This window comes from Peromyscus leucopus, chromosome 3 (genome assembly GCF_004664715.2).
Source record: "Peromyscus leucopus breed LL Stock chromosome 3, UCI_PerLeu_2.1, whole genome shotgun sequence".
Lineage (NCBI taxonomy): Eukaryota > Metazoa > Chordata > Mammalia > Rodentia > Cricetidae > Peromyscus > Peromyscus leucopus.
The window spans coordinates 52,450,743-52,522,831 of record NC_051065.1 but is presented as its reverse complement, the minus strand read 5'-3'; the positions used below and the strand labels follow the sequence as shown (position 1 = coordinate 52,522,831).

Sequence of the window (72,089 nt, the reverse complement as noted above, 5' to 3'; positions counted from 1 at the left end):
GTGTGTGTGTATGTTTGTATGTGTGTTTGTGTGTGTGTGTGTAAGTGTATGTGTGTTTGTGTGTGTGTGTATGTGTGTGTGTATGTTTGGGTGTATGTTTGGGAGAGCACACAAGTGCCACCTCATCTATGTCAAGGTCAGAACACCTTGGGGGAGCTGGTTTTCTCTTTCCATCATGTGGGTTCCAAGAACCAAATGCAAGTCATCAGGTTTGGCAGCAAGCATCCTTACCCACTGAACCTTCTCACTAGCCCTTAAATGATGCTCCTAGTATGCATTTCACTGCCTGGCCTGGTGCTGCTGTTTTTCATTCCAGTATCCAGGAGGCAAAGGCCAAGAGATCTGGATTATTCAGGGCCAGCTTTGTCTGTATGTCAAGTTCCAAGCCAGCCAGGGTTATATAGTGTGTGTGTGTGTGTGTGTGTGTGTGTGTGTGTGTGTGTGTGTGTGTGATATGAATTCACATTCTGCCTTTTCTAAATCCAGACCTTGTCCAGTCATTTCATCATAGTGAATTATACCCTTACTCACCCTCTTCCTCAAACCAAATCCTTTGAACTAATGCTTAAGTCTTTACTTTTCCTCAGCCTTCAACCCAACCCATCAAACAAACCCCATCAGCTCCATTCATAGCTCACGTACATCCCATTCTTCTCCTTCGGTCCCACTTCCCAAGCCACTGTCTCTCTCAGCAGACAACTGCAGCAGTCTCCCCGTCCCATCCCACTGCCATCCGTGTCCAGACAGTAGAGGGCCATTCTAGGATGTAGATTCTATCAAGCCACCTCCCTACTTAAACCCCCTAACCGCTTCAAGCCCTCATCAGATCCTAGCCGGGCTGTCAGTGGGCCCCGCCCACCTCTCTGACTCATGTTCCACCACTCATTCTTTGCAGACCAGTTGCCGGGCGCTGACCTCATTTCCAGTCCTTAAGTGGGCCAAGCTTGTTCCTAATTTAGGCCCAGACTCCTCACACTTGGCATTTGAGCGGGATAATTCCTTGAAGTGGGGGCAGTCTTAGTCACTGTAAGATGTTGAGCAGCATCCCTGCCCTCCACTCATTAGATGCCAGTAGGGACCTCTCCAGCTATGAGAATAGAAAAAAGAAATGTCTCACGGACTGAGAGTGCAGTTCAGTGGCAGAATGCTTGTGTAGCATGCACAGGACCTGGGTTCAAGCCCATACACCAAGCACATGCATAAAAAGAGCATTAAAACAATGCCAGATGTTCCCTGGGGAATAAAATCTCTCCAACCAAGGTCTGAGTTCAGACCTTGGCAGAAGATCTTCCTTCTGAGGCAGGTAGTTTTCAGGGATAGCTTAGCAACCCATGACCCCACCTGCATCCATCTGAGCCCTAATAACTCGCTGGCGACTACCCACTTGTTTGAAGTCACACACATCCTGGAACTGGAAGGAAATGTTCCAATCAGAACAAGCTTTAGATACAAGGACAGTTAACTGAACTGGGACCTCAGAGTGAATTTCTATGAGAAAATCCCCATTTACCCTCTTATGTCTATACATGACTTAGGCATATATGTGACTAAAATTACATATAGGATGTGGGACTGGAGAGATGATGGTTCAGAAGTTAAGAGCACTTGCTGCTCTTGCAGAAGACCTATGTTGGATTCCCAGAGCCCACACCAGGCAGTGGGTGTCATCAAGCCTACTGACAGGCCTGAGTACATCCAAAGGGTCGGAGGCAGGAGGGATCTGCCCACTTCTGCTTCCAGCCTCGCTGCTTGAGCTACCCATCCATCTGTCTTTGAACTCGAACCCTCAGCCTCTAGTTCTCAGGTCTTTGGACCTTGCACCACCAGCTCTTGTAGGTCTCCAGCTGGCAGCTGGCAGGCTGTGAGACTCCTCAGCCTCCACAGCAGGTAAGTTGACTCCTCATACTAAATCTCTCAAGGCATGCATAGCTCACTATCTTGGTCTGTTTCCCTGGAGACTTCCAACATACACTCTCAGCTCACACAGCTTAGCCTCTGCTCTTGACGCTCCTAGTGTCTTTGTGGGATTCCTACTGGGAGTTGAGACAACATCTTCCCAAGAGGCTTTTGGCTGCTTTGACTCCTCTAGTACTTGTTCCTCGCTGCCCACTTGAAACTCAGTGACTTCACATTACTTGAGTCAAAGATAAAATCCCCTCCCTTGCCCTCTCAACACACCAAACTCTGATTGCCTCCTGGACCATGAATGCGCTCCTTCTCACATCTGAAACAACCTCACGCCTCCTCCTCTGTGGGGGATGCAGGGAACATCTGCCAAAACAGCATGTTGGATTTCCATTGCCTTACCCTGGTTCTTAGCTTAGTCATGATGTCTTTTCTGAGTCTCCTAAGACAGTGAGGTCTGCCTACTTGATCTCCTGTCCTCTGCCCTTCAATAGACTAGTTAACACATAGTGACTTCATAGGGGGACATGCGATTGTGAAGTGTGAGTGAGAAAGGTGTGTACTAAGCACATGAAGGTATCACTGCTCAGCCTCTGTTAGCACTGTCACCTACCTGTGGGTACCTAGGCCCCAGCCTGGCACAGTGTGACAACGTGTCCTGAGATGAACTGATGGAACCCAGCTTTACCTGTCAGTTCCTTGAGCTGCCCCCCTACCCACCAGGCCAACTCAGAGGGGCTTTCTGAAGACACAGCCCTTGAAGGACTAGATTCCTCTTAAATAGAGTGTACCAAATGTGGTGAGCAGACCCAGTGACCTGGGGGAGTCACAAGTATCTTAGATATTGTCCATTGTCTGAGCCATTTTCCTTAATTGAACAGCTAAGAAAAAGGCAATTGCCAATTCTAAATATATATATATATATATATATATATATATATATATATTAGACAGAATGATTGCCTGTCTCCTCCAGCTCAAAGGGAGTGAGCAGAAATTAATTTCATAGATTGTGCAAGCCAGTGCTGAAAGGTCACAGATGAATATTGGCCCCTAGCGGGAAGTTTTGGGAGCTTGTATGATGTGGGTCCCTTTTACGAATCCAGAGTAAGCTGGAGATTTGGCTCTGTTAGCAGAATGGTTGGCTGGCATGCACAAAGCCCTGGGTTCAGTTCCTAGCACTACATAAAACAGGCATAGCAGTGCCTGTAATCCCATGCTTGGGAGGTAGGGGCAAGAGAATACAAAGTTCAAAATCATCCTCGTCTACATAGCATTTGTGATCAGCCTGAACTGTACCAGACCCTGTCGCCAAAACAAAATCACCACCTGAAAAAGACACTAGGATGCAAAGCCGGCACCCAGTCAGCATCTCTTCCTCTGGCCTTGGTGACTTTGTATTCTTTTTACTTAGAGTGCTCCTAGTGTTAGCCATGCTCCGGTGGCCAACTTCTCAAGGTTGTGGCCAGAGTCCTGGAAAGGCCTGTCAGAGTCTGATAATGACCCTGGTAGCACAGGAGAGCGTGTTCCCAGGCTTCAGGGGCAGCCTCCAAACAATGGTCAACAAGGAAAGGTATCCACGTTGCAGTTTGTTAAAATAAGCAAACCCTAGCATGGGCTCTGTTCTCTCGCTGTGCAGGAATTAAACAGAAATCCCTGCTCTCCCGACTGCTGTGACCTAGTTAAGGAAGAGAGACTTTTGCTTAAAATTATACCTTACCGCTGAAATCACAGGCTTTTCCAAAACCAAAAGCACTCCTCCAGCCTGAATGAGGTGTGAGGGAGCAACAGAGCCCACGTTTTCCTAAATGCCAAAGCCCAAGAGCTCCCGAAAACATCCCATACCTCAAAGGTCGTGAGACAAAAGGAAGCCTCTGTCCCAAGTCCCGAAGTCTCCAGTCTCAAGCCTCCTTGGAGGGACGGGGGCTCTGTGCCACCTTCCGCTTCTTCCGAAGATCAGGTTGTCCTGCTGGATCCCCGACTTACCTGCCTGCTACCACTGTTCACCATGCTTGCCACCATCTTTCTTTTAAAATTTGCTTCGTGATGAACCGATTGACTGACTGATTGATCGATTGATCCCGTGTGTGTTTACATGCCTGTTCGTGTGTGTGGGTATGCTCATTCATGTGTGTGAGTGCGCCTTGTGTGGTGGTACATGTGTATGTTTGTGGGTGTGTGTGGAGGTCAGAGGTCAGCCTCAAGTGTCTTCTTGTGTCACTCTCCATCTTGTATTTTGAGACAAGCTCTTTCACTTTCATCTAGAACGAACAGTTCTACTAGGCCACTGGTCCATGAGCCCCAGGGATTCCCCGTCTCCGCCTCCTCAGAGCTGGGATTAAAAATGTACTATGGGGGCTGGAGACACACCTCAGTAATTCAAAGCCCTTACTGTTCTCTCAGAGGGCCTGGGTTTAGTTCCCAGCACTCAGGTGGTCGAAATCATCTGTTAACTTCAGTTCTAGGGCATCTGATGCCTCTTCTGGCCTCCGTGGACACTGCACACCCATCATGCACATACATATACCACACTCATGAGCATAAAATAAATCTAAAAATGTATCAGCATGCCAAGCAGGATGATACATTTTTTACTCTACAGGTCCTCTGTGTATATATTATGGCTTCCAGTTTAGTGTTTTTAGGGGATTCCTGGGTGTGAGGACAAGTGGGTCTCTGAGTCTATACCTGTTTCTTGTGCCTTCTCTTAGACTCTTTTCTTTCTGTTTGTTTTGTCCAATTTCAACGTGTTTTTGTTTTTTCTTATTTTATGATATTATATTTTATTATTATCTTTTAGAAGCCTGTCTGTTTTCTAATAAGAGACAGATTTGGGGGAGATGGAGAGGAACTGGGAGGAATAGAGGGAGAAGGAACTGTAATCAGGATATATTATATGAGGAAAAAAATCTATTTTCTAGTAAAAACTTTTTTAAAAGAATGATCATTTAACCCCTGTGTCAGTCATACTGTCTTGATCATACACCTTTTGCTGACCAGTTTTCTCAGTGATCATCACAATCAGCTTTAGTTGTCAACTTGACCACACTGGGAAGAGGGAACCTCAGTTGAGGAACTGTGTCCATCCAAGTAGCCTATGGAAATGTCTTGATATATGTGATTGATATAGGAGGACCCAGCTCACTGTGGGCAGTGCCATCCTCAGACAGTGGCTGTACAAGAAAGCTAGCTGAGCAAGTCAGAGGAAATCGAGCCAGCCAGTAAGCAGCATTCCTCTCTGTTCTCTAGTTCAGTTCCTGTCTGGAGCTCCTGCCCTGGCATCCCTCCATGACAGGCTAGAACCTGTAAACTACAATAAACCTTTTCTTCCCCAAATATACATATACATACATACATACACACACACACACACACACACATTTCCAGAGCAAGCACCAGCAGTACCACGTGGAGGTGCTAGTAATGCAGAGCCCTGCGGAGTTCTGTGATATGTGAACACACCAGTGTTGGAGAAGCCTTAGTGCAGTGCAGAAGACCAAGTCACTGTCTACTTGGCTGTGCACTGAATTTCCAGAGCTATAAAACATGTTGATGCAGGAGCATGGAAGATATTCTGATGTCATTGGTGTAGGAAGCAGCCTGTATATTTGTTTTTTTTTATGTTTGTTTGTTTTAATCTCTGAACAATGCTTTTGCAGAACTGGAGACAGATGGCAATAGTAGAGGGGAGAATGGTGTGAACAGATGTGGGCAGAGGTGTGCATGAACATCAATAGTCACCAGACAGTGAGAAGGCCTCTCTGAAGGAGACAAAGGGCTTAGGGGTGGGTAGGGAAAGGCAGGTAATTGATGTGGGATGTCTTTCTGTACGCTGTGGAAATGTGTTGCTCCCATTGGTTAATAAATAAAGCTGCTTTGGCCTGTGGCAAGGCAAGATAGAGGCAGGTGGGAAATCCGAGCAGAGATACAGAAGAAGAAGGGCAGAGTCTGGGAGAAGCCAGTCAGCTGCCCAAGGAGCAACTTGCCAGCAGAAGGGTAATGCTACAGACATGTGGCAGAACATAGGTTAATAGAAATGGGTTAATTTAAGTTGTAAGAGATAATTAGTAATAAGCCTGAGCAATAGGCCCAACAGTTTGTAATTAATATCAAGCCTCTGAGTAATTATTTTATAAGCAGCTGTGGGACCTGGCTGGATACAGAAAAGGCTCCAGTTACAGGTAAGGATCCTGGACTTCAAGACATAAGCTGGTAAGAAACAGGCTGCTGGAGAAAATGCATGCCACTCAGCAAAGCTTGCAGTCACTGGATCTTGGGCCCGCCCTGGTGAACTTTTGATTACTTTTCAAATCCCCTAACTCAACTATGGTCACAAACTGAGGAACTGGGATTTGGAAATCCATCATAGGAATGTGGGGAGGAAAGCATAAATTCAGTCCATAACACGTCAAAAAATAATACTAACCCATGCAGAGTCCACTCTTTCTTCTCAGTAGAGGTGACCAGAGTGGGATGCATGTGGTCCTCACCTCTGTCCCCTGAGCTGGGTGGTAATCCCACCGTACAGGAAGCATATAAAATAAATGTGAGCCTGAAGGGGGCTCTCAGTGCCAGAGAGAGCTGGGAACAGAATTGTTTTTTAATTCAGGGTTCTTCCACCACAGTAATGACAGTTGGTTTAAATGTATCAATTTACAGAGTTGAGATTTACAGTCCAGGGTGTAATATTCAAAAGCAAATATGTCATCCTTTATATAGAGAAATCCCTATCACAGCTGACATCGGCAAGCCCCAGGTGATGGAGCAGAAGATGAAATAGATTTCAAAGCTGAGGGAGTACGATTCATCACCATAGACACCAACCACTAGCCTGTTGACTGGGGACTGTGGGCTCACACCCGTGTTCAGGGAACTGAGCAATTTCCGGGGTCAGGAACCAAAGACCTCAGTGGTCAGGGCAGCCAGGAGGAGGGGGCCATGAAGGGGAGAATTGGTAAGACACACCAAACTCCTTGTTCATAGCCAGCAACTAATCCTGTGACAAAGGTCATGCATGTGGTGGGGGGAGACAGGTCCAGATCAGACGATCCTAGGGGACAGAGAGTCAAGAAAGACTCTGAGGATCCAGTGTCCTCAGACAGGGCTTTGCTTCTCTTTGCCCACAACAGGACGGCATCAGCTCTGCCTCTGTCTGTTCTCAAAACAGAAAAACAAAGCTGGTCTTTGCTGTGGTTGTTTGTAGAGTGTTGCCCCAAAGCCCACACATTCAAGGCTTGGTCTCCAGGGGAGTGTGGTAGGACCTTCTAAAGACTGGGCCTAGGAGATCTGTAAATTCCTGAGGATGTGACCTGCAGTGGGATGATGGGTTCTGGACCCAAAATTATTTTTCTCTTTTCTGCTGTTTTGCTCACTCACACACAGCTACAAAGCCAAGAGCAGCTCACCATGGACTGGGGCCAAAATATGTCATGTCTCTTTGTAAGTTGCCCAAGTTGTATGTTTTGTTATAGTTCTAAAAAGTTGGCTAGCTCAGGTTATGAAAAGCAGTGGTTCTCAACCCCATGGGTGGTTTTCTTAAAACATACATCTCTAGAACCCATGCTCAATTCCCAACCCAGCAGTTCTTCAGTGAGTCCTGGTCACATGCATTTCTAAGAAGTGTCTTGGGCAATGAGCCACTCTGGAAGAACCACTTTCTTTTTTGTTCTTTTTTTTTTTTCTCCTTAAGTCGGGGTCTTATGTAGCTTAGGCTGGCCACAAACTCTCCACTGTGAGCCAAAGATGACCTTGAAGTTCTGATCCTCCTACCTCCACTCTTGAGTGCTAGGATTATAGGCATGGGCCTGGTGTACACAGTGCCAAGGATCAAATTCAGAGCTTCTTGCATGCTAGGCAGACACTCTGCCAACTGAGCTATCTTCCCCAATCCCAAGAAACAATCCTATGAGCTGTGCATAAATGTTTGAGGAATAGCTAGCCCGGGGTTAGGGTGAAGTCTGTGACCATGGCATGCCATTGTCCCCTCAAAGAGATCACTGTTTGCTGAGAATCCAGGCCAATAGCTCTTGCTTTCATTAGTTTTATGTTCCAATCGAATGTGGTCTCAGTTTTTATTTCTTACAGGATCTAAAACAACAAAGCAATAAGACCTGCCCAAAGATTTGGAAAGACAGGGATGTTGAGAACAGGCAAAGAGCACTTTGTCTGAAGTGCTGCCATTTTGACTTCAGACTCCACTTTACCTGTAGGGTGAAACAAAATTCAGGTTCCCAAGCCCTGGAGGAGCTGGGAACCTACCAATAGATGACCCACTTCCTCCTCAAACCATAGAAATAGTCCTTATGCATCTTTAGTTCTCTAGAAACATTATGGCTATTCCTAACAACAGAGAGAATAAGTGAATCTGACTGGCTGGACTGAAAAGCTTGCATTGTACATTGATTGACAGTGATGGAACACTTAAGAAAAGTCTTAATCTTTGAATTCTGATTGGTGAAAATTTGTAACTTTAACTTAGAAACCAATGTTTATTATTTTTATGCTTAAATACTTGTGTCAGTTAGCATTCAGGGTCCCCAGTTCAGCTCCTGAGTCTGTTCTGTGGCCCTGATCAATCAGCTGACATTTCCCTCTTCTTTTGTGCTGCCTGTATTAAATCTTGCTTTGCAGTAGCCTCTTGTGTCTGCTTGGGTCTAGATGGAGCCTTAGACTACAACAGAGGAACAAATTGGGCTTTGTGGGTGGTGTGCTAGCTTTGGAAGTTTGGCATAGAAACACATTTGAGTAGGCTAGACAGATGGCTAAGCACATAAGTGTTCTTGCTGCATAGCCATGAAGACCCGAGTTCAGGTCCCAGCTCCATGGAGCAAGCCAGGCATGACTTCACATATACCTGTAACGCCTGCACTATGTGGAGCAGAGACAAGACAGATCACCAGGGCTTGCTGGCTGGGAACCTAACCTAAGTCGGGAGAGAGATCCTGCCTCAAAGGAACACGGTGGAGAGTCAAAGAGGACACCCAGTGCCTTCTCTTACTTCCATTCACACTCGCAAGACTACACACACACACACACACACACACACACACACACACACACACACACACACTGGAGGGAGGGGGAAGAACCTACTCATTTAGAAGCAGCATGGCCATCTCTGGCCATATGATTTAACTAACAAATAAGCAAAGCAATATGAGAACAGAATACAAGGGGCTGGCCAACTGAGCACCAACATTCACATCTCTTTGCAATGTTACTGTTGATTCAATGTGACCAGCCACCTCACACTCCTGCTATCACAAATTCTCCACCACAATGGACTGTGTCCCCCTCAAACTGTAAACCAAAATAAACTCTTCCTCCATAAGTTACTTCTTGCCACACATTTGGCCACAGCAATGTGAAAAGTAATGAATACATCTTCAGAATCTAGGGAACACACTGTTTATTGTTTATGTCAATGGTTTTATCTATTGGGTAGGCTGCTTCCTTCTCTCCACTAAATCATGTCCATTTTCTACTTTAGTGTTCAATTACAATGCCTATCTTCATCAAACCTTGTATATTTGCATGGCCAAAGCCAGTACCATCTAGACACATGTGTATGTGTAAAGCAAACACAAGCTCATGCTCATAGAAAACAACAGTAACAATCCATTCATAAATAACAGCTACATAGTACCTATCATAAGGCCCAAAGGAAACAGGCAAAATCTCTATTGTCCTAAGTTACTGTATCCTAGTAATGGAGGCATATGACAAATAAATGCTTACATTTAAGGTAACACATTCTAGAGAGAGAATAATAAATCATGGAGAGTGATTTGAGTGCTATTTGAACTTTGTAAGGGCTGATGTGTTTGTCAGCTCAGCTACTGTGACAAAATATTACATTATGGGGCTGTGAAAACACGGGAACTTATTTCCTCACGTTTCTAGATGCTGAAGTGCCTGCAGGGTTGACTGTCTTGGAGTTGGAGGTTCATGGATTTTGTCTTCTGTCTTCACATGGCCTTCTCTCTTTCCTTGTTTGTGTTTTAATCTCCTCTTCCTATAAAGATACCAGCCATATCAGGATGCAGTGCATCCTAGCTTTAACCTTAATTACCTCTTCATAGATCCTGTCTCTAAATAGTCACATTCTGAAGCACTAGGGGCGAAGATGTCAATATAGAATGGGAAGGCATGATTAAGCCCATAGCAGGATGTATCCCTTGTGGAAAAAAAAAACTTGAAGGAAGTGAGAGATCCATTGTGAGTTATCTGGGGGAAAAGTAGTCCAGGGAGAGAAGATACCAGTTGAGAAGCCTTAAGGTGCCTGCTGTTTATAAACAGCAAGGACGTTCTGTGGTTAGAAGCAAGTGGGAAAGGAAAACAGTGGACAAAGGAAGTCCCAGAGGCAGCAAAGGCATCTGTCATATGGAGTATGTCATAGTGACATGAAAGTCAGAGGAGTGACCAGGTCTTCCTTACAGGGCTCTGTTGCATTAAGATAGGTTTAATGGGGCAAAGGTGAGCAGGGGCTACCACAATGGGACATGATGGTTTGGGGGTAAAACAGATAGGGTTTACTACAGGCCAGATTTGGAATGGGATGAAAGAGAAAATAAAGCCAGAGATGCCTGCAAGACTTGTGGCTTGAGGAAATGGCATTACGGGGTCACCATTTATTGAGATGGGAAAACCAGAGGAGAAAGACTTTTGGTGGGAGTGATCTGAACCAGAGAGATAATATAAGTCCAGATGTGGGGTGAGAAGTTCAAGTATGGACCTATACTTGGGAAGCTATCAGCATAGAGATGTTACTTAAATCGCAGGACTGGCAAACATGACAAGGGAGATGGCTTAATGGAAAGATGAAAGATCATCTAATGATGTCACTTGAACATTTATAGAAAAATAGCCATTGAAAGGGGTTTGGGGAATCACCTTCCCCTGGGGACTTCAGTTACAAGCTTTAGCCTGCTAGACAGGCCAGAAATGATGATGCGATTTCTTGTTGAGTTAACATAATCACTTCTCCTGCCACCTATCTTTGGTACCCTGACCATAAGACTCATGCCTGAAGTTGGTCACAGAGGGCACACAGAACAGCTGTACATCATCTTGAAGACTATCGTTTACCCACATGAAATGAGGGCATATGCCCACTAAAACACTTGTACATAAATGTTTGTAAACTTTTTATTTGTAACAGCCATAAATTAGGGAAAAAACCAGATGTCCCTTTGTGGGTGAATGGATAATTATGCTAGATCCACTTAATGAAATACAAATAAATAACTTCCATGCAGTGCATATGAATGAATCCCAGTAATATTATAACTAGCAAAGGAAACCATAAAGTAAAAAGTGGCCTCACATCAACAGAGAGGACGCTAAACAAAGAATAATTATGGAATTATACATTTCATGCAGGGACAAACAAGTCATCGGTCTACAGCCCAGGCTGGTGGCTGTGTTAATACAGGAAAAACACAAACGATGCTACCAACCTGCAGAGGACCACGACACTTCTATGTACAAGTAACTGGACATTGCAAGAAGAGAGAGGCCAAGTCCACTCAGTGAGGTAGCAAGTTGGAATGATCTGAGTTAGCTTGGAGATGTAGGTGAAAGTGAAAGACCCTAACCCTTCAGGCTTACACCCCCAAACCTCAGAAGAATAAGGAACTAAAAAAAAAAATCTAGTTCCAAGGGCAAGCTGACTCAATCATTACTCAACCACCCCTGTAACAATGTAACTATGCAAAAAGATTTCTGTTAAGAGATGTGCTCAACTGTGACTGGGATAGTTGCAAGTGTTCCAGGAAGGACCACTGTGACCTTTGTGTAAACTCCACTCCCACCCTGATACCCGCCTTGAGGTTTCAGGAAGAATGTACTTGTGGACGTGACTGTACCCACTCTGTGATCAGACCATGATCTTGTGAAACGAAATTGTATGGGAATTGTAATCTTATGGCTTTAGTGGGTTTTTCCTTTAAAAGCCCCCATGGGGCTGCAGTAAGATGCGACTCTTGCTCTCTGGAGCTGGGTTTGCCTGACTGTACAGCCGCATTAATAAAGACCTCTTGCTGTTGCATCAGCTGGACTGGAGTCTGGGTTCTTGGGGCGCCCCCTCGAGAAGGTAGTACCCTGGGTCTGGGATCTATCAAAGGGTTGGCTGAAGCTTAGGGCCAACCACTGGAACTGGGGCCACCAACTAGAAGCTGCATCTCCGAAGAAAACTGACTCTCGCTTTCCCGGCAAACATGGATTGCCAATAGCTCCTTCCTTTTCATGCTGGAACTTTGGCTAGCTTGGATCTTGTGTGTAGCAATTATAACTACATTTAAGGAATTCAGAGTGCATGAATAGACACCAAACAAACAACAAAACATAAAAACAAACAAAAACAAGAAAACAGAAACAAAACAACAAAACCCACAGTTGAATGAAATAAGGAAAATGATTGAGGATATGAAAATAAAATTCAATAAAGGAATAGAAATTCTGAGGAAAACCCAAACAGAGACAGGAAGTTTAAAAAAAAAATCCAAACAGGGTTTATAGTATTCCTGTCTGATGTTAGTCACAGAGGCTGGTAAGGTGTAAAGTTTCCAGTGTTTTCTATACAGAGGCATGGAGCCCCTCTTCACTCAATGGCATTTTTTTTTTTTTTTTGTCTCATAATGCTTTGTCTGTCAGGGTTTAAATTTTGTTTTTGTTTTCTTTTTAAATATTACAGGTCTTTTGTTTATATATTGTGTGTTCCAATTCTGTGTTTTGATGAGATTTCTCTGTGTGCAACTGTGTGTGTTTGTATATGTTTCATGTGCTTTTTCTTTGGCTCTTTTTTCTTTTTTTCCTGTTTGTTTCGTTCTGTGGCCTATCTTGGATTTCCTTTTTTTTCTTCATTTTAGTTGCCTGCTTGTTTTCTAATGATAGAGAAAAAGAAGGGTGTGGAGATTTGGGTGGGTGGGGAGGCAGGGAGGATTTGGGAGGATTTGGGGAGGAGAAGTGTGATCAGAATATATTGTTTGAAAAAAAACCTATTTATAATTTAAAAAAATCGACATGATTTTTGATTACATGTAATGTATTATTTAATAAATGTAAATGTTATAGTTCTTTTCCTCCATACATTTGTAGAAAAAGTCAAATAATATTTCCACATCTTAAAAATTGTAATATTTATGAAAGACAAATAAATACTAAATATGGAAATAAGAATGAGACAATTTTAGGGAGATTAAACATTTTCCTTGTCGTTTTAGTGAAAAATGTTGGTTTAATAAAAACATGAAATTTAGACTATTTCAGTATGATGTCAAAGAAAGTGACCATCAGTCAATCTGCTATTAAAGAGTCTGTGGGTCTAATTTTTTCAGTTCTATATAAAATTAGTAATCTCCAGTCTAACCATATTCTATAAAGCAGATCAGCAACAAATGCTTCCTGTCACTAAAAAAAAAAAAAAAAAAAAAAAAAAAAAGAAAAAGACTCAGTTTAATAGGCGAAAATTACTCCAAGTGTTCTGTGGAAATATTCCTTGATGGTAGTGTGTGTATGGTGGATGTTTTAGAAAAACTGCCAAGTACAGTGCTTCGTTGTCCCTCAGAAGTGTGAAGACGCTGCTCTACCGTCTTTAGTCTCCAGAGCTGTAGGGAGAAGTCAGGACTCTCTGGAAGTCAGCTGGGTCTCCTGTCAGACCCCAGTGCTCTGAGTCTGGGCAGAATGCCCGAGTGTTCACCCTCTGAGGCGGACGCTCAGTCACATCTTCTCAGCGGCGTCAGCCGGGACCTCCTCTTGAGGTTGCTGTTGTTGTGATTTTACTCATTCTTTTTGCTGCTGCTGTTTCTCTCATGTCTGTGGCACTTCCTGTCTGGTGGCACTTCCTGTCTGGTGCCAGTTCTCTCCAGCTTCTCTACTTTCCTATTTCTCACCTTGTTCTTTCTTTATATTTCCTGGGTGACCTTTTCAACTTTTAACATTTGTATCTCTTACACTGTTCACTTTTGTTTACATAACATTATTTTCTATAGAGGTCATTTTTGGTGTTGTTCTTCTAGGTATGTTTATTATTTTGTTTGTTTTAGGGTCAGTTCTTGTTTCATGGATGCAGTATTTTATTTTTCTTTGGCATGCTTTTTTATGTATTTCGTTTTGTTGTATTTCCCTTTCTGGATAGTCTTTGTTTCCTATAGGGTTTTCTCTCTTTTTTTCCCCTGTTTGTGTTTTGTCTTTCATTAAACATGTATTTCTCAAGTATCCATTGAGCCCTGGATTTCACTAGGGGATTGTAAGGAATTAAAAAGTGATTAGCACATCCAAAGCCTTGTAGAGGGATTCAGACTCTTCCGTGCTGTGATGGGTAATCTGTCATCTTGATAGATTTAAGTCACTAGAGACATACCTCTGGGAGTGTCTGCAAGGGCTTTGCCAGAGAGGATTGAGAAGGTGGAAGGTCCCTCCTGTGGGGCCGGGGTTAGTAGAAGAAGGAAAAGGAGAAAACCTGATGAGTACCATTCTTCCCTTTCCTGCTTCCTGTGCCCCTGGGCTGTGAGGCGTCTCAGCTTCCTGCTGCCAGGGAGCCATTTGCTGCCATGCCATCTTTGCCAGGGTGGATTTTATCCCCTTCCATCATGAGTCACAATATGCCCTTCTTTCTGACATGCATTTTATCACAGCAGTAAGAAAGTTCACAATGGCCAGAAGTGGAAACAAGTCTGCCAACTGATGAAGATACAGTAGAAATATAGTATCTACATAAAATTCTTTGCAATCATAAAAGGAATGGAATTCTGATACATGCTACAACCTGAATGGATTGGGAAACGTGCTAAGTGAAATAAGCCAGACACAAAAGAACAAGTATTGCATGACTCCACTTATAATAGGCATCTTGTGTAGGAAGAGTCTTAGAGACAGGAAGTGGAATAGGGGTTACTAGGGCTGAGAGCAGGGTTATTGCTTAATAGGTTACAGAGTTTCTGTTTAGGGTGACGAAAAATTGTGGAAACAGGTAGTGGTAATAATGATTGCACAACTTTGCGAATGTATTTCATGCCAGTGAGGCATAAGCTTAACAATGATCCAAATGGCATATTTATGCTGTATAGCCACAAAGGGTAAAACAACACCACAGAATGAGCAGAGAAGCCCTGAGCTGGTGTATGGGTTTATCAAATGTGAATAATGTTTAGACCATTTGCTTAAGGAGCCCAGGCTGCAGAAACTTGTACTGAGAGACCCCAGGGCAGGCTCCTCCAGGCTTACCTGCAGCCCACAAGCTCAGCTGTGAGTATTGCCAGGTTTCTAAGAAATCTGTCAATCTCAGTATGGTTAATACCTCCTTGTCTGGTATTCCTGGTCCACAGGACTTCTGTTACTCTCTCCAGACTCACCTTCAGCCTGCTTCCAGGGGAGAAGGAGGCTCTTCAGGCGTTAGCTTTTCAAACTGACCTCCATCAACTCTCCTTAGTTACAGAACACTCTCCATTTTCTAATTTCTACAGTGTTTAAATCTCTTGGGAGACCTGAAGTGAAAAACTGGTGGCAACTTTGGAGTGGATTGGTATCTTAATGTTTTTGTTTAGTGAGACATCATTTCTTTAGATCCTGACTTATGTATGAGCACATTAAGTTTGAAACAAATTCCAGTTATCTTTTAAGAGCGAGTTTCTGATTTACTTGTGTTATGGCCAAATGCACAATCTTGCTATATAAGTCTCTTAAATTTCACATGATTTCATCCTCTACAACCAACTGCATGTTCAGCTTTGGTAAATGTTCACTTGTGTAGTGACTCTTTTGAAAAAGGCAAGGTGAAACTATTATTCTCTTACCTTAGCAGATAATCAAGGGCCAAGAGAAATGTTTAAAAATTACATAAAGTGTATATATATGTATATATGTATATATATATAATTAAATTATGTAACGTATACACACATTTTTTTCTTGATTAAATTTGTTCTTTGACAATTCCATACATGTATACAGTAAATTCTGTTTAGTCTAACTGCCCCTTACTATCTCCCTCCCACACCTATAATCCTCCTTCCTCCTTCCCCACAGGTCTGTTTCCCATGTTTACGTCTTTTTGTTTTGTTGTGGGACCCACAGATCTAAACTAGGTCTGTCTGGATGGCCAAGGGTTTGGACTATCTGTTAGAGTCTGGTGGGCTTGCTATTTGATATACAACTGAAGACAATGAGAGTTCCTTCCCCAGAATCGATCACTAGTTGATCAGGCAGAGGCGGATTCCCATGAACCACTTGGCTGTTGGCTGTTGATAAGTTTGGTCTTAGGCAGGCTCTGTCCAAGCCACGGCAGCTGCTGTGAGATGCTAACAATGGCTGGGCCATATTCTGAAGACAGTGTTTCATAGCCTTTCTTCCTATCTGCTAGCTCTTACATTTTCTTCTGCTTCATCTTCTACGATGTACTCTGAGCCTTCAAGGGGGTGGTACAAATGTCCTCTCTAGAACTGAGCATTCACCTGCCACTCTCAGCATCTTGAGCATGGGTTTCTATATTCACTGCCATGCACTGAAAAGAGAGACTTCTCTGATTTAGGCTGAGAGTTGGCTGTCTATGGATATAAACACAAATAATTAGAAAGAAGTTTGGTGCCATGTCAGTTTAGCTAATCAACAATAGTGAGTTCCCCCGATGGCCTGCCACTTACCTAGCCATGGGTTGTGGCCACATTTATAGAACCAAGTGTGTGTTCCCTCCTGGGGAAATCTAACCAGAGTGATTGGTTAACCTCATAACACTTGTGCCATTATTGTACCATTAGGCACATCTTATCTGGCAGCTTGGTGTTACAGTTCATTGGGTTTACTAATGGGTAACTAATACCTTATCTCTCCCTGGATCCTTAAAAGCACCTACTGACACTGTGAAAATCAGCTTGAGGAGTGGAAGCTTCCAACTCAGTTCCAGTTTGATTTCACTGTATCTTGCAACCCAGTATTGTCTTAAGCAATAGGGTTTTAGCATTTTGTTCTCGTGGAAAATCAAGAAGAATGATGTGGTGATTTGAATAAAAATAGCCCTCATGCATCTATAGGAAGTGGCAGTATTAGGAGGTGTGGCTTTGTTGGAGGAAGTGAGTCACTAGGGCATGGGCTTTGAGGTCTCTTATGGGGGATCTGCTCCCACCTTTTAAAGGGTTCCTACAAGGAGGAGAGAGGAATAAGGAACTTGTAGATAGAAAGATAGCAGAGATGAGACAGAAACACAGGATGGCTTTGGGAGGACCTGGATAAAAAAATCCACCAGCCCCTTCTGCCTCTTCAAAAGTGCTTTTTGTAATATGCCAAGGGGTGGGGCAAAAGCCCTCTCCTTGGTAGATCAAAGCACACCACACATCCAAGTGCAGACCCTTCCAAACACACATGGTCAATCTATCCCCTTATGCAGCCCTGCTGGGTAAAGCAAGCTCTGATCTCACTAGGAAACTTCTGTGGGCCTCCACAGTCTCAGAAGCTCAAATCAGGCCTGATGGCCGACAGTTCACTTCCTGCTGCCTGCCAATCCAGATGTAGAAATCTCAGCTCCTTCTCCTGCATCATGTCTGCCTGCCTGCATGCTGCCATGTTTCCCACCATGATGACAATGGACTAAACATTTGAACTGTATACTAGCCCCAATTAAATGTTTTCCTTTATAAGAGTTGCTGTGGTCATGGTATCTCTTCACAGCAATAAATCCTAACTAAGACAGACATTGGTACCAGGGACTGGGGTATTGCTGTGAGAGGCCTGACCATGATTTTGTTTGGAGGAATGTAGACTCTGGGATTTTAGATGAGAAATGCAGCTAAATGCTTTAAGTGGAGCTTAATGGGCCATAATAGTAGGAGCATGGAAGACATGAAGGTGATTTGAACTGTGAAGAATTTTAGTATGTGGCCTAGAGATTGTTCTTGTGATATTTTGGTAAAGAATGTGGCTGCTCTGCCCTTGTCTAAAAGGTCTGCTTGAGGCTATATGGAATAGTTTTGGATTAATTGCATTGGCAGAGGAAATTTCAAAACAGCCAAGGATTGACTCTGTTGTATGGTTATTAGTGTTCTCTCTTATGAAGAGCTATAAACAGGAGCAAGCTAAGCAAGGAAAAATATAAAATGTACAGTTCAAGGAGAAAGGAGCACCAGGAAATAGATTGAATCTAAATCCTGTGTTCAAGGAGATAAACAGATTAAAGAAAAGCCTGATGGCAAATGGAATAAAGGGAGTGGTGACCTGAGGGCAAGGTCCCACCCAGGACCTTTGAAAAGGAATTAAAGAAAAGCTTAGAGTCTGATGTGGTGGTGCAGGCCTTTGATCCCAGTACTCCCAGAGGCTGGCGGATCTCTGGGTTTGAGTCCATCTTGGTCTACAGATCAAGTTTCAGGACAGCCAAGCTTAGGCAGCAAAGGAAACCACTGAAAACAGAAAGCTGGTGAAAACGTAATTGAACAAGAGGGTTATGTTTCAGCCCCCTAAAGCAGCAGAACTTGGCTTTGACTACATGGTTCTGGCTTTAGAGTCAAGGATGGAAGGAATGGGTTGTGGAATTTCCCTCTGTGCCTAAGAAAAGCCTCTTAGGCCAGGCATGGGTCAGGGGTGTCCCTGAATGGAGGCCTAGAGAGGCAATTGTGTGAAGCTGTGAAGGTGAAGCCCGGGTTGGAGAGGCCAGAGCCATGAGATACCTGCCAATGAGAGCTGCTGACAGGGAGTGGAACCAGCCTGAGGGAGGAGCGGTCGCAAATGGCAGGGAGAGAGGGAAGTTGCAAATGGCAGTAGCTTGTATTGATTTGGGGGCCTCCCTGATCCACAACTCATAAGAGGGCATTCCATACCTGGCACTAAGACTTGTTTGCTGAACAACAGCTTCTGGAGCAGCAGTATCCAGCCAGGCAGAACTACTTTTTAACTTATATTTTTAAATTGGCTTACATATGTCTTTTAATAGACTTTTCACTTTGGCTAATGAGTTCAAGGGATTCTCCTGTCTCTACCTCCCCAGTATTACACTCTGGGAGTCTAATGGTCTTCTATTTCCTTTTCTGTTTATCAATCAGACTTCTTTTGTAAGGAGGGGCCATGTCTTTTTGGTAATTCATATATTCAATTACATCAGAATAGATTTATGGTTTAAGTTTTGTGGTTGTTCTGTAAGTCAGAATCCAATGTTATTATTTCCTTTGTCCCTTGGATTGTTTTGTCTTTGGTCACCGTGAACTCTTCCAGTTGGATTTTGTGCTTTGGCAAAAAGTCTCCTGAAAGCACTTCCTTACTTTTGGCTCTAGAAGGTTCAGGGCCCTGCTGTGGTTTTCTTGCCTAGGCCTAGACCAGATACTTTTCAAAGGAGCCCTGGTTCCTGTTGTAGGAGAATGAAATTTAGACACTAGGAAGTAAGTAGGTGGTGTACTTGTTGCTATGGTGGGGGGAAAATTAATAAAAGGACATTGCTTCCCCCCTCAACAATGTTTTCTTAGGGGAGATGGTCGGTTTTGTCAATGTGACACTGTCTAGACCAGTGGTTCTCGACCTTCCTAATGCTGTGATCCTTTAATACAGTTCCTCATGGTGTGGAGACTCCCAACCATAAAACTATTTCATTGCTACTTCATAACTGTAATTTTGCTAGTTGTGAATCATAATGCAAATATTTGATATGCAACCCCCCATGGGCGTTGTGACCCACAGATTGAGAACCACCAATCTAGGCTCATCTGGAGAGTCTCAACAAGGGGTTTAGTCTAGAATAGGTTGGTTTTGTGTGCCTGTCTCTGAGGGATTGTTTTGATTAGCGAGAAGCCCCTCTCGCTGTAGTGGTCCCTGGGCAGGGTATCCTGAATTGTATGAATGGAGAAATTGAGCCAAGCCCTAGCATGCACACATAAATTCATTGTTTCCTGCTCTTGATTGTGGCTGTAATTCGATTAGCTGCTTCAAGTTCCCGCTACTTTGATTTTCCCACCATGATGGACTGCAACCTAGACCTGTGAGCTGAATAACCTTTTCTCTTAAGTTGCCTTTATCAGAAAATTTATCATAGTGATAGGAAAAGTAACTGCAGTACACTGGGATTGGAGGTGTGGCCCTGTGGTATATACAATACTTGCCTGCCATGACGAAGGCCCTAGGATTCATCCCCAGTATCAATATTTTTGCTCTTTGCTTTCAACTGTCAGTGTCTGAAATTCTGAGGTCCCCTAGAAACAAAAGTAAGCCACCCTACTACATTCCAGCCACCTCATAGATGGACTGACTATAAGGCCTGGAAGATTGTGTAGCCCCTTGTTAAGAGTCTTTCTTGGCTTATACGATGACTTAACACTACCCCAAAGTGAGTTATCCACGACAGAGGTTCAGAAGTATCCACAGCTGGCAGCCATGACTCAGAGGCCCAAAGGGACTTTGGAGAGGAAGCAGATGGTCAGCAGCAGCTGTTAGAGATGACACACGTCCTTAAGGCTGAGCCTATCTCCCACCCCTTCTTTTTACATTCTCAAGTGCATTCCTCTGCTTTTTCTTTTGGGAAAGTGAAGTGTGTTGAGTGGTTTGGGTTAGAAAGTTTCTAAGGACAGAATATTGGGGGGGTGGGGAAAGGCTGGGGAATCCTTTGATAGCTTTTTTGAGCCACCATGGATCTCTAAATCCGCTCTAAAAATGTGTTTCTTTGCAAAACTCCGACCCAGATTTGACCTACTATGATTTGTGCCATCACTTGATCTCTACTGCACTCTCTCCTTCATTTTAATCATTTCTTCATTTTCCTTCTCTCTCTCTCTCTCTCTCTCTCTCTCTCTCTCTCTCTCTCTCTCTCTCTGTGTGTGTGTGCATGTGTGTGTTCCACAGCACACATGTAGTCAAGAGGATAACTTGCAGGATTCCGCTTTCTCCTTCCATCACATGGGTCCAGGAGATTAAACTCAGGCCATCAGGCTTGGTGGCATGTGCATTTTAACAAAGCCATCTTGCTGGCCCTTATTGACTAGTCTCTTCTGATAACAGTCCATTTATTTTTGCTTTAAAATTTTGCGTGTGTGTGTGTGTGTGTGTGTGTGTGTGTGTGTGTGTGTGTGTGTGTGTGTATTTGTATATAAGTACATGCATGTGTGAGAATGTGCTGAGGTTTGAGGATAACCTGTAGGAGCTGGTTCTCTCCTTCCATCATTTAGGTCCGGGAATAGACTTCCCTATACTATCCCTCTTTTTTATCTCCTCTGCTCAGTGAGTTGCAAGATTCAGTGTTATTTATGGCTAAAGAAATACCCGTGTTGGAGAAAGGCAGGGGAGGTGGGTGGAGGAAAAAAAGGCTTTGGCAGGCAGTTGGGCGAGCAAACATCTTCTGGGCCCCTTCCTGACTGATACACCAGTGAATAAAGAGGGTTGTCGAGGTGGGTTGGGGGAAGACAGTTGGGCCCCTTGCCTGACTTTGTCACTGTGGTTCCTGCAGAACTCTGGGGAACTTACTTTCCTGATGAGGTTCCTGCAGAACTCTGGAGAACTTACTTTCCTGATGAGCTCAGGTCCTCTGACCTGCTAAGTAGAAACCATTTCAAAAGCAACCTGCATAGCTGTCATACTTGAAGACTTGTCCTGTTTGATTCTGTTGCTTCTTTGAATCACCAAGCATCTCTGTGAATGGGACAGGGCTCCCTCAATTGGCCTTGGCAGTGGCAAACCCTGTCTAGGAGAGCTGTCAGAATTCTCAGCACTGACAGCCTCCTGGGGTAAACAGACCAGCTGACCATCATTTATTTATGCCTTCAAAGGACTCTGGAAGCCCGGGTAACAATGGGTGAAAGGACGAGCCTGTCATGTATTAATAAACAGGAAGGCTGATCATGGGAGGAGGGTTCTCTTCCAAGAGAGATCGCCAAGGACTAATGGGCTCCCTGGAGCTTCCTGCCAGGCCTGCTCTAATGACTTATTAGTGAGGCTACCAGGGAAGAAAATTGTAGTTTTCCCTTTCCTTTGTCACCTTTGTCTAGAGAAACTAAAAGTATTTTATTAGCAAATTCTTTCAGAGAAGGTGGAGATACTGTCTACCTGGGATGGACCCAGGACATACACTTGAGTACTAGAGTTTTAAAGTAACTGAAGTATTTGAGCACCCATGGAAGGCCAGACACTGTGCTAGGCATGGGGACACAAAATGAGGACAGTGGTGGTCCCTAAGAGTGGTTCATTCTCAGGTCCAGGGAAAAGTTAGTTCGAAGAATACTAGATCAATTCACTTACAAGGACTTTAGAGAGTTCGTGTGCTTTCTGGAGACTGAAAATGTCAAAGGCCAGTCTCAGGGGGCTTATGAGCAGGCAGAAATAAAGTGTGGAGTCAATGGCAGATGAAGCACCGGAAACTGGGTGGATTAATACCAGAGGATTTGTCTCCTGGTGCTGCAGGCTGGGAGTCAGAAATCAGGATGTTGGCAGGGCTGGGTTCCCTCTCAGACCCCAGCCTAGAATCCTTCCCCACTTCAATTCTTGTGGTGGCTGTCCATCCTTGACTTTGACCGACAGCTGTCACTCCTGTGTCTGCCTCCATCTTTACTTGGTAATATCTGTCTCCGTGCCTTCCTGTTGTCTTATAACAATGCCCCAGTTGTTTACAAATGGGGTCACATTCTGAGGTCCTGTAAACAGGAACTTCAATTTCTTTTTTTTGGAGGACCCAACTGAACCTGTAATGGATGAGCTAGTAAAAGCAGGGTGTTATTGAGTCTGAATGGAAAACTCCTTGAAGTAGGAAAGATTTCCCGCTGGGTGTTGGGACATGTCCTGCACTGGGGGGCAGCAACGTGAATGGAACATTCATTCAGCTTGGCGTTGGTGGTCTTTTTGTGGAAAATGAGTGAAAAGGAACTATGACCATAGTCAAGATGAAATTCAGGTTTTAAATTTAGGTGGTTACAAGAATAGTGAACATACATTAAGTTTAATAAGCACTTTATTTGGAAGGCAAGAAATGTTTAGTGTAGGTGGCTGGGTGGTGAAGATTTCCCAGACATGTATAAGCTTAGACCCAGAACTTGGGTGAGATGTGATCTGGAGGGCTTTCTCTGAAATAACAAAAGTACCTTAGGAGTCAGCCAGATGGTCCAACATCCTTGTTTCTGGAACACTGTTCCTGTTTCCACACTTTTAGAATCCTACTTAATCTTGTAACCAAAACACCTTTAGATTTCTGAAAATCTAGCACAACTGCCTTCTCAAAACTTATCACCGTAAACAGCTTTAAAATAATTTCCTGTTTTGTGCTCCCAACTTGTGATATCAGTTCTCAGTTTTCTTCAGGCTCAAGGACAGGTGCTCTTAGCATTTTTGATTCCCTTAGTAAATATAGTTGAAATTGGGGTCACTCAAGATGCCGTATTATCCCAGGGAGATCTGGAAGATCTAATTGTACTTTCTTAGACCCACTGAATATCATTAGGGGAGGAGAGCAGGGCTGAGCACAGAGAACTTTTTCATTTTCATTGGATGGATATGTTTGTGGACATACGGAACTTGGTCACTGCAGGATTTCCTCTGGGTCTGGTAACAGGAAGTGCTGCTCCATAGTTGTGGGCTGACTTTGAAGGCGCATGGTCCAGAATCCTATATTTGGAATCTGCTTCCACACCTCCCCCTCTGCATAATTAGCCCACAGACTTATGAAGAAAACATATATCCTCCTTCATGAGCAGGCAATTTCAAAGGGGAAGAAGAGTGGAGCCAAAACATGAATGTAAGTTTTAGAAAAAAATCTCGAGGGTTGCTTCACAGCATGACAAAACTAAACATAGTATGTCAGGAAGCAAGGGGCAAATTCAAACCCTGACAACTCTGGCAAGAGAAAACCAGTAAGCACAGCTACGTTCTTTTTGTTCAGTACTAATAGCAGGCATGTTGAGACATACCTTTGACTCACCAATAAAACCAGTGAGCACCTTGAGAGAGAAAATAGCAAGTGAAATTGTTCTGGATGAGAACGATTATACCAAACAAATTCCCTGATGTTTAAGCAGCCAGATTTCCTCTTAAAGCCATGCCTTTTGAAATTTAAAGGTAATGTCTCATTTTAAAAATTAATCTACTTGCATTGTGCAACCAAAACACATTAGGACTAGTTGTCTTGGGGAGGAATTGTCTCTCTGGGCTATTGAAGCCCAACACTGCCCTGGTGAGCGGTTCTGTTGCCTGTGGCGACTGTCCACATTTCCATTGGGGTTTTTATGAATTATTGTTACTTTGGGAAGAATTACTTAGAGTGACATGGGGCATTTAAAGTTACAGAAGATGAGGTGAACTACAGGATTTATCCAAGTCATAAGAGGGAGAAAAAAGATGGAAAATCAATTTTCCATGCCCTCTGTGTTTTGAGGAGCAAATATTGGAAAACGTTTTTTGCTGCATGGTCCTGTCCACGAGTCCAGAGGCATTTTAGGTCCCTGAAGAAGTGCTGAGCTTCTGTTGGCTCCCATTAGGACAAGCTACTTGAGAGCTCTAGAGCACAACTCAGCAGGGTTCCTACCCTCGCTGCCTGCTAGGCTGGCGGTGGTGAGTAGGCCATTCATTCCCCTGGAGGGTCAAGCCGGCATATATTCCACTCTCAGTACATTCAGATCTGAGTACTACTTTCAAGTTTACTGAAATCTGACCAGCAAGTCACAATCCACTGCAACACAGACATGGTAGCTTGTTCCCGGGATAAATGGTGATCGTTATCAGATACTAGGAAGAAGACATGCAATACACAGTACCCCTTTAGATTTGTCAGTTCAAAAATTTGCAATTCTTTAAAAATGTGCTTACCTAGTAGCAGTCTCAAAACCAGTATCGAATAGTTAGAAGTTATTTTCTTCTATACAAGATGCTGTTGCTATGAATATTGTCACATGTGACCTAGTGTTCTGTCCAGAACTGTTGTAGCAGCTGAGCCTACAGAAGTTGCTAGGGTGGCTGGATGGATCTTTTGTTCTGCTATGTCATTTACAGCTGTTTCAGCATATCCCACAACAGCAGAGGGTTCCCTGCATTTGACCTAGTAGTCAGCATTTCAATGAAATATTGTGATTGTGTAACGGTGTATTTCCATCTCATCCATTTGGGTTTGTACTGGTTTTATTTAGCAGCTCCTTGGTCAAGGGTCTGGGACACTGGCTCTCAGGTGGTCTCATGGTTCAAATGTTCTGACTTCAGCTGACTCAGGGAATCAAAATGTCTCTCATATGTTAATGTATAATGGTTTGATAGCTTTAGCTAAGGACAGGGTGAATGTCTGCCATGGCCAAGCACTATTCCAGTTGCTGATAACTTTCTTATCAACAACTGTACTTCAATGAAGTAAAAAAAAAGCCTTGAAGAGGCTTCTGTGTGCTGATCTAGCTTATACCTGGGAAAGATCACTGGGTGAGTGACATCAAGTCAGGAGAAGGCCATTCTGCAATGTGGGCGAAGGAAGACATTGTATCCTGGAGACCTGGGCCAAAGGCTGCTGTTCCTCAGCCAGTGGAGGTGCATCCACTGTAGTGGGTTCCACTTCATATGCTGCAGGGTAGAACTCAGCCTTAGTGCTCTTTGAATTGGTGGACATACAGGTTTGCTGCTAGAGCAATCCCACCTGGACCCGATGGTAGGAAGTATGACACTGGTTCACGATCGTCCCCAAACACTCATGTATACTCACTCCCTTTTGGGGGATTACGGAGACTAAAAAGAGGGGCAAGACTTAGGCAAGGCATAGGTCTTAGAAATGTAGCTGTGGAGATGATAACTTTGGGTTGGTGAACTACAGAAATACTGTCTAAAACAACTGGTATGATATACATTATTAAGAAAAATAAATCAAGGATCATTCTAACAGTATTGCATCCTGAGGTTTACAGTTAAACCTTCTTTCAGCCAAAGCATACTCAAGCTCATCTGATGATTTTCTTGGGCGTTGAGAACCTCACTTTACAGTGAGCATCTATTCCCTCATCTCTGGGAAACCATGCCTGATATTTGATGTTCTCTCCCTATGGCTATTTTCACGGTTCTTTCCCTTTAGCATGCATCAAAATCCTCCAGAGGCCCAGCCCAGAATTTGACTCTTAGAGGTCTCAGCTGGGATTTGACAACTTGCATTTATATCAACTTTCTAAGTTGGGGCAATGCAGTTGGTCTAGAGACCACATTTGGAGGTCACTGTTCTTGCAGACAGATAGAGAAGTCAGAGCAGTGTGTGCACTGTGCAGTGGGAAAGTTCTGTGCAGTTGTTCTCTAAGACAGAGTAAGTTAGGTGTTAAGTTCACCCCTCTTGAGAGGTATGCCTTCTACCCATATTTACTAGTTTGCTCTTCAAGTGTCATATAAAGGGGCTCCATTCCCTTTATAGCATTTAATCAGACTGAAGCCTCTTCTTAAAGACTTTATTATTATGCTTTTTGAGATAGAGTTTCTCTGTGTAGTCCTGGCTGTCCTAGAACTTGCTCTTAGACCAGGCTGGCCTTGAACTCACAGAGACCTACTTGCCTCTGCCTCCCAAGTGCTGGGATTAAAGGCGTGTGCCACCAACACCTTAAAATGAGAATTATCTGAAAAAATTTCTGTGAACACATTCAGCTAAAGCCATACCAGATACCCGTTTATATTTTAGCCAACAACAGGGTTTGCTATATCCTAGCACTGGCATGTTTTTGTTTCCTCACTTTTATTAATGGATATCTTTAAAAAGTTTTCTGGTATCAACAAAGATTACAACAGAAACAAACTGATTTCCTATATAATGTAGTTCAGTTTTGAGATTCAAAGAGATCATTCATCCAGAAAAGTATACTCTAAATGTATGGGTGGTCATTAATTTGGAAAATGTAGGTCTTCAAGAAAGAAGCAGCAACCTAAGAGAGCAATGAAGAACTGTAAAGACAGCTCGTGACCCTATTTTCTTCAATGTCAATAACTCCGATGCTCTATTGGCAGTGTCTTATTCTCAGTCAGTAAGGAGGGTTCCTGGACCTGTATACAGCAACAGTGTGTATCAGAAGACTAACACTGAAGTAAGCGCCTCTCCATAAGTAGCACAATCTATTCCCATTAGGTCTTTAGTATTTAGTTTCTTTCCCTACTCATTTCTTCTAGAAGTGGGATAAAATCAAATTAAAAGATCAAGTCAGTCAAGGTTTTCGTATAGTTGAAGGATGTCTGGAAAGGAAGGTGACAGTGACTGGGAGATAAACATGTTGCTGACATGTTATCTGTAGCACAATTCAAGTTTATTCCATTTGTTCTTGCAACACGAAACTTAAACACAGTATTAGTTAGCATTCGGATGTACATGAACTAGGATACTTATGAGAAACCCAACTGTGTCAAAGGAATGACATTGTGGAACCATGAACTCAAATATACCAAAAGTGCACAAAGCACTAGTTTTTCTCCATACTGCTTAGAAAGATTGATTGTTTCTCCATTTACAAAATAGAATCAGGACAATTTAAAGTTTTAAAGTTTGCATGCAAAACACTGCAATTGCTTATTTATGTAGGAGGGCACTCTTACCAGCTTCTTCTATACACAACCAAGTATACAATATTACAGGAAGAAATTCAGCAGCTGAGCTGAAAAAAAAAAATCAAGTACACATAAACTGAAGCTCCTTTATCTGGGAAAGAAAGAAATGAATAGAAGGCTACTTGTCTGAGCGTCCACATGCTGCAGTTACTGCCTTTCTTCTGTGCCCAGCTGGCTCTAGAAAGGTGAGCTGGGATGTGCAAGTGCTGTATTAGAACTTAAATCTACAGATGCCGGCATGAAGCTATGGGGGATTTGTTAGTACACTAACCACCAAAAGGCAAATTACCTGTTTTTATTTGATACAGTGCATATGAAATGATGAGATTTGATATAAAACTATAGAACATGCAGGTTTTCTTCTGAGATGTTAAATAGTACTTCAGTGGAGAACAAAACTTAACCTTTTATTAATGCGTGTAGTACCAAAAGCAGACATTTTAGCTTCCTTTATTCAAAAATATTAACATTAAGCGTCATGAATTTCTCTGCCAAGTGGTTCAGAAATACATTATAAATAACCTAGTTTTTTTTATTTGTATTTATTTATTTTTTTTAAAGAAACTGTAAACCATCCTGGTCAGTCTATCCTAGTCTATGTTTATACGCTATTTTCTCAAGCAATCGCTTCCTAGTTATGGTTTACAAAATGGCCACCAAAGGGAGGAAGGCAGGCCAGCCTCTACTGCATCACAAGGAACACCAGGATACACTGTACAAAGAATCCGACGGTTTCAGTACCATAACACGACTGTAGAAAGCAGACCAAGTTTAAGAATGCTAAGACAATCTACTCTTTGCAATAGCCAACTGTAACAAAACACTTTGAAAGAAAAACTGAAAACCGTGTAAAGGGTTAAAATTCAAGCCTTTAAAATAGCAGTATGCCAAGAGGTGAAAACAACGGTCTCAAAACACCCTGCTGCATTACAATGATAGTTACAGACTGATCAAGTGCCCTCCACTTACTATCAGGATGTCCAACTCTATAGCTTTTTGGCCTTTTGGCTAAGATCAAGTGTAGGATGTCCAACTCTAGTAGGTTGCATTAAGACAGCAGAGTTAGCCAAATATACCAAAGTATTTAAACTAATGTTTTGTGATTGTTTTCTTGGACATAGAAAAATTACAGGGTCAGGTTAGTTGAAAGTGAAAAAGCCACAGGATAAAAAAGAGTTCATGGGATAACACTAACACACTAACACACACACACACACACACACACACACACACACACACACACACACACACGGCAACCAACCATCAACTGATCAATAGTTATTTAGCCAGGCTGACTGTTCTTGGTAATAGTTTAAACCTGCTATAGAATGCTACATTGCCTTAAAAAAACATTAGTTTTTTTTTATTATCCATAATCTGAATATAAGTCCCTATCCCACCCACCCTTTAAAAATTTGAGGTACATTCAATTATTGCATGACTTGGCTAAGAAAAGATTGGAATAGTTTTTGTAAGCCTGTATGAATGGTAAGTCAAAGAAATCTTAAATGTAGGATATCAAATTTAAGGTTGTATGTTTTAACTCATTTTATTGTTCATGAATTAAAATTTAGAGGTAAGTCTAAATTTTCTGAAGGTTGGAAGAACACCATTTTAGGGCACTGTATTCTAAGAACACAGAATATTTTACATGTATGCAATGCATGATTGTTAAGATAAACAAAAACACTATGCAGGCGGGATGGTGCTGGCCCAGCAAGAGTCAATGGACAGCTCAGGGAAACCCGGTAACAAGCATGTTTTTGAAGGGATGAGGTTCCATCTATCCAAACAGTACATCTCACCCCAGTGATAGCTTTGGTGCACTACAAAATCAGCATCCATGGTGGGTCTTAGAGAGGCATTCCAAATAATTGTCTTCATTCTCCAAACACAACTAAGGCTGATTCACTCAAATAGCAAATGAAGAAAATCCGTAAGTACTAAGACAACTGTTCTCTCCTTATAAGATACTAACACGCTTATGGCTATGATTTTATTTTTAAATCTCCTTTTACTACCAGCAGGAGTCTCAAAGTGTTTCAATGTTATATAAATGTCTGAGTCTAAAGGAGAAAAAAAAGAAATAGGCATACTGGAATGATTCCTCCTTTAGGCTCCTAGAATTTAACATTTTATAAATAAAACTAGTCAGTTTTATCTAAAGAGACATAAAATTGATGTGAAAGGGGAGAGAAAATCCAAAGTTTAGTCATCCAGCAATTTAGGGGTGCGCTGCTTATCTGAGCTTTCACATAAAGATTAAAGTCATTCAGATTTTGGTCACTAACCACAGGCAGCGAGCGCTCTTACCTAGCCAGGAACCCCCAGGAGAGTGCATTCTTAAGGCAGAAGGCTGTAGCTAATTGCTTGTCTCAGCACCCTAAGTTGACATAACAGCAGCCACTACTGCTCACAGCTAGGGCTACCCAATAAGTAAAGTCAGACCTTCAACACACTAATTAATAATTAGCTAGGGAGCTGAGAAGGTCCAATGATCCCCATACTGTATTTTTGCTCTCCCTTGGGTATAAGCTATATATTTTACCAGAAATGGAAAAGAGGCTGGTTTGATCAGGAATCCCAGTAAAAGGCCGATCACATTCCCCACTGCTCCTCCAAAACATGTTTTTCCCTCCCTTGGTAGTCTGATTTGTTATGAATTTCTCTCTCCCCTCACCCCTCTTAAAGTATTTAGCTGAAGAAGCTGGCAGATAGAAAGTGACAGACAGACAGGCAGCAGTGTGAGGCCACAGGAGAGTCATTCTTCCCAAGTTATCAGTCCATCCATCCATCCATTACTGGAGAAGAGCTTTGATTGCCTGGTTGTCAGTGGCTTCAACGGCAGTCAGTCCATCTGGGCCTTTCACAGTCTTATCAGCACCCTGGAAAAGAGAGGAGAGACCCTTCATTAACTGAACTCACACTAGAGAACAGTGAGTGCCAGAGGTGGCTAAGTGGCATAGGCCTTTTCTACTCTGATCCCTGGAAACCCTGGTGAAGGACTGAACCAACACTGGAGAGGTGTCCTCTGTCCTTCACTCTGTGCTATGACATGTCCATGACCACACTCACATACACACAGAAGTAAGATAAAAAAATTTAAAGTGCATTATCATTTTTCAAACAAAACAACCGTCTTGGGTATGTAGTGGGTAGCTGTTCCAGCTTTGCCCTGAGCACTGAGGCTTCGGTAACTGTCATGCCTATGAGGCTGGGCGGAGAGAGGAGCCCTTAAGACCTGAGATCCAGATGTGCTGGCTCTCTTGGTTCCTGGATCCTGGACACTGGAGGTCGACCGAGCAGAGTTCTCCAGAGAACACTGCTAGACTGCACTACACCTTTCCTGGACCCTGTAACCTATCCCTTCATTTTTAAGTTACCTCACAAAAGAAACTTCCCTTTTAACTACGTGGAGTTGCTTTAATACTTCCACCAATATGGGTACTGTTCTATTACTGTGAAGAAACTCCATGACCAAGGTAACTTATAAAAGAAAGCATTTAATTGGGGCTTGCTTACAGTTTTAGAGTGTTTGTCCATGACCATCATGGCACGGCACTAGAGCAATAGTTGAGAGCTTACCTCTGACCCACAAGCCCAACTACAGTGACACACCTTCTCCATCAAGGCCACACCTCCCAATCCTTCCCCCAAACAGTTCCACCAACAAGGGACCAAGCATTCAAGTATGAGCTTACTGGGGACATTCTCATTTAAACCACCACAACAACTCAGCATCAGCATGGAAAACAGTGGATCAGCTTTTACTTATCATATTTATCCAATTAACTAAGTTCCAAAACAACATATCCCTTTTTTAAAAGGGTATGGCTCCTGGTAGGTCAGCTACTTTCTAGTGGATAGCCTCCTATCTAGGAATGTATGGTCAGCAACAATTAGACTCTGTGGGATGGACAGGGACACACAGGGACAGACAGACAGACAGACACACACACACAGCAGAGAGGAGCTAGGAGGGAGGAGTGGGGATGACCACAGGAGTCGGAGCTCACTTAACTGTGGCTTTACCTACACCAAACATCTGAAAGATCTCTGCTACTCAAAGCCCCAAGCTACCCAGCTTCCACTTCTAAGGCTCTCAATAATTCTCAGCAGCCCAAAATCTTTTCAAAAAGTTCCTATTAGAGTGAATTTCTATTATGACAACATTTAGCTGACAAAATATTTACAATTCTATAGGCCAGACACAACTAATGTTAGTGTTTTAAATGAAATTAAAAGACAATTCCTATAATAACATAAAATGAGTGAGAATATTAAGGAAAGTAGTTTTTGAAGACTAATGAAGTTACTGGAGAATTTGGGTGTTATCTGGCCCCATCCCTTTCTTTAGGAAGCAAGTCATTTTTGTGCATTCATTTTTAGTTATGTGACAACTTCCATAGCTTTAGATAATATATTCCTGTTACTATTTGAGTTGCTAGCTTTAGATTTTATCTTGATTTCCTGCTACAGAAGACAGATGAGTCCTAGCTTACTAACACCCTCTTCCTTCCTCACACTCCCACTTTCTTATACTTAATGTATCATATTGTTGCTTTGCAAATTTAAAGTTATTTGGATCTAGGTTTCTTCATACATTTTGATGGTGTATCATTTTCCATAAAGTAGTATTATTAGATACCCTCCTGGATTTGCCTGTGATTCTCCCTAGGGAACTTTAACTTTGCCAAATTGTATGTACTTTAGGATTAACTTTTATATTCTGGTCTGTAAAACTTGTGTGTATGTTGACTCCTCTCAAAGTTAAAATGTGCTAGCAATGTTTAATTATTTGCCGTAAGTAGCGCTTACTGTGGCTCTTAGCCACTACTATCCTTTACTTTCTTTCTGTTATTCCAACGCTGCAACTCTGTGCAGCCCTCACAACAGTGTTAGACCTATGTAACAGCCTGAGGCTGCTCAGTCTTGTTCATTCAGTGTTCTCTCTGGTGAAGAACTTAGCCAAGGAAGGTGAGCACACTATGAAGCTTTTCTTGTTGACTTTCCACCTAACCAGTCATTAAGTCTGCACTCTCTTAATGTTTCCCAACTACCTTCTCCATTGCTGTCCTTACTTTCAGGATCTTCTCAACTTTTAGATGCCATAGTTTCCTATTTGGTTTTGCTTCTCTGTCATGCAGCATGCAGTTCGGACTACTCACATCTATGTGGGTGATTTTTCTCAAACACAACGCTGACAATTCTCTTCACTTTCCTAAGAGTCTTTAGTGGCATCCTCATAATGAGAATGGAGACAAATAACAAACGCCATAAGCAATCTGCTTACTATCTGCTTCATTTTTGTCACCTTGACACTCTACCTTGGAGTCACCTGGGAAGAGGGAACTTCAACTGCCTGGGGTGATATCTATGAGACATTATCTTAACTGGTGTGGGTGGCATCATCCCTAGGCCGATGGCACCTGAGTTGTATATGAAAGCTACTTGAGCATGAGCCAGAGAGACAGGCAGAAAGCGGTGTTCCTCCCTCCACAGTTTCTGCTTCAGTTTCTGCTTTTGAGCCTGCTCTGACTTCTTGATGATGGACAGTGACCTGGAAGTGTAAGCTGAATAACCATTTCTTCCCCTAAGATGCTTCTGGTCATGGTGTTCATCACAGTTAAGAGAAAGCAAACAAGAACATTACCTATCTCTTATTTCTTGATAAAGCTTTTTCGCCCACACTGTAGCTTCTAGAAAACCTATCGTATCTCCCGATGTCGACCTCCACCTGAGCCTTCTTTCATTGATGCTTCTGCCTTGAATGATTCCTCAGTTCCCTTATGGACTCTGAGGACAGTCTCTAAGCTTCCCAGCCCCTGCTGGCTGACCTGAGAGTAGTGAGAGGTACATGGTACTGTAACACTACCCTGTACTACCCTTCCCTGGTCTGTTTCCTTTATCCCTACCCTGAACATCTATTTAAGCCTCACCCTCCCTCCCTACTTATCTGCTTTGAAATGTATCTGTATCAAGCCTCACAAATACCTCAAATTCAACATCTCCTAAAGTCAATCTGACATCTTTTCTTACAAACTTGTTCTTTACCACAGTGAACATGTTGATAGCAGGAGCCAATCCTATTAGTCTTTGCACTCCCAGGGCTTTACAAAAGGCCCCGAACAGAATGATGTCGACGATGATAAATCTTCAAAGAAATGTTTAATCATGCTGTGTGTACTTTGCCTAAGAGGAAGATATACCCTCAAAAATTTTTCGATCCAAATAATTAAATTTTTAAAATATTATAAAGGCATTTTCTATTTTATTTTCCTGAAGTATTTGTTACTATCTGAAATTAAAATTTCTGCCTTTAGAAAATGAGGTCTGTGAGGTCCGAGGATGCACTCACTTTGTTCTCCTATATACTCCTGGTGTTTAAATGAAAACTATTTTCCTTCATTTGATATTAAATATCCCACCAACTGAAAAATGCAAAGGAACAAAAACATTGTGTTCTCCACTCAATTAACTCCTATTCAGTTGTTACATTCTATGAAGTCTTTCTGAATATCCCAGGCAGGTGGCTCCAGCTTCTGTTTGTCCGTGGCATGTTGTCTATCATATTGAGCTGAATGAACACTATCTCCTGGCTCTCTTGAAGGCCAGAAAAACAACTTCTTTATCTGTTTTTTCTTTACACATAGAGGCTGAAAAGAAATAGAATTTTCAAGCTCTCTTCAATCTAGAGGTCACCATCTATATCTATATGTATATACATGATATATAAGATATAACTACAGCTTCTTTCATGCCTCACCTTCTTTTTTCAGTAAAAGCTCAGAAGAACATTCTCACCTTTTTCCTTCCTCCTTTCCAAACACAGATACTCCCTGAAGGTGCGATACTCACTCTGTAACCATAGAGACCACAGGACACACAAGGTGGGCTGATGATAACTATATATACAGTACAGCCAGTGGCTCAGCCTTGGACTGAAACCATTAGGCAGCTTATCTTGAGACACAGTCTTGTGTAGAGTCCTGTAATAGGGGGTTCTGTTCCTCACAACAGAGCTCTACTCCTCTTATTACTCACTGGAGTAACAGACAACTTTACAGACTTAGGCTGCATTCCATTATCACAGGGTCCTTACTATAGTCGTCTTTGTAACCCGACACCACGGACAGTGCCTCATATTCACTAATGCTTATTACACAATGGTTTAATGAAAAAAAATATTCCTGTCTCATGGTGTAACTGCATACTTAGGAACACTGCACCCTTACTGGACATATGCTCAGTGACGTTAGTCTCTTCCTGCTTTCCTATCATCCTATCTAAGTATGTGCCACCATTTCCTACTGTATTAGGATAGTGCAAACCTGAGAAACTTTTAACTGAATGTATATTACCATTGCCAAGGATCTTACAGAGACTGTTCCATTTCAGAGACCACTAAAAATGGACTTGGTATTTAGTGACATGAAAAACTATCCAAATACATAAATTACATACATTGTAAAATTTTATTTACTGGTACAGGACTTGATAGCACATTTAATTTGCATATTATACTAGATACACTATATAAAGACAGTTTAGACAGTAGCCCCCATGACTTCTAATTTAATACTAAACATTATTATGACCCTTACATTTTGGTAATTTTTGTTTTTTAACATATTATAAACAAATCTTACTTTTTTCTCATAGCAGTGTTATGAAGTAAGGTACTGTTAGCTAACTACTTTATTATACATTGGGGTTCTTAAGTTCAGAGAGATAAGGAACTTGTTTAAGGTCAGTCAGATCTCCCGATTATAAGTCCTGTATTCTGTGCCATCTCTAGTTGAAAACTACCCGTGGCTTTTTTGGGCAAAAATGTCAGGATGAGACATAGTTCCCTTGAGATACTTGCAACTTAATTGTGCGTCTTACAAAAAAGTGCAGAACCTTGTAAAATGCAGACAGGATGTCTCATCTGTTGAAGCCTGAGAACGAACACACACACACACACACACACACACACACACACACACACACACACACACACCACACAGAGGGTTTTTGTGTGTAATCAAACTCAAAGGCCTGCTTATTGAAGGCAAGTGCTGTACCACTGAACTACATCATCAGTGCTTAAGAAACATTTTAAAGACAATTTGTAAGTTAATTCAACAAATATTGACCAAGCTCCTATTAACAACACCTGTGCAGTTTTGCCAATGAAAACTTGCAGCCACTCACTTGTCTGTAAGTAGTTATGGCTGCTTTGGTGGTCTGGTGGCAGAGTGGAGTAGTTTAGGACAGAGACTACAGGGTACCAGAAGTCTACAGTATTTACTATCTGGCCCGTCACAGAAAATTGTCATTATGTCGTAGGGTACTGAGGAAAGGGAAACAATTTCTCCTACTTCACAATGTGGTTGGCACAGAAAAGAATCAGATACACAAATACATCAGAGGGACAAGTACTGTACTAAAAACCCAACGATCACTACTTTCTCTGGTTCTCAGAGTATCCCAGAGCATGAGGACTATTAAGCCCTCAGAGTGCTAAATATAATTAGTAACAGAATGATGGCTTATAAAAACAAATTAAATATACGATGTTTTTATAATCTAAGATACAGTGTTTTGAAACTTCGTTACTGGGATGTCACATGTCTATTTAAAAGAATTCCTAGTCCTACCTTATTTCTTTGTTTTGGCTGTTTGAGACAGTCTTGAGCTATAGCCCAGGCTGGCCCCCGAGCTTCCTCTCTTGCATCCTGAGTACTGGGATTACAGGGATGAACTACCATGCCTAGCTCCTATTAGTTTTAACAGCAGTGTATACTACATAAGCAATGTAGTCTGCTGACTATCAGTTTATCACAAAAAAAAAATAACATTTAAAGGTGACTGGTAATAGAAGTAGGGTATTTTTAGGGTGGGTCTACTAAGGGTATTTTTCTATAATACCATATACTAACAGATTCAGAATCCCCCCCCCCTTAGGATTAAAGAACAAGGATACTGGGCTGCTTAAAAATTATTATCACTTATATAAACTATAAGAAATTATATAAATTATAAGGAATTTTAAAAAAGTAATAATGTAGAAAATTTAGCAGCTGGTAAATAATGTAAGAAATGTTCAACATGACATTGTAAACCTGCTAGAGGCAAACTACTAATTTTTTTTAACTTTAAAAGTAACATCATACTATATGTAACTTGAAAATAAATGAGTTTTGGGTTTATAAAAACTCATTTGCTAAAAATAGCAAATGATTTAACAAAAATAAGGTTTTACTATCAACACTCTTCAAATAATGTACTCATGCTATTACTTCAACATCTGAAATATGAATCAGAAGAGTTTAGTAATGAACCATGAAGATCCAGATTTGTGTTTTATGAACTCTTGTTTGGCTACATTCATTTTCAACAGTAAGTACTACATGTCCAAGATGATGCAATTCAACTTTGGAAGAATCATGCTGCCACTCAAGGCTTTAAAATGATGCTTACTATAAAATCCAAAGTACTTATGAGCTACAGAAGGGGCTGGACAGCAAGCTACAGTCTAAGTGCTTGTTTTTGTAATAACATTTTACCCCCCACTCACTGATGGAATATGTGGAGCTGCTATCACAAAATTATGATGAAGACAACATGGTTTGCAAGGCATAGAACATGTGGCATTCTTCCCCCCTCCCCCCATGGTATGCATGTTTGTTAGGGCCTCACACAGCCCAGGCTGGTCTTGAACTCTCTAGCCTGCCTCCTCTACCCAAGTACTGAGATTACAGGAGCCTGACCTGTATTTTTATAGCACTGATATGCAGTGCTTACATTTCAAAGAATTTTCTGGAAAAGATTTTTTTATTCAACTGGGATAATTACAATTCTAAATGACAAATGATTACCCAGTCTATTTTTGCTTTGGTAAAACCAGGATGAGCACAGTGAGCTTGACCCCTATACCTTTTTACTCACCCAATGCTGTGTCATTAGTCACTATTATTCTCTCGTGGGTGTCAATACTGCACACTCGCTTTACCAATTCTCTGGTCTTAGCTAATATTCATTTTGTACTTTCAGATCTGCTAAGATTTACCCCCACCCTAATTTTTCTTTCTTGTACTATGCTTCTTCCTGAAGCATATCCAACTTCCATTCCACTTGCTCAGGGGTACCAAGTACCTTTGGGCCTGGAACAGCTCCTCCCTTTGGTAAAAATCCTATCTAGAATATATATAGTTGAAAATGTTTTCTTTGACTCTACCCTCTCTGCTTTCTGTTTTAAGGGTTCACTACCATTTCTTGTCTAAAGCCTAATGAATCCCCTTTGTATGATTCACTACAAGGCATTAGTTCATTAATTAAAAAAAATCTTTTGTGTCATTTGGCTGAAAACACACACACACACACACACACACACACACACACACCACAAAAATAAAAAACAAACCCAAAACCAAAGCAAACAAACAAACCCACCCCCCCCCAAAAAAAAAACAAAAGCCTACCCAAAACCAGGAGGCAAGGCCATGTGGTTAGATCTCAGTCTTGAAATGGAAGTCTGCTATCTGTGGATCTCTCTGCATTTTTCTAATTTATCAGCTCAGCAATTAAACATCAGTCTGCATGTCTTTCTATCTATAGATACGGGTATGTTCCATGCCTCATAACTGTTTTGATAAATTCCAGCATTTTTAAGTAGTAGAGAGAACATAGGCTGTTAAACCTCCATCTTGGGACAGATTTTGAATCCATTAAATTTTGTTAGGCCTTCAGGCAATTAGATCTCCTTGAGACAAACGGTCTCTTTATCCATAAAAAGAGATGATGCTTATGGTATTTGACTTGTGAGTAAATTATTACTTGGCAACACAATTTTGACTCTAGCAATTTTCTTTGTTTCTATGTCCTATTAAGTGTGATCATACTGAGTGTTTCTAAATTGCTGCTTATTATTTTATCCTTATGCTATCAGTATAATAGTTGCATAAGAAATGAGAAATGTGAACAATTCTGGAATCTATAAGGATTCTAGCTTTGGTGGAAGGCAGACCTAGAATTAATATAATACTGACTTCATCTTTTAAAAGATACATTGGGCCGGGCGGTGGTGGCGCACGCCTTTAATCCCAGCACTCGGGAGGCAGAGGCAGGCGGATCTCTGTGAGTTCGAGGTCAGCCTGGTCTACAAAGTGAGTTCCAGGAAAGGTGCAAAACTACAGAGAAGCCCTGTTTGGGGGGGGGGGGAAGGATACATTGCAATAGTCCTATTTTAGCAATAAAAAATTTCTGGTGGAGTATCATTGATTAAAAAAAAGATTGGCTAATGTCATTTATTTGACAACAAAACAAGGCAAAGACCAAAGGAAAAATAAATAAAATAAAAACAAACTAGTTAACATAGCTCAGTAATAACTCAATAACTCAATAATAAAACATTTATTAGGACACCACAGGAGGGCCTAATACATACACAAATCAAGAATTTTAAGAATTCTTTATTGTAGAAGATTCTTTAACAATGGAAACTTACAAATACAGGTCTAAATGAATTAAAGACGAATATTTTGACACTAAAGAATGTAGAATAGTGACTGGCCCCTCTCTAAGATAACTATGTCTTGTTTTGTTTTCTTATGAAGAAAAACAAGTATATCAGAAAGAAAAAAAGTTCTATCTATAGTTCAAGAAATGGCTAAGAGGAAAAGAACACACTAAATTTATTATAAAAGAATGAAAACCACACATTTACAGATACCCAGTTATTGTTTGATATGACTCTAAGAGTAGAATTCAACATCAGTGTTACAGGACCCATTGTAGAGCTCTAAGGAGGTAGTGATAAGACAAAAGTGTTTATCTTCCCCAGTTCTTTCTACTGTATTGAAACTAGCAAAGAAGGGCAAAGCCCACCTTTAGTCTTAGTTCTAAAAATGACTCATCACTGATCACGTGAGTATTTTGTGCCAGGAACTTGACCAATCTTTATATATACAATTTACTAATTTAGTTTCTTTCTCTTTTTCCTTGCTGCTTTCTTTTAGCAGGCCATAATCTAAGATCCCAAGTGGAAATGAGTCTAGACTCTTCAGTGTATGGACATAAAATGTAAGTTTGGTGACTTACTCTATAGAGCTGTCTTCCCTTATAGAATATAACACAGCGAGAATGGTTCCTAGTAAGTGGTTACCTCCCCCCCCCTTTTTTTTGAGACAGGGTTTCTCTGTGTAGTTTTGGAGCCTGTCCTGGATCTCGCTCTGTAGACCAAGCTGGCCACGAACTCGCAGAGATCCACCTGCCTCTGCCTCCTGAGTACTGGGATTAAAGGTGTGCGCCACCACCAACCAGCTAAGTGGTTACTCTTAAGGCTGGATTCTGTACTCTATCATGCATTAACAAAGATGAAAACATTCGAAAACTCCCAAACTCAGCACTATCTCAATAGTATCAACAAAGTAGAGAGCCCTTATGGTAAAACACTTCTGATAATCTTTGTCAGTATAGACTACAGAAAGAAGTGTAAAATTTCAAACCCCTGTGACTTAAAGTATGCTCTATCACCCTGTACCAGGCCGAAAATCTACCCATCCACGATGATGCCATTTCTTACACCATTAATACTTGCTTACTTTAGCTGACTTCTTTTACTTAAGATTTTCTTATGAAAAAAACTAGGCCAAAGACTTTAACCATCACAAGCTGGAAGCAAACAGTCTATAGCCAGCAATCATAACTAACACTGTTCTAGATTTCCATTTCTGTCCCTGCAGTCACACTTAGTTTAAATGGTTCCAAAGAAATGGGGGTTTTAAAATAAATGATAAAAATGAACACTGGTCTTACCTTTGACAGAAGCAATTTCACACAGGAAACATGACCTTCATAGACAGCAGACAGAAGAGGGGTAATATGATGTTTATCTGGAGCCTATAGACATCAAAGAGATAATTTTATTTCCTTTTAAAAAAATCTTTTATATCTAATTAGGGAATTCTTAGGACTATTTCAAAATTAATACCCATTTTCCTTTCTGTACAAAAATTACTCGAGAGAGAAGTTTCTAGTCACTTAAAAATTACCACGAAGCCCAAGCACACAAGTGTCTTCTCTTGGGAATCAGTGTGGAGAGGAAATCCGACCTAAGCGCGACTCTTTTATCTGCCCCCTGATGTGACTAGTTCCTCTGAAGCTGGCTTTCCCACTATTGTAGAAATGCCAGTGTGCTTCAGAAAGGAAGGAGGGGTAAAAGCGCCAATGAGGAGGCAAGAGAGACAGCCCAATTGGGTCAACTACCATGGCAAACAGTTCTCTCTTTCACTATTACAATCATCAAAACAATTTCCTGAAATCTTGAAATTACAGAGGGCTCCAGTTAGGAGATGACAACTCCTGCCTGGTGACTTGCTCACACTTGTCCCATGATCCAGGCTAATGCAGCCCATCACTACATGCTCCATTACATGACTGCATCTACTACCTACAGTGCTAACTCGCCAAGCTTTAGAACTTGAAAAACAACAGCCAAGGGGGGAGACAGCAAACAGTTCATTAATTTAAAAACAGGATGAATTTGGGGAGGACTATATTATTTAAAGTAACTATTTCATAAACCCACAGCAAAGAATTCCTCGAAGCATATGATCGATATTTTTCTAGAATCACATATATTATACATATACCATAAAGTATTAATGTCTGTCTAGTACATACATTAATGTCTGCTCCTTTCAGCAGCAGAAATTCCAGGATTTCAAGCTGTCCACAATCTGCTGCATAATGAAGAGGCTTCCTTCCACCTTCTAGTGTCCGGTTGACATCTTCTCCCTAGTCAGAGTAGCCAAATGAAACAATGTTTATATGGGTAAGAGACTGAAGAGGGAAACAAAAAAAGGCACCTGCTATATCTTTTAAAACTTCTTTAAGCCGGGCGGTGGTGGCGCACGCCTTTAATCCCAGCACTCGGGAGGCAGAGCCAGGCGGATCTCTGTGAGTTCGAGGCCAGCCTGGGCTACCAAGTGAGCTCCAGGAAAGGCGCAAAACTATGCAGAGAAACCCTGTCTCAAAAAACAAAAACAAAAACAAACAAACAAAAAAAAAAACTTTAAAGAGTTTGATGAAAATTCAATTTTTGGAAAGTGAAATGAAAATGTAAAGAAGTCACAGCCTGCATAATAACACATGGTACTCAAGTCATGATTAGGCAAACTAAAAACAATATGTAATAATGCTAAATGCAATGAGATACATCACTGTGTTCTATTACCTCAAATGAGTTCAGTCAGCATACTGTCATATGCAGGCACAGAGACTGGTAAGTTCAAGTACTGAGATTTTGTATTTTCTATGTCATGTATCATTATCGGAAGTAATACCTAACAACCATTCTATTCTTTCAGTATTTACTACAGTGGTGTGGTAAAACAGGCATACCACCAGGCACTGGGAAGACAAAGGTGAACAAAGGCATGGTTTCCAATGCATGTAGCTTACCATCTAATGTGTGGAGATGACCTAATTTGAAAATATTGGTGTTCTATAAACAAAAACAGAGAAATTCATCATCACAGTTACCAGAAGACTATGACGTAATCTTAATAACAGGGATGTAGTGTTAAGACACTAGCTTTTCTAGTGACCAACTACTATATTTTTGGTATCATGCTATATAATAGAAATATACATAATTTCTAATCTGCCAAGTACCCCAGGACAAGGGCCTTTTATCCATCAAATGTAAAGCTAAAAGAGAATAGTTTTCAAATGTGGTTCAATTAATGAAAGTATAGATTGAATGCCATTCTTTTTCTATAGCGCCAAGATGCTTCTAATTCAAATTTGCTTCCTTTTAAAGGAGTTCAGATTTTACAAAGTAGCAAAATGCCTAAAAGTTAATTTTCTCAGTAACTATGCTATTCACTTGGCTTAGCTTAGTCAATTCCCCAGACCCTGGATAAAGATGGAAAAGCCTTACAACTTCACAGTATTACCAGCTGTGCCTTCAAGTTCCTCAACTCCCATCCTTTTCACTCAGCCCAGTCCTTTCCTTTCTTCCATTAATGCATGTACTATAGAAAAGTCAAGATTTCTCTTATCTACATCATCTTTTACGGTTACGGTAAGCTTTCCCTCCCTCAAAACTGCAGCAATCATTTAGGTATCAAGTGCTTTTGACACTTTTTACATGTATATGCTTTCTTTCTCAATGGGATGCAAATTCCAGGAGCAGAAGTCATATTTTTCTTCTTTACTTCTCCCTACAGTATGCTGTATGGGTTAAGAATATATGCTTCGTCACCACTAAACACTAGGCAAGTTACTTATATTATGTGTATATGAGCTTTCATAATTTAAGATGGAGAGAGATCAAAGTACTTAGCTTTCACAGAACTACTGGGTTTTAGATTTAAACTGAATGAGCCAAGCAAAGCACTTAACCCCATACAGTGCAAATATACTGTCTCTTTAGAAGACTGGGTTTCACCAGAAATTAATTTCCTCTTCCGAGTTAACGGATGATAAAACAACCCTTTTGTAAGTTAAGACTACTATTGCCCTGCAGTGGTGGTACTTTTAATCCCAGCACTTGGGAGGCAGAGGCAGGCGGATCTCTGTGAGTTTGAGGCCATCCTGGTCTACAAGAGCTAGTTCTAGGACAGCCAAGACTACACGAAGAAACCTATCTTGAAAAACCAAAAAAAGAAAAGGGAAAAAAAAAAAGACTACTATGACAGTTGAAAGCAGTGACTTCCAACCAGCTGTTTATTTAGTCAATTCAGCCAGTTTATTATGAGGACATTCCCTGAAAAATGTGTGATTTGAGTGTTTTATAACTGGATGATTTTGTTGTTGAGCACACATCATAGAACAGACTTTAAGTATACTTAAACTGACAGCTACCAACCTCACTGGTGTTTTGTTACAGAACCACCATGTACAGACCTGTTCTTGAGTGGAACATATGACACCTGATGCTAACATCTGTTAAAACGGGGACTTAAAATATACACATATAGATAGGTGCATAATATCATAAGACCCGTGGAGGAGAATGGGGAGTGTTCCAACTTTTCTGTATAGTTACGGGACCAGAGACCTCTCACCTTTCTAAATCTTAGATTTCTTCACAGTAAGAAGAGTAAAAATGTCTGTACTCTCCACAATGCTTAAATTTCAACTGTGGTGATAAGTAAAGAGTATGTTGTAAAATGTTTAACACAGAGAAAAACATTTAATAAAAGTTAACTATCATTTTTATGGAGCACTGGTGTTGGTTTAACCCATCTATCCATCTGTCTGTCCATGCCATCCATTAATTAACGAGTCAGTCTCATGTAGATCAGACCGGCCTTGAACTCACGATGTAGTTAAGGATGATGGGACCACAGGCACACATACCTGGTTTTGAGTAGAACTGAAGACAGCACGTAGGACTTTGGGGATGCTGGGCAAGCACTCCACTAACCAGTCCTGTTACTAATTTACACTTAAACTAAAAGACTATCCAAAGCTGAGTTAAAGCAAGTTTCTGCAGAATGGTTAAAATATAAATAAACATATGGCTGAACCTAATATATACTGCTTAGAAAGAAATTTAAATAATAAAAGTGATTTGCTGTATCATCTTACATTCCAGTCAAATGAAGAAACACAAGTCAACAAGAGGTACTGATGAGATCAATCACTGATAAGTTAGTTTTCCTCCCATTATTATGGACCATTGTATTGAAATACAGTAAATAAATGGCCTTGGTAAGTCCCCAGTAAGATGCTTTTGTTCAAAAGACACTCCTCTGAATCACAATGTTGTATTCTTTTTTTTTTTTTTTTTTTTTTTTTTTGGTTTTGTTTTTTTGTTTTTCAAGATAGGGTTTCTCTGTGTAGCTTTGCGCCTTTCCTGGAACTCACTTTGTAGACCGCCTGCCTCTACCTCCCGAGTGCTGGGATTAAAGGTGTGGGCCACCACTGCCCGGCCCGGCTCACCATGTTGTATTCTTTTTTTTGTTTGTTTGTTTTTCGAGACAGGGTTTCTCTGGGTAGCTTTGTGCCTTTCCTGGAGCTCACTTGGTAGCCCAGGCTGGCCTCGAACTCACAGAGATCCGCCTGGCTCTGCCTCCCGAGTGCTGGGATTAAAGGCGTGCGCCACCATCGCCCGGCTACGATGTTGTATTCTTAATATAAGGCTACAAACTATGTATGAAATAAGTCATGTTTAAACTTTCTCCTTTATCCCTTCACACTTGTAGTACAATTCTTGTCTTAGCTGACAAGTGACCAAAAGTAAAGGATTCTCTAGATGGGTCCTTTGCAAAGCAGCACTGAGAAGAAATGTGTAGCATTAAAAGATAATGCCCTTTCTATATTCACCAAAACAAATTAGAAAAAGCAACTTAAAGCAAAGCAAAAAGGACAAAAGAATAAAGGTTACTGTAGAAATCAAATAAATTGAAAACAGGACACCATGGAGATAAATAAAAAGGAGATTCAGGGAGATCAATGCAACTGCTAAACCATTCTGAAACATGAACAGAAGAGAAGGGTCAAGCACATTAAATGCCAGCACCAGACTCTACAGGTGACCTCACAAGGAAACTTCCAAATACTTACAAGTCTTTAGACCTGTTCTATACACTTCCAGAAAACAGAATGGATGGGAAAAATTTTCAACTAATTCTGAGGTCAGTCACAGTCTTCTAAAGCAAGACAAAGACATTACAAGAGCCTGCTTTGAGAATCACACCCTCTGAGAGGTTAGGAACCCTCCCCCGGTTATTTAAATCTTACATTTTCATTATCTGCTTACTTCCTATTTTCTGTGAAGAGACGGCTATTAAAGCGTGAACAAAGAGCTCTCTGTGTAGGCACTTCAGGCCTCTAGTCAGGCAAGTGCCACTACCTACTGTATGGGCACCAATAAGTTTATTTGTCGGCCTTAGTTGGTGGCTGCAATCAAACCATCTCAGCCACCTTTTTCCTCTCCTGGGTAAAGGTTCTCAGTTATTATGGCAGTCTACAACTTCTGTTTTCTCACCTCCTAGACCAGGAAAGACTTTTCTGCACACACGACTGTGAAAACAGTTCTCGAAAGACAAAGAGCTACAAATGGCCATGGCCATATATACTTAATACCTGACATCAACTGGCTCAACAAAACAGATTTAACACAAAACACCAAATAAAATAGGAAAAAATTACTTTCAAGTCAAAATGTTGTTTAAAATGTTATTCTGAATTTTACTTATAAAAGTAGGCAAAGGTTAGAAAAGATGAAACTTGGTATCAGAAAAAGACCTACTACCCAACTTGATTTAACTAAAATATTTACTCTAAGTTAGGCACAGTTTTATTTGCTTGAGAAGAAGCAGGAAGTTGTGAATGAATCAAAGAATTAGCTGCCTTTTGGGGAATGCTAACATGTAAATAATGAGTGCCATTTAGTTTTGTATCCTAAGAACAGCAAAATTATAGGAATTCAACCAAGGGAATGATCAAAAACTTACCTCCCTGGCAGTTTACCTTTCCGTGTGAATGGACTGTTCAGGTATGTGTGTCTGTCTTGTTAGATTTTAAAGGCCCTAGTATAGGGGTCAGAGTGGACAACTTTTCCTTCTCCCACCATGACTCACAGTATTGTCAAACCTCAACCAGAGGTACTGTGACTTTGCTTAGGATAACATAGTTTAGGCATATTTCACTATAAAACTAAGAATATTAATAAATGATAAAAGAGAACTCAAAGCAAAAAAGCAGACACATTAATTTTGTACTTTAAACACATTTACATTAGTCGTGTGTCTTTATGTGGACAATAACATGGAAACAGCTCTGGCACCCTGGTTCTCTAGCAGATAAAGGCATGGCAGGCATGATTCAAAGACAGCAATACTTACTAGGTTTATTCTCCCAGCCTTCTGCAATCTCTGTCTCTTCTATATTCCTAATTGGTCTTAACATGGAATAGAAACATGCTTAAGAAAAATCTGGGGCGTGTGTGTGTGCGCGCGCACGCACACAGGTGTACAAACTATCCTTATACAAATGGAACACCGTACAGTTTGTTTAAGGACACCACTCAAATCTTGTGTGGCATACATTTAAGAGCCAGAGTTTCTCCTTTAACTCCCAGATCTTTTATATGGATCTTAAACTACACTAGGTTAGAAATATAGATAGAAAAAACATTTAAAATTAAATGGCCATCTGACTCCGGCTGTTAAGCCTTTTTAGGCCCTTTCTTCAGATGAAAAGAAACAAATAATTTTCTCCCATTCATTTCCAAATGTGCACACTTTGTGAAACCAAGATCTAAGGCATGAGTTCATACTGTATTGTCACAAAAGACGAATGGCCCCCAAAGCTACTCAAAAGCGGGCTATGTGTGACAATTTTGTAGGACAGCATGTAAATTAACACTGGACACCTGAGTGAGTAGAAAGCAAACAGCAGATGTATTAAATTTACCAAATTCTACAGCTGAGCCAATGCTCCTAGCCATTCAGTCAGTGCTAAGTATTTCCTGTCCTATTTAGAATAGATGAGAGTTCTTAATTCTTAAGGTCCTTTTGAGAAGAATATTCTGGCCCATCATTTCCTACCTTTCCCCATGTGTACCTTATTTTCTCACCCTATCTACCTCACTAACGAAAACGTTTACCTTAGAATGTAATTTTGCAGAGACTGACATCACTGTACCAGCGGTGGTAAGAGTGCAGAGCAGTTCCAGCACAGTTCCAGAGTGATAATTACAGCAGAGCAGTGGGTTCAAATTTACCTTTGATGGTAAAGCAGCCAAAAGAGGTGAGAAAAGCTTTGATACTTTATCTGTAACTGCCTAATACAGAAAAACTGACAGCAAAAAGTAAAAAGGTGTGATATATAACTCCAACCCTTTCCCTGTTTTCTAAAAAGTTAGTTGGCATATAAATAAATATGAATCTTCAATGTTATTAACTTAAAGTTTAATAACAAAGTTCATTTAAAGTAATGAATAGTAACCCCCACAACTATAATTTACTTAATAGGCACATGCTCAGTTAATGTAATATATAGTAACGTAGCCTCTTAAAATCCTTCAAGTGTTTTGAAGGCTAGTTCTTACTCCTAGTTAAAATCATGCTGCTAGTGATCACCTTCTACAGTTGAGCAGGGCACTCATTTCAGACTGCTTCCTAATTGAGAGGTAGTTGACTGACAAACGACTTAAGGAACACTTCCAGAGTGGGTAGTGATGGCTGTGGACCTTGCAAGAAAGAAACTATTCACAGGAACAAATAAAACAAAATATCACATTTAAGAAGGAAGATTACAAAATCTGGTGACCAAGAACTTCTGGGATTTTTATCCTAGGACCATTCAGGTTCTAGAAGGATATGTATCGATGGTGTGAAAAATAAAATGTGCTACAAAAAATTTTAGGTGTAAAGAAATGCAATGCTTAGCTGTTTAAGTATTTTAAGACAATAAAAGGTTTTAAATATCTACCTTTCTGACTACAGTCAAAAGGGTTTGAAGAAGAACCCATGAAGTTAAGACCCCAATCTTATTCCCCTACTTATGCACTTACTTCAACTCAGCATTTTTTTTTTTTTTTGCTAAAAAACCAGTTAAGTGATTCAAATTATGGTAAATTCTAAAATTTTATACAGCTAGTTTGTTTGCTAAATGACCCTTAATTTTTCTCCTAAGGTCTAAAAGTTGTTAGTCAAACATACATTTTGCAACTAAAATAGTAATTTGTTTTTAAAGAAAAGTTTTATTTGTGGTATATAACTAAGATTTGAGTGGCCAAAGGCATGAAGAAACTCACCAAATTAAGAAACACAATCAAAATACTATGGTTCTCAGTTTGGGGGGAAAAATCAAAATGTAGCTTCATTCACAAGATACAAACTCAGTGATCCATAGTTACAATTCCTTCTAAAAAAATTCTGGCAGCCTGGAAAGTATTTGCTATTTGATTCAGTTGATTATGGATCTAAAAGCTGTATTTGTAAATAAACGTATTGACAAGAAGGAAACAAGTGGGAAAGAAGATGACTTTACTGCCTCACCTCCAGTCATTGTAGTTCTCAAACATTCTCTGAATAATGGTGGGAAAGAACAGGAATGTTCTTCTGGAATGACTCAGAGCTGAGCTGAAATTCTGTCCTGCTGTGACTTAGCTGGGAAAGTTACTCAATTCCCACTTCCCTAACTGTAAGATGAGGGTTAGGCTGACCTGCGTAGTTAAAGGATGCGTTATCTATATGTACATTGCTGTGCTGACTATATAAATACAACACAGTACTCAAAGAAGGGGCATTCTTTTCTCATTCCTGGAATTCTGATTTAAATCTGGTATTTTACAGTATTTATTCTTCTTTGTATTGGGACCAAATATATATTTATCATGGATTTTATAGCATCTACTTTTTTATAGAGTTGTATTTTATTAACAAAATGTAAAGCTCCTCAGTTTTATTCATAGTTCATGTATTAAAAACAACTTATTTGGAACTCACACAATCACTGTATTTGCTGTTTTCTTGTACATTCAAATGAACCCCCAAAGAACACATATCCTTAGAAGCATTAACTTTTGTTGTGTTCATGCTTATCTAATACGCCGGCTGGCACTGTAGGTGCTCAACTGGTATTTGTTGAATTAATTATGAATGAACCAGTGAAAACTGTGTTAACTAACTAGCCTTCTCTTTCACTGCTGGAGTTAGAAATCAAACCAGGTCATGGGACTGGCACCAGAGCTGGGGAGAGAATTCTAGAATATTTTGCTGAACATTTTGACAGCTGAAAAGATTCTCTAGAAATTCCTTTCAGTTTAAGAATGTAGGTTAATTTGTTTGCACATTTGTGAATAAAGATTTCTAGTGCTCAATTTATAGACTAATTCCACATCTCTTGCCTAAGGTTCAAATTCACTAGAGACTATGCTTTTTCGTTTAGAGAATTTTAGTTTAACATCTCTTCCATCTATCCACACATGGTTTTCTATGCTTTGGTTTTCATTACAGTTCAACATCTTTCAACCGTAAGGATTTCTGAAATGGATTTTTGGAAACATCCTCAAAATAAAACTTCTATTTTATCATGTATCCTACTTATTTTAGATGTCAAAATCTTGATGATAAAGAAGAATTTTAGTCTACTGGATGAATTCACTTTTTTTTTTAACTTCAGTCTTATGTAAAGATGAGTAATCTATGGCTAATGGGTCAAATCAAGCCTAGTGTCTATTTTTGGTAAATAAAGTTTTATTGGAACACAAATAGCACATTCAACTATTCAGTTGTTTACATACTATCTATTCCTGCTTCTGCACAACACCAGAGATAGAGACCATATGGTGACAAGTCCTGAAATAAGTACTAACTGGTCATTTATGAAAACAAAGCCAAGTTTGCCAGCCTCTTGCCTTACTTCTAAGCCTTCACTTAGTAAATAATCTGCAGGCAACATAAATAGCAAACATTACTGCACAGCTGCAACATGTAGTGAAGATGTTGCTCTTTTTAGACATGTTTACTGTCTCTTTAAAAATTGCATAAAATATGAGTTGGCAACATCATGATCCTGTCTCAGATGAGAATGCTGAGGCTTCAACAGGTGCTTTTATGTTACTATTAGGGAAAAAAAAGAATAATGATTCTTAATTTTCATAAAGCATCAAGTGCAAAACTTTACTTTCAAGTATGATGGGTGATTTTGGAAACATTTGACTAAAATTCCAAAATGATGGTCACAAGACAAAGTCAAAACTAACAAGATAGCAGACAACTACTGTCACTAAAATCATGAGAACTGCATAAAGTTCACCAAAACAACCACGATTTTGAACACTACAGGCTATTTCTAAGGAAAGAAAGAATATCATTATACCAATTAGAGGTATATATGGTAAACCCACTTGAAAAAAAGAAAGGAAGGGCCAGCTTCTCCAAATAGCAATCCAATCAAACCAAATTTAGCTGACCTGTATGCTAGATAAGAGGAATTTGACAATGACTGGGAACACAATGATAATTCCTTTTTTAAAAAAAGATAATCTCTATCTTTAAAAAAGTAAAAACAAAAAACAAAAACCCAGAAGAGTTGGCAACTAAAAATGAGCAATAAAAGCCCATTCAGACTGACTAAGAAGTGTAACACTGACAGAACTGCTGAGCAGGTCCATGACATGCAGAAGAATAAGGCTTACAGTCAAGAAATAAAAAATGAAAATCCACCATAAGAACAACCTGGACAAAAGAAGAGATGCCACTGCTGTGGTTTTTCTAAACCGAGTGTTTTCTTGTGGCCACTGCATCCTTTACTGCCCTTCACTGTGCTTAAGCTTCTATAATCAGCTCTAGTCAGAAGCATCCCATTAGTCATATTTGGGTTTTGCACCCATTTCCTGTGTGGGCAGGAGAAAGCAAGTTATTTCTTGGATTTTGTTGTGGTGTGGGCCAGGCTTCACATTTCATCACGATTCATATTGTACAGCAGGGAATCCACCAGGTCAGAAAGGGGCTTCAATTGTTTACGAGGCTCCTCTCACAAGACAAATGCTCCACTGGACATGGTATCTCAGAAGATTAGCTGAAGCCTTCTGGGGGAAGGAAAGCAGCCTAGTTCTCAGGAGCACTATCTAAATATATAAGTATACTAACCATATGCCATATACTAAAACATATACATAGTGCTAACTACTCAACACCTATAAAGGCACCTCTTGGGTCTCTTTCTTTTTTTAAAGCAGCCATCAAAGCAGCACTTGAAATCTCCTTTGCTCTCCTACTCCCTTCTCCTTTCCCTGGCTATTGTCTACTAGGATTTATTCTGCAAAGTTACACTGTGTCAGTTAACTCTGGCTCCCAAAAGTTCAAGAAACTCCACAGCACAAACTCAGCAAGAAAGCTCTGTATGCTGAGATGTAACACCGTTATAACTGCACAAGTCAGGAGCTTTGTTTAACAAAACACATGAACGAAAACTTGAATATAAACAGTGATAGGATCTGGAAGTCGTTTGTTCCCTAAGGGTTCATGTGCTAAAAGCTTGGTTCTCAGTACGGTGGTGTGAAAGCTGACGGAATTTTGGATGTGTGGTTTCTACTATATTATACAAGGCTAGGTGCTGCCCCTGGGAAGGGATTTAGGTAGTTCTTGGAGAGGACAACTATCAAAGCCTGAGCCTGGCCTCTATCAGTTCTCTAACCTAGCTTAACTGTTATGTGGCTGGTTCTCCACGCCTCCCCAACTCTTAATCTTGCCATGCACTATGATGTGACATAGCCAATAGGGACCTCACTAGAACTGAGCCAGAGTCGGCTCCATGCCCCTGAACCTTCAGAACCGTGAGCCTCTACTTTTAATACTAAGTTAGATGCTTTAGGTATTTCATTCTAGCATGTTAAAAAGCTGATTGACAAAAGCAGAAATTTACCAAGCCGATAGAGTAGGACAAACCCTCAACATTCCCATAGAAGGAGTAGCTAGGATAAAGTACTCCATTAGAAAACACAATAGTCGGTTTTGAAAAAATTCATTCATTTCAGATAAAACTGAATTGAAGTCCCAATTCTAGTAGCAAGGTCCTAGTTAAGGCTTTTAACATCCAAGTTTTCCTTATGTAAGAGTTGGACTAGATGATACTAACAATGTCAAAATTCAGCATACATAGTAATGAACTTTATCATGAAATTTCACACATATCTATCAATAAACTTTGTTCTAATTGGTCCTTTTTCCATTGCACCCCACTGGTTCCTCTCCTTTCTCCAATGTCCTCCCTTTGCATTCATGTCCTATGGCTCCTATTACCCTATCTTTGCCCCCATCCCCTTCTAATTTCTTCCTTTCTTCTCAAGATCTCCCTTCTGGTTCCACGGCCTACACACAATTTTAAATGTTTTACATGTGAGAGAAAAATAGTACTCGTCTTTCTAAGATTTGCTTACTTAACATAATGATTTACAGTTCCACTCACTTCTCCGAAAATGTTATAATTGAACTTTTCTTTATGACTGTATAAATTCTACTCTAAGCATGCACATGTGGTGATATTGTGTTCCCCAAAATATTGTGCACCCTAATAAAATTGTCTGGGGTCAGAGAACAGAACAGCCACTAGATACAGAGGCCAGAAAATGGTGGCACACATGCCTTTAATCCTATCACTTGGGAGGCAGAGATCCGCCTGGATCTCTGTGAGTTTAAAGCCACACTGGAAACAGCCAGGCATGGTGACTCACACCTTTAATCCTGGGAAGTGATGGCAGAAAGCAGAAAGGTATTTAGGTGTGAGGACAAGGAACTAGAGCTGGTTAAGCTTTTAGGCTTCTGAGCAACAGCTCAGCTGAGATTCATTCTGGATGAGGACCGAGAGGCTTCCAGTCTGAGGAAACAGGATCAGCTGAGGAATTGGCAAGGTGAGGTGGCTGTGGCTTGTTCTGTCTCTCTGATCTTCCAGCATTCACCCCAATAACTGGCCTCAGATTTGATTTTATTAATAAGACCCTTTAAGATTCCTGCTACTGGTTTCCGTCAATGGACTGTAACTTGGGATATGTAAGCCAAATCTCTTCCTCCTCAAGTTGCCTTTGGTCATGGTGTTTCAACACAGTAATAATAACCTTAACTAAGACACCATGACAGTCACAATATTATATAATTCAATAAACTGCACTCCTATTTTACTAGTCCAAATAAATAACAGAAAGGGACTAACAGCCAAGTCACAAGATGTTTGTAGATCAAATAGCTAAAAATCAAGATACACTGGGAACAATATTTACATGACAAAAAATTCCTTAATTTACTGGACTCACACAATCTGTAAATAGGCCAACTAGCTAATTTTAAAAAATGAACAACAGGTACAAATAAGAAATGAGAATCCAGTAAGAAATGTTGTGGGCACACCTTAACTGTAGGATCAGAAAGAGTAAGGCAGGAGGAACCTAAGTTCAAGGCCAGCTTAGACTACAGAGCAAGTTCCAGGACAGAATGGACTAAAAAAACAAGACCCAAAACCAAAGAAGGGGAGAGCATAGGACAGGAAAGAAAAAGAAAAACAAGCAGGGAAAGAATACAAATGGTTAACAATGTTCTAAAATGTTCAATTTTTAATGAAATATAAATTAAAGCAACATACCTTTTTTTTTTTTTTTAATCTATCCAATGGTAAAACCAAAAAGTTTAGTGATACTCAGGACTGTTCATAGCGCATTGTCCATGTGCACCTAAATCCATGAAACGTTTTAGACTCAAAATATGGATCTCGCCGGGCGGTGGTGGTGCACGCCTTTAATCCCAGCACTCGGGAGGCAGAGCCAGGCGGATCTCTGTGAGTTCGAGGACAGCCTGGGCTACCAAGTGAGTTCCAGGAAAGGTGCAAAGCTACACAGAGAAACCCTGTCTCGAAAAACCAACAACAACAACAACAAAAATATGGATCTCTTCTCAAAAGTTGTTAAAATACAAACATGATCACTATAATATTGTTTAGTGCAAAAACTGGAAATAAAAAGCTTATCATAGATATTTATAACATACCCATACAATAAAATATCATGTACCATTTCAGAGTAATTAATTAATTTCAATATATAGCATCTTTAAGATAAATTAAGGAATTAAGGAGAGCAAGTAGAGAGTGTTTAAAAAACTTTTAAATGGGGGGAAATGGATAAGTAAATGAATTTCCAAAGTTTTCTGATATGAACTACACAAACCGCTTTAGATGGCTAACTTTGTTCAGAGGCCTGGCTAGTCCTCAGGCTTGGACAAGAAGTACTTATCCTGGACCATCTCCCTAAGCCCCTCATTTTACTTCTTAAGATTATTAGGATAGTAGGATTATGAACTAATTTTTGTCTTTTGTATATTTTTGTTGAAAGATCCTTTGCTATTATTTCATCTGAGAAAAAAGATAAAGCATAATAGAAAGATAAATATTTATATTGTACTAAATTTTCTGTTTTTACTGATAGCATTTATATTTCCGAAGAGCTGAATAAGCTTTCTTACAGGCTCACCATCCAAGCTATTGGAAGAAAAGCACTCTGCTAATTTAAAAACATTAAAAAAAGTAAACAAAATGACATAAAACAACAAATGTAAGATGACTACATCTGGACCACTTTAAAACTGCCTACTCCCCCCCACTCTTTTTTTTTTTTTTTTTTTTTAGAAAAGTGAAAAAAGATCTAGATTACATTGGCTACATTTCTTGGATTCAATGGATCCAATCTTTTACATGGTGCACAACTGTTGCTTCCCAAGCCTATTAGTGTCAAAGGCTGATGTAATTAGAATGGGGCTGGAGAGAAACCACAGAGAAAGGGAAGTTAGAGACCTAGTGTATAGTGTTTCACAGTCGGTGAAACAGAAGTACACGTAAACAAGAGAGGACATGTATTAGAGCTGGTAGAGCTGCTGACGTCTACGGGCTACTCACCAGCACAACTCACAAGCACTCCCCCAAGGAACCGTGGATCCTCACAGGCTATGGTAGAGTATATCTCTAAATAGCCTCAAGGGACCATTACCATCCTGCCCTACTCTTTTTAATTTTTATCGACACAGTAGCAACATATCCCCCTAGCTATCTGAGATTGTTTAGAAGTGAAGGCCAAGAGCATGTGAAGAGGTTACTATCATGGAATTTTGAAAGCCCTTAATAGCCTGTGAAAGTGAGTTCAGATCTCAGTCCTACCACCCACTCGAGAGCTTCACGATCTTGGGCAAATTACTTATCTTACCTCTAAAATGTCTAAAATTATACTCATGGGTTGATGTGTTAATAATATCTGTATATTACATCACAATAGTCAAATATATAAAATGTTAAGAACATACTGTTTTAAAGTGTTAAGCAATTATGAATAGGAATCTCAGTAATTCAGTTATCCATTTCTTCCTAGGTTAACACACAATATTACCTTTTTCTGGACTGTTGTTCAGGATCACAACTATAAACATAAATAACAAGCTTATGATTATACAAAAATTTTCCACAAGTTACCAAATAATCATCTTACACATACTGTACAAGACAGTTTGGTGAGAATTTAAGTTTACCACATACTTGCCGTTATCCTAATTATTTCTAAACTGTTGCAAGTAAATAAAAAGTCCTCTCTGTCTACATTCATTGTCAGGACTAAGTTCTTCTAGCAAGCCTCGTATTTTCTTAATGGGCTGACTCTAAGCCTTAGTGAGCTAAGAAAATGGAAAAAACACAACTACTTCAAAGCAGACTGATACAGCTTTTAAAAAAATGTGTATGCTTTAGATTCAGACAGCCTTTGATTTAAACCCAAGTTGGGCTAGTAGTCTGCAACCTTGTTGAATTAACTCCTCCAAATCTTAATTTCCTCATTCTTAAATGAGGATATAGAAACAGGATGGTAAAAAAAAAAAAAAAAACAAAAAAAACAAAAACACATTTGAAAATGAGTTAAAAAAAAAAATCTCAGAGTGCTTTCTACTACTGTGTAACATACAAACTAACCAGTGACTGGTAATTACTATTACATAACTAGTGAGGTTTATTAAAATCATGGCTAAGGGGAAGAATTTCTTACTAGGAACATAGACTTTAATGTGTGAAACTCCTTTGGGTTATTCTGGAGCTGTGAAGATGAAAAGAACATAGCATCTAATACCCAGAGGCTCAGGGGCTAACGAAGGATAAACACACAGCAAAATCACAGCGACCTGACAAATGAAGCAGCATTAAGAAACTGAGTTCCCTTTCAAGTTGAACGTTTCCTGGAAGAGGTGATAGTTAGGCTAAGAGGACAAACATGAATTCACCAGCTTGGAGACTAACTTGTGAAGCTGACTTGGCCAAACAGGGCTTAAGTGCACATGGACTACTGCAAGAAATACAAGTCAGGGTCTGGAAGAGAGCTTCCAGACAGGTGAGAAAAACAATCCCTGAACACATCACAATGGCTCAGTAGACCAAAAGAAAGAGGAGCTGGAAGAAGTGACACAGAGTCACAAGACGTAGACTCTACCATCAAGTTAGAGAAGGAAGTTCACTGAGAAAAAGAACATGCTTAAATAAATCCTGATCCCTTCAGTTAACTAAGATGAGCAGGATGGGGACTGGGCAAAGCAAGAAAACAGAGTGTGGGCTGACTTGAAGTGGTGCTAAGACTGGAGAGTGAAGCCAGGTAGTCTTGACAACCCCCAGATATGGAGGGAAATCCCCCAGTTTCCAGTTGGGATGAATGGTTCGGTTATGAAGTTAACGGGAGACAATAGAGACAATTTCAAGAATGCTATATCGTAACTACATTCAGTTAGTCTTACCAATGTTTTGTATTCCAATCACTTAGGTCTGAGCAGGACAGGAAAAACAAATACAACTCATTTTGAGAGAGCAGTGTGGCGTTCCACTACTGGTTGATGTATTATTCTTTTACCAACCATTGAAAGAGGTTGTGATTCAGGTTTCGGTCTGCTACTAGCTACGGCAGTTCACATACATGTGAACATCCACAACTAAGCAGATCAAATACATGTGAAAAGTCTAAATTGTGATGCCATTAAATGGAGAAAAGACTATCAGCCTTGTATAATGATGTGGTTGTTTTAAAACAATCAAAATCCCCAAAACTGCTTCTGCTTGCCTCCTAACACAGGCCTATGAAGCAGGATACCACTGCTCACACCTTTTAAGAATTGAAATCTCGACCACAGGCTCACACTTTTGGAAGAGGACCAAGATGCTCACAGTTGTCATAAAATTATACTTTCAGAAAATAATTTTAAACAATATTAAGTTCTTTTTATAATTAAAAAGGTAGTTTTAAAGTCCAAGGGCAGGTTAGCTTAGAACTTTTCAAGTCCCTCACAAAGTGAATTTATTTCTATTAATTTGGGTTTCGACTGGAATTTGGCTTTCTTAATCCTATTTTTTTTTTACCCTCAAATACAGCATGAGTAGACTGAAGTACTATTTACTACACACATACAGACTCCAGATGAAATCAATGGAGTACCCAAATAAAATGCTTTTGAAAAACTCCTCCGACTACCTAACCACTACAGATGCCAAATGACAACCTTATCACCCGAAGCGAGTCCTAAACACATACACACACACACATATATATATATATACTGTGTGTTGGAGGAGAGGGAAAAGGCCACACCCAAAGTTAAGACTTCACAGTGAAGTGACACCAAGTTTCAGGAATTGAACTACTTTGGGGGGGGGGGGCGCACTCGCTAACTTTCACGGTTAACGAACGTCTCTGGATTCTTTCCATTCCCACCAGGCCCCCAAGTTCAAGAAAGAAATCGTTCCGGATTCTAACTGCTTAGGTTACTTCTCAGTAACCCGCAAGCCCAAGATGGAGAACCGTCTCATTCAAAGACAGACTCCAGTACCTGGTCTCTTGAACAGAGACTACCAGGGCGCCGGTTACCCGAGGAGGACGGGGGGCGGTCAGGAAGGCCACAGCCGCCGTAGCGGCACAGCGGTTACCTGGCACCGATCGGCCGCAGAGTTCCAGGCCCTTCGGCCTCCAGGAGTCTCCCCGGCCCGCCTGGCTCCCGGCGCCCCGTGGGCTTCGCGGCCACGCCACCCCGGCGCATCCCCGGCTCACCTTGGCCACATAGTCCTTCACCTCGTCCAAGTCTCCGTTTTTCAGGGCCCACATGAACTCCTTGTCGCACATCACTGCAGCGGGTGGGCCGGCAGGCCGGGCCGAAGTGGCGGGTACGCCCGACGAGGGGACACGAGGAACCGACGCGCCTCAGGCCGCCGCGAGGGCGAGGCTGCGGGCCGCAACGACCGTTGGGGCGGGAGAAAGTTCTTTTGCAGCCGCTGGGCCCAGCCGAACAGGTTCCGCCTGGCTGGGGGGGGGGGAGAAGCAGGACGTTTGCACTTCCGGTTCACGCCCCGCTAGGACCCGCCTGCGACTTCCTCTTCCTCTTCCTCTCCACGGCACGCCCGGCTCTGGACCCCGCCCCGGCGGCTTACCTCGGGGAGGGTCAATTGTGCGCAGACTCAGTGTCCTGCCTTGCGGGCGCAGAGAAGAGGAGGGGCGTGGTCCAGTGGGCGGGGCCGGGAGGCTGAGTGACAGAGATCCCGGAGGTCTCGAACGTCAGGGGGTAAACCTGGGAAGGTTACAATGTTCTAGGTGAGATTAGGACATTTCTACTCCACTACAGAAGGGAAAATGTTAGTATTCGAGGGCTCACTTTCTAATAATGCCAAGAAGTGTTTACTTTAGATCGTCTCCGTCTCTTTTTACCACTTTAAATCATTAACAAAAAGAGAAACGAAACAACCCACTCTAAAAAAAATGAGAATTTCATCTATACATATAAAGTATCTTGATAAAATCCACTCCCTTTCTCTGCTCATTCCACCACTACTTTTCCTTCCCAATTATATGCCAACTCTCTTTAAAAAAACTCATTTTTATTTATATATTGTATTTTTCCTGGATGTTTGTATTTATGTGTATCACATGTGTGCTGCTGCCCAAGGAGGCAAGGAGAGGCTTCAGATCTCAGGGAGCTGAAGTTACAGACTGTTTTGAGCCTCCATATGGACCATGCTGGAAACCAAACCTGGGTCCTCTGCAAGAGGAGCAAATGTTCTTAACCATCTCTCCATCACCTCTCTCTCTCTCTCTCTCTCTCTCTCTCTCTCTCTCTCTCTCTCTCTCTCTCTCTCCTCTCAGACCACTGGGTCCACTTTGTGCTTCCTGTGTGTGCATGCATGCATGCAGGACCTGCTTTGTTTAGCCTTGAGGCCTCAAACTGAATTCCTGTTCTTAGACATCTTTGGCTGGGTCGGGCTCTATCCTTTCTCTTCTCCCTCCCCATTACCATCCTGCCTTTTCTCCTTCCTTTCCTCAACTATGCAGTATTGTTTGGGACTCAAGACCCTGCTATCCACCAGAAGGAAATAAAAAGGAAAGAATAAAGCGGTTTTTGCTCAGAAGGAAATCTTCAACACACAGTTAAGAAGACAACAATATCATTATGTTTATGTTTTCAATTGTTTACCTCGTTGCATATGCAGATCTACAGACATGGGAATGATTGTGCTACAGCATCCATGTAGAAGTCAGAGGTCGACTTGCAGGAAGAGTTTGTTGCTTCTACTACATGGGTCCTGGGGATTGAACTTAGGTCATCATCAGACTTTGCTGCACGAGTCTTTACTGTTTGCACCATCTTGCCAACTCACCCATGTGACTTTAGTACATTAGTACTATGCATTACGTCCCGTGGTGGAAACTGTGTGATGGGGATGGAAAGCTAACTCATTTTCCTGTCCAGCAAATGATACCTAACATGTTTAGTGTAATTTGCATTAAAATTTGTGTGGTTTAAAAAGCATTCACTTTTTAATTGGTGGATACTATCTTATAATCTTAATGACTCAAACATAAGTATATACCAAGGAGCATTGAGAAAAAAATCTTACTGGAACTCTCATGCATATTGGATAATATTATCATTCAGTAAATAATTAAACCAAACTAGTTTACTTCTGTTCTGCACAGTACAGAGGTTGAAAGCACAGAGTGGAGTGAAATGCATAGGTTTTTAAATATAAGTTGCACTCTGACTGATTTTGTGTCATCTCCAAGTTATTTAACCCCTTTTGCCTCAAATTTTGCAGCAGAACAAGGCTGTTTGGTGAGTATGTGTGCATTTGCTATCATTTAGTAACAACCGATAAAGACTTCCCACCACAAAGAAAACCTCTGAATAACTGACAACTGCTTATGTTGTTATACTTTTCATTTTGGCTCTGATGGTTGAGAGTACAAAACCACATGTCCATCAGTGACACTTCTCTGGAAGGAAACTTCAGTAAAAACAATGTGAGGCAAAATTTGATTCCTCACAAACTTTCCCAAGTGATCTCTGAGTTACAGGACATGGCAGCTCTTGGTTCATCACTAACCAAGACTTCTATGTGATCTACTTTTACATCCAGCATTTCATGAGATTGTCTCAAGCTTAGTATGTTTAAAACGGAATCTTGTCTCATAGATTCTAAACTTCAATAACTTTCTATTCTTCCTGGTTCTATAAATGGCCTAAATGACCACCCAGTCACCCAAACCAGAAACATGAAAGTCACAACACCTCCAGCTATTCCCAGCTTTCTCCTAACCCAGCCTTTGAAGTCCCTCAAAATACTTCGGAATTGGTTGACTTGTAGATTTCAGCACTGACCCACACGTTCACTCAAGCTGCCATCTCTGTCTGCTACAGAGGTAGGTCTAGCAGATCTCAGTTTTGATTTCATCCTGTCCCAGGTAACTTTTTTTTCCCCACACAGAGCGTTGCTGTTTTAAAGCTCAAACAGCATTCACTCCTTGTTTTAAGTGTCGAGCCGCTTCCGAGAGTACATCCATCAGATCAGGGCCCCTGTGATCTTCCCTGGAAAGCCTGATCCCATGACACCCCTCCCACCACTGCTTCTTGAGGTTTTAATCTCACCTTTTGTCTTTTTCAGGAAAAGCCCTGCACACTCCAGCCTATGGCCTTCATGTGTGTTATTTCCTGTCTAGGATTCTAATTCTTGCTGGCTTGGAATTCGCTTGCAGATGTTACCTTGAAGCAAGCCTTCTAAAACTACTCACTTCAGTCATATAGCTCCCCCCAACCCCTCACTTTTTGCCAAGTCACAGTATTTACCCAGAGATTTTCATTACTTTTTACTTACCTATTTTGGAAGATCTTTACAGCATTCAATAAATGTTTCCTTTTATCTGTCAATACCATTCTGGGTACAAGAGAGAATTGCTCTTCCTGGATTCTTTGTAGCTGAGCAAGGTCATGGAACTAATTTTGGACTATTACTATGAGTACAAGTAATACGAGTCACTTCTAGGCTGGCTGGTTCAAGACTCTTCAGAACCCAGTTTTCCCTTCTGCTGTAGCAATGAACAACACTTCAGTGACTACAAGGTAAATGGGGGTCCTGAAGGAGCATATGCACAGAGCTCGCCCCATCCTATGCTGAACGTGTAGTATGAACGAAATAATTCGTTGCTTTAAACCACCGAGACTTGGATTCTTCCCTGGAGCAGCACTGAGCCAATCTTGATTAGTACAGAACTAATTTCCAGTTTGAAGAAGTGGCTGGAACAAAAGCAGTGAATGGATTACTCTGACTTAAGGACCAGGGAGTACACAGAAAAGGAAGTGATAGAAGTCATGAGGATGGGGATTCACATTCACAGGAGCAAAAGATTGGGAAGCACTATCATGAGAACGGTGCAGTCTGGAGGCAGATGATGTAATCCATAGGCTTGGAACTGTAGTGGAGGAAGCTGGCACTGGGAGCACAGTTCTCCGTGTTGGTAAATAGTGATTACATAAAACAGTGCAGGGAAAGTTCAGCTTAGAAAATAACTGTCCAGTTTGCAAATAAAAATGCAAGTACGCCTAAGGGATGCCTCAGCAGTTAAGGGTGTGTACTGCCCTTGGAGCAAGGAGTTCAGGTCCCAACATCCAGTTTGGGCAGCTTGTAACTAACTGCCTGTAACTCCAGCTCCAGTAATCCAGTGTCTTCTTTCGTCCTTCACTGTCACTGTCACTCATGTGTACATTCCTACACACAGATACAGACATATACATATAGTTAAAAATAAAATATTTAAAAAATGAAGTCGATTATAGGGAGTCCAAAAATATGGAAATATGAACAACTAGAAGAAAAAAGTGATTTTTACGTTTAATTATTAAAAATAAGCAAAAAAGAGAGGAGATGGGGGGAGAGAGGGTAACAAAGGCTGATTAGCATATAAACTTGAGGACAGAACACATTCTAGATTAAAGTAGTATTTAAGTGAAACCTCTCAGTAGTACAAAATAGCACATGTATTGCTAGCCCAACAGGCTGAAAGACAAGAAAGAAATAAGCAAGGAATGACAATGGCTGGGATTAGTACACATAGAGCTTACTTGGATCAACTGTAGAAGTAGCTGACTGAAGTTCTGAGAGTGAGGCCTGAACACCTGTCGTCATATTTATAAGAAACTGTGGATAGTCTTGAAATGACTCGGGACCTCTTCCTCTGTGTATAGGAAGCTTGAGAAAGTTGCTTGAACTCTAAGAAGCACATATTCTCTGAAACTTACTCAAGATAACAAGTGAGATCAGGGAAAAGAGCCCTTCAGAAGGGGATAGCTAAGAACAGCCCAAAGCCATGACCTGCAGGAGGAAGGTGTTTTAGATTCGAACTGGGACTTAATCAAAGACCATCCCCTCCCCCAAGGGGCTCCTTGCAATGCCTGTGCAAGGTTGCAAAATAGCCACAGACTATGATTGGTGTCTGTGCCCCCACTCACTCTTCCTCTTTCTGAATGGGAGTGGTTATTGTGGTTATCATGCTCCCACATTTGTCTGCATACTAGGTACAGGGGAATGATACTTTGTTACTCAGTTCATATGTCTCCCGATCAACAAAAGGCATACAAACCCTACTGTGAGACCCTGAACGTTGAGCTTGATAACTCTATTGTCCTGTGTGTTTTTGTAGTTCTGAAGATTTGAATTCAGGGTCTTTTCACATGCTGGCAAAGCACTCTACCACTGAGTTATGTTACCCAGCAAGCTTGATGCTCTAATAGCATAAAAATTTTTGGGTTATTTTCCTCAAAAGACATTATACATTTATTTTGCATGTGGGAAAAATCATAACCCCAATATCTAAGGACCAGAAAGGCAAACTGATTATCAATAGTTTTTGATCTTGCTTCCTCCTTTGGGGAGGTCACTTTTTGGTCCCTAAGGCTTAAGTGGGCACTTGTGAGTAGTTCTTGCAAGTGAGATGTGAACATTTAACATTTAAGAAAACACCCAAGCATTTGATAGGCATTGTGCGTTTTTGTAGCACTCTTTTCCAAACACAGTGGCAACCCTCAAACCAGGTTTTGGAGTAACCATGTCAAGAAGATTCCGTTACCCATAATAGACATGTAATATCATTGAGGAATGTTTTGTATTGAATGCCACTAAAATTTCAGGCATTGTATGCCACAGTGAAATAACACAGTTCATCTTGAATAATAAAACTACTACTTACTATCTCTTGCATTACAGTGAAAGATGTCATAATATACTACAGAATAGATGTTGTTCGACACCACAGCCTCTAGGGTTTGGGCCCAAGGGCACAACCCTGTGCCCCCACACCACCACCCATTGCAGTCCCAGTTTCAGGCCAGCAGGCAGATATCCTTCAGGCAGGTCAGACTACCACCATCCCCCACCAGACCCTGTAACCTACAAGCCCCACCCCTCCCAACCCACCTACCCTCTGAGACTACAGTTGCTCCCTGAGACAGAGCCCACCAGTGCTGATTGGACTAAGAGCTGTTCCCTGAGACACAGAATCCATCAGCACCGATTGGACCAAGATCTCTGATTAGACCAAGAGCTTCCCATTGGACCAAGAGTATCGATTGGACCAAGAAAGGCTCCCTCAGACACAGACACTGCTTGCACCAAGTGGAGGCAGAGATGGGTAGACGTCAGTGCAAAAATACAGCCAACAACATAAAGACCAATATGGCACCATCAGAACCTAGTAGTTCTACATCAGCAAGACCTGAACATTCCAAAGCAGAAGAAGCAAAAGAAATTGACCTTCAAACGACTGTAAAAACGATGATAGAGGCCTTTAAAGAGGAAATAAAAATTTCCTTTAAAGAAATCGAAGAAAAGACAAACAAAAAATTGGAAGAAATCAACAAATCCCTTAAAGAAAATCAAGAAAAAGCAACTAAACAGGTGAAGGAAATAGTTCAAGATTTGAAAAATGAAATATAGATAATAAAGAAGATAGAAACTGAGGGAATGCTGGAAATGGAGAATCTGAGTAAATGAACAGGAACTACAAATGCAAGCACAACCAACAGAATGCAAGAGATGTAAGTTGAAGATATGATAGAGGAAATAGATTTGTCAGTAAAAGAAAACACTAAAGCCAACAAAGTCATAACACAAAACATCCAGGAAATTTGGGATACCATGACAAGGCCAAACATAAGAATAATAGGGATAGAAAAAGGAGAAGAATACCAACTCAAAGGCACAGAATATATATTCAACAAAATCATAGAAGAAAACTTTCCCAACCCAAAGAAGGAAATGCCTATGAAGAAACAAGAAGCTTACAGAATACCAAATAGACTGGATCCAAAAAAAAAGTCCCCTTCCCACATAATAATCAAACCACTAGATTTACAGAATAAAGAAAAAACAGTAAGAGCTGCAAAGGAAAAGGGCCAAGTAACATATAAAGGCAGACTCATCAGAATAACACCTGACTTCTCAGTGGAGACTCTGAAAGCCAGAAGGTCCTAGACAGACGTTATGCAGACTCTAAGAAACCATGGATGCCAACTCAGACTATTCTACCCAGCAAAACTCTCAATCACCATAGACAGAGTAAACAAAATATTCCATGATAAAATCAGATTTAAACAATACCTAGCCATAAATCCAGCCCTTCAGAAAGCACTAGAAGGAAAAATCCAACCTAAGTAAGTTAGATACACCCATGAAAACACAGGCAATAGATAATCCCACACCAAAAATACCAAAGAAGGGAAACACACAACACTACCAACAAAAAAATAACAGGAATTAACAATCACTGGTCATTAATATCCATGGTCTCAATTCACCTATAAAAAGACATAGGCTGGCCGGGCGGTGGTGGTGCACGCCTTTAATCCCAGCACTCGGGAGGCAGAGCCAGGCGGATCTCTGTGAGTTCAAGGCCAGCCTGGGCTACCAAGTGAGTTCCAGGAAAGGCGCAAAAGCTACACAGAGAAACCTTGTCTCAAAAAACCAAAAAAAAAAAAAAAAAAAAAAAAAAAAGACATAGGCTGACAGAATGGATATGAAAACAGGATCCATCCTTCAGCTGCATACAAGAAACACACTTCAACTTCAAAGACAGACACAACCTCAGAATAAAAGGCTAGGAAAAGACTTTCCAATCAAATGGACTTGAGAAGCAAGCTGGTGTAGCTATCCTAATATCTAATAAAATAGACTTCAAACTAAAGTCAATCAAAAGAGATCAGGAAGGACATTACATATTTATCACAGGGAAAATTCACTAAGATGAAGTCTCAATTCTGAACATTTATGTTCCAAATACAAGGGCACCCACATTTGTAAAAGAAACATTACTAAAGTTTAAATCGCACATCAAACCCCACACACTAGTAGTGGGATATTTCAATACCCCACTCTCAACAATGGACAGGTCTGCCAGACAGAAACTTAACAGAGAAATAAGGGAACTAACAGACATTATGACTCAACTGAACTTAATAGATATCTACAGAACATTTCACCCTAACACAAAAGGATATGCTTTCTTCTCAGCACCTCATGGAACTTCTCTAAAATCAACACATGCTCATTCACAAAGCAAATCTCAACAGATACAAAAAAAAATTGAAATAACCTCCTGTATTTTATTGGACCACCATGGCTTAAAGTTATATTTCAACAACACAAATTACAGAAAGCCTATAAACTCATGGAAACTGAATAATGCTCAACTGAATCACCAATGGATCAAGGAAGAGATAAAGAAAGAAATTAAAGATTTCCTAGAATACAATGAAAACGAATATACAACATACCCAAACTTATGGAACACAATGAAAGTGGTGCTAAGAGGAAAATTCATAGCACTAAATGCCCACATAAAGAAGATGGAGAAATCTCACACTAGTGACTTAACAGCATACCTGAAAGCTCTAGAACAAAATGAAGCAAAGTCACCCAGGATGAATAGATGCCAGGAAATAATCAAACTGAGAGCTGCAATCAATAAAATAGAAACAAAGAGAACAATACAAAGAATCAATGAAACAAAGAGTTGGTTCTTTGAGAAAATCAACAAGATAGACAAGCCCTTACTGAAACTAACCAAAATGCAGGGAGAATATCCAAATTAACAAAATCAGAAATGAAAAGGGATATATAACAATAGACAATGAGGAAATCCAGAGAACCATCAGGTCATACTTCAAAAACCTGTACTCCACAAAATTGGAAAATCTGAAAGAAATAGACAATTTTCTGGATAGGTACCACATACCAAAGTTAAATCAAGACCAGATAAATTATTTAAATAGGCCAATAACCCCTCAGGAAATAGAAACAGACATTAAAAGTCTCCCAGCCAAAGAAAAGTCCCAGATCAGATGTTTTCAGCACAAAATTCTACCAGAATTTCAAAGAGCTAATACCAATACTCTTCAAATTGTTTCATACAATAGAAACAAAGAATATTACCAAACTCTTTTTATGAGGCTACAGTTACCCTGATATCCAAACCACACAAAGATGCAACAAAGAAAGAGAATTGCAGACCAATCTCCCTCATGAACATTGATGCAAAAATACTGAATAAAATACCGGCAAACCAAATCTAAGAATACATCAAAAAAATTATCCACCATGATCAAGTAGGCTTTATCCCAGAGATGCAAGGATGGTTCAACATACAAAAATCTGTCAATGTAATACACCGTGTAAATAAACTGAAAGAAAAGAAACCACATGGTCATCTCCTTAGATGCTGAAAAAACCTTTGACAAAATCCAACATCCCTTCATGACAAAGGTCCTAGAGAGATCAGGAATACAAGGAACATACCTAAACATAATAAGGGTAATTTACAGCAAGCTGACAGACAACATCAAATTAAATGGAAAGAAACTCAAAGTGATTCCACTAAAATCAGGAACAAGACAAGGCTGTACACCCTCCCCATATTTATTCAATATAGTATTTGAAGTTCTAGCTAGAGCAATAAGACAACAAAAGGAGATCGAGGGGATAGAAATTAGAAAGGAAGAAGTCAAACTTTCCCTATTTGCAGACAATATGACAGTATACATAAGGGACTCCCAAAATTCTACCAGGGAACTCCTACAGTTGATAAACTCCTTCAGTAATGTGACAGATTAACGCATTAATACAAGATTAACTCAAAAAATCAGTAGCCATCCTATTCATCCTATATACAAATGATAAACGGGCTGAGAAAGAAATCAGAGAAACATCTCCCTTTACAATAACCACAAATAATATAAAATATCTTGGGGGTAACTCTAACTAAGCAAGAGAAAGACCTGTATGGTAAGAACTTCAAGTCTCTGAAGAAAGAAATTGAAGAAGATGTCAGAAAATGGAAAGATTGCCCATGCTCATGGATTGGTAGGATTAACATAGTAAAAATGGCAATCTTACCAAAAGTAATCTACAGATTCAATGCAATCCCCATCAAAATCCCAACACAATTCTTCACAGACCTAGAAAGAACAATACTCAACTTCATATGGAAAAACAAAAAACCTAGGATAGCTAAAAGAATCCTGTACAATAAAGCAACCTCTGGAGGCATCACGATTTCTGACCTCAAGTTCTACTATAGAGCTATAGTAATAAAAACAGCTTGATACTGGCATAAAAACTGACATGTGGACCAATGGAATCAAATCAAAGACCCTGACATTAATCCGCACACCTATGAATACCTGATTTTTGACAAAGAAACCAAAACTGTACAATGGAAAAAAGAAAGCATCTTCAACAAGCTGGCATAACTGGATGTCAACATGCAGAAGATTGCAAATAGATCCATATCTGTCGCCATGCACAAAACTCAAGTCCAAGTGGATAAAAAACCTCAACATAATCCAGTTACACTGAACTTGATAGAAGAGAAAGTAGGAAGTAGTCTGGAATGCATTGGCACAGGAGACCACTTCCTAAATACAACACCAGTAGCACAGACACTGAGAGCAACAATTAATAAATGGGACCTCCTGAAATTGAGAAGCTTTTCTTAGGCAAAGGACATAGTCAATAACACAAAATGACAGCCTATAGAATGGGAAAAGATCTTCACCAACCCCTGACAGAGGGCTGATCTCCAAAATATATATAAATTCAAGAAACTAGACATCAAAATACTGAACAATCCAATTAAAAAAGGGGTACAGAACTAAACAGAATTCTCAACGAAAGAATCTCAAATGCCTGAAAGGCATTTTAGGAATTGCTCAACATCCTTAGTCGTCAGGGAAATGCAAATCAAAACAACTCTGAAATACCATCTGACACCTGTTAGAATGGTTATGATCAAAAAACACTGATGACAGGTTATGTTGGAGAGGATGTGGAGAAAGGGGACACCCCTCCACTGTTGGAATACAATCTGGTACAGCCACTCTGGAAATCAGTATGGCAATATCTCAGAAAATTGGGATTCAACCTACCTCAAGACCCAGCTATACCACTCTTGGGCATATACCCAAAGAATGCTCAATCATACCACAAAGACACATGCTCAACTATGTTCATAGCAGCATTATTCATAATAGCCAGAAAATGGAAACCACCTAGATGCCCCTCAACTGAAGAATGGATTAAGAAAATGTGGTACATATACACAATGGAGTACTACTCAGCAGTAACAAACAATGATATCATGAAATTTGCAGGCAAATGGATGAAACTAGAAAATATCATCTTGAGTGAGGTAACTCAGACTCAGAAGGGCAAACATGGTATGTACTCACTCATAAGTGGATACTAGATGTAAAGAAAAGGATAACAAGACTACAACCCACAGCTTCAGAGAAGCTAGCTAACAAGGAGGACACTAAGAGGAACACATAGATCGCCCAGTGAAGAGGAAATAGATGATATCTACATGAGCAAACTGGAGGTGAGGAGGGGTGTAATGGAAGGCAAGGGATGGGATATGAGAACATAGGGGAACTGGATGTTTGAGCTGGAACAGGGACAGAGTGAGAGAGCAAGGGAAGAGATACCATGATAAATAAAGACATCATGGGAATATGGAGAGACAGGGTGCTAGGTAAGTTCCCAGAAATCCACAAGGATGACCCCACCTTAGACTACTAGCAATAGTCGAGAGGGTGCCTGAACTGGCCTATTCCAGTAATCAGATTAGTGAATACCCTAACTGTCATCATAGAGCTTTCATCCACTAACTTATGGAAGCAGATGAAGAGATCCACAGCCGGCGCTAGGCCGGGCTCCAGGAGTGCAATTGATGACAGAGAAGAGGGATTCTATGAGCAAGGGACATCAAAGTCATGATGGGAAAACGTACAGAGACAGCCAGCCAAATCAGTGGAAACTCATGAACTGTGGACCAATAGCTGTGGAGCTCCCATGGGAGTGGACTAGGCCCTCTGTGTAGGTGAGACAGTTGTTTAGCTTGAACTGTTTAGGGGGCCCCTATGCAGTGGGGTCCGGATCCATCACTGGTGCATGAGTGGGCTTTTTGGAGCCCATTGCCTAGGGTGGAACACCTCATGCGGCATTGGTGTAGCGGGGAGAGGTTTGGACCTGCCTCAATTTGGACCTGAATGTACCAGGCTCTGCTGACTCCCCATGGGAGACCTTGCCTTGGAGGAGGTGGGAATGAGGGGTGGGTAAGGGGGGAAGGCTGGGGAGCAGGAGGAGGGAGGAGAGGGGGAGCTGTGGTTGGTATGTAAAATGAATAGAAGTTTTCTTAATAATAATAATAAAATAGATGTGGTTTGAATCTTAGATGGTATTACAATAAAAAACCCAGATCCAGATATTGGGGGAAAGCTGAATGATCAGAGAAGCAGAGCAAGTCACAGGCAACCTCACCTCTCCAACTCCTCAGCTGATCCTGTTTCCTCTGACTGAAAGCCTCAGAGTCTTCACCCAAAAAGGTCTCAGCTGAACTGCTTTAGACCTGTTTCCTCGTGTCATATATACCTTTCTCTGCCCTGCCATCACTTCCTGGGATTAGAGGCAAGTGTTCTTCCCAGTACTGGGATTAAAGATGTGTGCCACTACTGCCTGGCTCTGTTTCCAGTGTGGCCTTGAACTCACAGAGATCCAGACAGACCTCTGCCTGCTGAATGATAGGATTAAGGGTGTGTGCCACCACTGCCTGACCTCTATATCTAATCTAGTGGCTGGCTCTGTCCTCTGATCCTCATGCAAGCTTTATTAGGGTACACAATATATCACCACAAGAAGATTAAAAAAATACATTTCTCATAGTTTTGAAGGCCAGGAAGCCTAAGATCAGATGATAGTTTGATTGAATTCTGGGGAGGGTCCATTTTCAGGTTTCCCCGGGAAAGGAGGGTAAAGGGAGAGTTAATATCATATTAACTATGATATTCCCCAAATTGTTGGCTTGTAGTTGATTTCTTCTTTATACTTGTATAAACTTTCTAATTTTTTATAAATAAGTTATAATTTTATATCTATATAGGGTTACTTGAGGGACTTTATGATGATTACATTAAGTTTATAAAGACTGAGTTGAAAGGAGCAATGAAACAGGCCCAGTTTTATTTGATCTTCAACATAATGCAAACTTAGAACAAATAATCCATATACTTTTATCCAGTACCCCAAACTGTGCTGGGAATCAGGAAGAAAGTGATGATTTCAAATAAGCGCTCTGTGGTGGTTTAAATGAGAATGACCATTTCTTAGTTAGGCTTATCATTGATGCAATGAAACACCATGAACAACACAACTTGAGGGGGAAAGCGCAACTTGAGAAAAAAAGAATTTATTTGGCTTATGCTTTCTCATCACCTTCAATGATTATTGAAAGAAGTTGAGACAGGAACTCAAAGAGGGCAGGAACCTAGAGGCAGGAGCTGATGCAGAGGCCGTGGAAGACTGCTGCTTATTGACTTTGGCTTGCTCAGTCTCCTTTTCAAAATAGAACCCAGTACTACCATCCTAGGGGTGGTCCCAGAGACAATGGGCTAATATATTAATCCTTCATTAATCACATTAAGAAAATGTCCTACAGGCTTACCTACAGCCCAGTCTTATGGAGCCATTTTCTCAGTTGAGAAACTAGCTTGTGTCAAGTTGACATAAAACTAGCCAGTACAGCTCCACCTTCCCCCACTAGGCTCATATGTTTGCATGCTTGCCTCCCACTTAGTAAACATGTTTGGGAAGGATTAGGAGGAATGGCTTTATTGGAGTAGGTGTGGCCTTGTTGACAGAGGTATGCCACTGGGAGTAGGCATTGAGGTTTCACAAAAGTCCACACCAAACCTCCCTGCTTTTTCTCTCTGCCTGCTGCTTGCACATCAGGATATAAGAGCTCTCAGCTACTGCTCCTGTGCCATGCCTGTCTGCTTCCTGCCATGATGATCATGGACTAACTGTCTAAAGCCCCCAATTAAATGCTTTCTTTTATAAGAGTTGCCTTGGTCACGGTGTCTCTTCACAGCAATAGAACAGTAACTAAAACAAGCCTCCCTCTCATGGAAGGAACAGAATAAACAAATAAATTAGCAAGATAATTCAGCTCGGGTTAAGTGTTATGATGAAGCCTGAGAGGGTGTGTTTGTGGGAGGCCAACATTAGCTATATAGAGTATTCAAAGAAGGCTTGTCAGAGTGGGAAATCTAAGGTGAGACAAAGAGCAACTTGCCCAATTTTCTGCAGCAGAATATTTCAGGCAGATTGAACAGCAATCACAAAGTTCAAGGTAAGCATAGACTTGATAGAATCAGGGATTGGGCTGACTCTAATAGTAGAAATGAGTATGCAAAGAGTCAAGGCAAATTGTGATGGTAATTTGGACCTGCTGAATTGTTGTAAGAAGAAAAACACACATATAAAGTGTTATTGATACTCTTCCAACATGATGAGAACAACCACAGTGCTGAAATAAC

At 40.8% G+C, this 72,089-nt stretch overlaps 1 protein-coding gene across 1 annotated transcript; it reads right to left on the bottom strand.

The window, feature by feature from the left end:
• Positions 1-27,073: 27,073 nt before the first annotated feature.
• On the bottom strand, positions 27,074-58,301 carry Mtpn (myotrophin). Its single transcript, XM_028866098.2, has 4 exons — positions 57,953-58,301; positions 41,062-41,175; positions 40,195-40,278; positions 27,074-30,278 (listed from the first exon to the last, which is right to left on the bottom strand). The coding sequence occupies exons 1-4, from the start codon at positions 58,022-58,024 to the stop codon at positions 30,192-30,194; spliced, it is 357 nt and encodes a 118-aa protein (XP_028721931.1). The 5' UTR covers positions 58,025-58,301; the 3' UTR covers positions 27,074-30,191.
• Between the last annotated feature and the right edge of the window lie 13,788 nt (positions 58,302-72,089).

Bases quoted from the DNA above. Each gene is read 5' to 3' on its own strand.
- Mtpn (XM_028866098.2), bottom strand. From the start codon at position 58,024: ATGTGCGACAAGGAGTTCATGTGGGCCCTGAAAAACGGAGACTTGGAC. The intron at 41,176-57,952 runs GTGAGCCGGGGA...TACTCTGACTAG, and splicing joins TGAAGGACTATGTGGCCAAG to GGAGAAGATGTCAACCGGAC. The intron at 30,279-40,194 runs GTAAGACCAGTG...TCTCTTTTCCAG, and splicing joins TGAAATTGCTTCTGTCAAAG to GGTGCTGATAAGACTGTGAA.